The 72,089-nt window shown below is 34.8% G+C and overlaps 5 protein-coding genes across 9 annotated transcripts; all 5 read left to right on the forward strand.

The window, feature by feature from the left end:
- Window positions 1-10,417: 10,417 nt before the first annotated feature.
- Window positions 10,418-13,037, forward strand: LOC110859115. 2 transcript variants are annotated; one of them, XM_035859213.1, is made up of 3 exons: window positions 10,418-10,807; window positions 10,877-11,292; window positions 11,369-11,507. In XM_035859213.1, the coding sequence occupies exons 1-3, from the start codon at window positions 10,792-10,794 to the stop codon at window positions 11,369-11,371; spliced, it is 435 nt and encodes a 144-aa protein (XP_035715106.1). In that variant the 5' UTR covers window positions 10,418-10,791; the 3' UTR covers window positions 11,372-11,507. The 2 variants fall into 2 exon arrangements, with proteins under 2 accessions (XP_035715106.1, XP_021963677.1); XM_022107985.2 differs by having other exon boundaries at window positions 10,443-10,807; window positions 10,877-13,037.
- On the forward strand, window positions 12,718-15,733 carry LOC110859116. The gene is made up of 5 exons (XM_022107987.2): window positions 12,718-13,202; window positions 13,274-13,380; window positions 13,480-13,956; window positions 14,547-14,688; window positions 14,860-15,733. The coding sequence occupies exons 1-5, from the start codon at window positions 12,934-12,936 to the stop codon at window positions 15,173-15,175; spliced, it is 1,311 nt and encodes a 436-aa protein (XP_021963679.1). The 5' UTR covers window positions 12,718-12,933; the 3' UTR covers window positions 15,176-15,733.
- A 3,130-nt stretch (window positions 15,734-18,863) lies between these two features.
- LOC118438655 lies at window positions 18,864-23,624 on the forward strand. Its single transcript, XM_035859196.1, has 12 exons — window positions 18,864-18,881; window positions 18,948-19,067; window positions 19,531-19,801; window positions 20,153-20,295; window positions 20,374-20,832; window positions 20,895-20,931; window positions 21,612-21,715; window positions 21,780-21,869; window positions 21,926-21,955; window positions 23,007-23,183; window positions 23,264-23,299; window positions 23,383-23,624. Exons 1-12 carry the CDS (start codon window positions 18,864-18,866, stop codon window positions 23,464-23,466), a joined length of 1,569 nt encoding a protein of 522 aa, XP_035715089.1. The 3' UTR covers window positions 23,467-23,624.
- A 77-nt stretch (window positions 23,625-23,701) lies between these two features.
- Window positions 23,702-25,474, forward strand: LOC118438708. Its single transcript, XM_035859305.1, has 2 exons — window positions 23,702-24,192; window positions 24,534-25,474. Exons 1-2 carry the CDS (start codon window positions 23,806-23,808, stop codon window positions 25,422-25,424), a joined length of 1,278 nt encoding a protein of 425 aa, XP_035715198.1. The 5' UTR covers window positions 23,702-23,805; the 3' UTR covers window positions 25,425-25,474.
- Window positions 25,475-28,419: 2,945 nt separating this feature from the next.
- On the forward strand, window positions 28,420-32,807 carry LOC110859125. Of its 4 annotated transcripts, none has more exons than XM_022107998.2 (4): window positions 28,425-28,824; window positions 30,423-30,597; window positions 31,219-32,113; window positions 32,211-32,807. In XM_022107998.2, exons 2-4 carry the CDS (start codon window positions 30,463-30,465, stop codon window positions 32,273-32,275), a joined length of 1,095 nt encoding a protein of 364 aa, XP_021963690.1. In that variant the 5' UTR covers window positions 28,425-28,824; window positions 30,423-30,462; the 3' UTR covers window positions 32,276-32,807. The 4 variants fall into 4 exon arrangements, with proteins under 4 accessions (XP_035715124.1, XP_021963690.1, XP_035715123.1 ...); XM_035859230.1 differs by lacking the exon at window positions 28,425-28,824 and adding an exon at window positions 30,189-30,340; XM_035859231.1 differs by having other exon boundaries at window positions 28,420-28,824; window positions 31,219-32,350.
- Window positions 32,808-72,089: the final 39,282 nt, after the last annotated feature.

Consider the following 72,089-nt stretch of genomic DNA (forward strand, 5'->3'; position numbering starts at 1 on the left):
ATGTTTTTTAGAATCTACTAGGACCCCAGATGAAGGATTCATTCATATTTACGTGTAAAACTCATATTTGGCGCCATGGCTTGGCGCCAAACTTAAAAATTTGCATTTTCGACCAACTTCAAACCCTCATAACTTTTGCAGTTTATGTCGGATTTTCAAAATTTTATGCTTATAAAATAACTTTAAAAAAGCTTCCTTAGGTGAGGCGCTGCTAAAAGTGAAAAACAAGATTTCTGGCCTTATCTTTTAAATATCTCGTCCCCTCATCACTGTAACAGGAGATGGTGGCTTTGCATCACCCAAGTGTCTCCAATTTTGATTGTAAAGTTTCAAATTGCAATTTGGAGGCTCAAAATGCAACTTTTGTACCAGGAAAGCTGTAAAACATCATCTCCTCATTCTCATCTGCACGATTGCTCTTTACACCTTTTGGCTATCTTTAACCGTTTAGGCTCTAGCCTTCTTGACAGTTTCAAAAGGTGTATACGAAAGCATACTTAGGCTTCGCCGTAACCATGGTGACGCTTTTTTTGCGGCACCCATTGTTACTTTTGCCTCACCTAAGAAAAATGTTCACAAAAGTCGAAATTTTCGAGAAAAAAATAAAAATCAAAAATTTCTAATTTTTGCAATATTTTTAGGATTTTTTCGACGAACCCCCATTTCGAAGAAAATTACGAAATTTTGCGAAAAGTTAAAAGCGATAATTTTGGAAAAAACTTCATGTAATACGAAAGTTGAACTCCTTGTCATGATTTTTGCCAAAAATTTTTAAAATCCGTCGAGGATTTCAAAAGTTATGGCGGTTTCAAAAATAAAAACATTTCAATTTGGCGAATTTGGCGCCACGGCACGACGCCAAATATGAGTTTTACACGGAAGTATGAATGAATCCTTCATCTGGGGTCCTAGTAGATTCTAAAAAACATGGTGGGTACCCTGGACACGATAAGCAGTCGGGGACCTTCCCTTGTTAGACTAATACTGAGTTGATGTATCCGCGTTATTGTTAGTTAATTATTATTATTAATTGTTGTAATTTAAGCTTTAAAAATTAACAACCTGGTCAAGGACTCAAGATCAGACATGGACGTAGACATAATAAAAAACGGCTGGAAATTGATTTTTATTTTATTCGAGAAAAATAACGAATCTTTCAAAAATTTGGAAATTATTATTGACATAATAATCCATGTAACAGTATTCCATTGGCATTAAATTAGGCAATTATTTGTTTAAGCGGTTCAGTTATCGTATGTACTTTTTTATTTAGCTTGTAAATATTGGTAGTTTGTATTTATACGAATTTTTGAAAATTTTGAAAATTTCTGAAATAATATAAACGTTTTTATACAAAATTTTCATAGTAAGATTTGCATTTATTGATAACCTAATAGGTCAAATATTTAGTGGAAGTTTGACCTCTGAAGTGTTGGGAAACAGGGAAAAGGAGGGTTTTTTAATGGAGAATTTTCCAAGTAAAGAAGTAAACATTTGCAAGCAAAATGTGGTTTTTGCAGGTAAATATTTTGCTCTGCAAGAAATGCAGGCGCTAAAAATTTCGTCCCGTCGCCATACTACATACGGCGCATGGCTTGATGGCGCATATTTCGTGTACTTTCTTGCACCTTGGAGGTTTTGTTTTGTTGTGCAAGAACATTAACAAACCTGGAAAAAACGAGTAACCACGTGCAAAAAACAAGGACAAGAGAGTGTTTTTTGCAGTTGTTTTGAAATACAAAAAATGCAAAGAGCAAGAAACCGCTTTTCGCCGCTAATACGTTAGTTTTATGAATACTTGGACGCTTAAACAAATTGGCTTGAAATCAAGAAGGAGTTATTACCTGGGGAAAATTAAATGTTAGGATTCCACGTCGTTTTTGTATTCAGGGATATTTGTTGTATGAAAAGAAATTAAAAGGTAGCTCAAAATTATGTGCGTAGTGTAAACCGAGTGGTTTATCCGGTCTGGTAGCAAGTTTGAATTTTGTTGTTTTTGTAGATCAGTAAAATTTCAAAAAACATTAAATTCTTAAAATCTTTGCGAAATGAAATGTAACTATGGGCGTACTCACGACAACTTCTTATTTCGCATCGCAACTCATTTAGCAAACTTGCGAAGATCAAAATATTTCTGTCGTGAGGGGATTCGCAAAATACGAGTTCGCAAATCTCTCTAATCTCGCAAATCTACTGAAAAACACCAATTTTGCAATTGTTTCCATGGATTTCTTTAATTTCTCCTGCTGAAGATGGTGATGACGAGTTTGCGAAGTAATTTTGCGAAATAAGAACATGCTCATTTGCTGGGTAAATTTGCGAAAAAAATCCCATGGTTTTCCAGCAAAATTTTTGCGAAATCTCGCATATCTCGCAAAACTTCGCAAGTTATGTTGCTATGCTCAATTTGCGAGATATGTGAGATATGCGAAGGTTGACGTGAGTCCGCTCATAGAGCGGAACGCAAGTTTTTAATTTAACGAACATTTCCTACCGGAAAAAGTAGTCAAAGATTATTTCCTTTGAAAGTATCAATATTTGTCAATTTATATATTTAACATGTATAAAAAATAAGTATGAAAATATTTCATAAGGTGCTCAAAGGTTTGCTTGTGTAATATTTAAGTAATTAAAAAATAAATTGAAATTAAGTGAAATTAAAAACATGAAATCTTTGAGAAATGATATGTAATTAATTAACGCCACTTTATTTTTCAAATATTTTTTATTGCAAAAAAAAACTCGAAAAAGATTCACTAACCAAGGAATGCCTTTAGTTCGGAATTTGCACAGAGAGTCATATGCACAAACTATGGCTAATAATTTTGTGGCAAATTATTTTTTACAAGTTCTAAAGAAAACGCGCAATTTTTTTGCGCGCGAATTTGTAATAATAAGCATTTATTATCCTCATTTACTAATACTAGTGATTACGGGTTAGAATAATAGTAAGTTGATGTATTTATCTTTATTTTACATGTTCTTAATATTAATATTATGTTCTTAATTAAAACCTGCAATAATGTATTCCTTATAATTAACAACCTGCACAAAAAGTCAAGATCAGACAGGCACGTAAGCATACTAAAGAATTCCTTAAAAAAATTTTATTCGCGAAAAGCAATAAAGCTTAAAAAATTTGCTAATAATTTGATAATATTTAAGCGACACTTTTTACTTTTAAATATTTTTTAGTGCAAAAAGCACGAAAAAGATTGCTAAAATTCTTTTACATGTACAAATTTATATTTAAGTTCAGAAATTCGCATAATGATTAATTTTCTGTATTAATTTCAATGATTTTTTTGCACGTGAATTTTCATACATGTTATATAGAATAACAGTGATTTTGTTGTGTTGTTTTGCCCTTGTTGTTTTTGAAAATTGTTAAGAAAAAATTAGTTTTTTACGAATTTTGCTTTGACTAATAATAGTGTGGTTAGGTATTTTTTTATAAGTTGTAAATAAAATTTGCAAATTATTTGAACGTGAATTTTCATACGGGTTAGAATAATTTATAAGTTGATGTATTTATCTTTGTTATTTTGCATTTTGATAAATTAATACTATGTAATAATTTATGCCTTAAAAATTAACGAACTGCCCAAAAAAGTCAGTCGCATTGTGAGATATAGTGAGAAATAGTGAGACATGAGTAATATGAGATATACTGAGATTTGTGAGCCATGTACTAGCGCCACCTAACGGACGGGGTCATGAACTACAAGTTTTGCTCATTATTAAGGGGTGAAAGCCCTTTATAAGATCGTTATGTCCGTCCGTCCGTCCGTCCGTCTGTCTGTCTGTCCGTAGCTCCGATAACTTTTGAACGGAATGACATAGAGACTTGAAATTTTGAACGTTAACTCCTAACGTCAAAAGACAGGACGAGTTCGAAGATGGACACTGTGACATCGTCCCCTGTGACGATGACGTCGTCACGGTGACGAAAAGTGACGAAAAAGTGTCACGTATCAGTTTTGACATGTGACACATCATTTTTAACTATTTTTCAATGAGGAATTCGAAAATTCATGTCATTTTGCGTTTGGACGTCACCTGTGACGATGACGTCGTCACAGGTGACGAAAAGTGACGAAAAAGTGTCACGTGTCAGTTTTGACATGTGACCCATCATTTTTAACTATTTTTCAACGTCGAATTCAATGGTGACCTCCATTTTGACCTCAGAGGTCATGTAAAGGTCATAGGTCATATATATGTCAATTTAAACTGAAATTTAACCCCGAATTCAATGGTGACCTCCATTTTGACCTCAGAGTTCATATAAAGGTCACATAAGGGTTATCAACTGTTAAATTTGACACAAATAAGACACAAGTCTACCCGGTGTGTAACTGTCTCCGAAGCTTTGTTTTCGTCACAGAATTGGAGGAGTAATGCTATAATATCACTATAACTATAATCTATAACTATAATGATAGTTAAATAATTATAATTATAATCTAATACTAACTATAATTAACTATATTAATTATAATTAGTTATAATCTATAATTATAGTTAATCTATAATATTTTCGATTTTTCTTAAACTCGGCTATAAATATGTAGAGTATCTACGGTACCAAACCAATTAATCTTTCATCTCGTGCAGGTTATGTGTATTTATAATGTCCCGTTTTTGGCGTAGTAACATACCAATTCTTATTTTAATGGAAATTTCAAATTTATTTTTAATAAGAGTATCCTCGAATCCTTACCAAATTGTATTCATCTTTTCTGATCATTTTCAGAAATTCCGAAATATGTAAACATATATATATCTTGAAATTTTGGTGAGCAATAGGAGTTATAGAGCATATGCACAGAGTTTGACCGTCGGTCGTTATCAACTAAAAAATGCATATCCGGCCTCTGTTCATTATGTAAAAAATTTTAAAGAAATTGCAAAAATTTCAAAACCATGGTTTCTTTGTTAAATAGTTATAGGTCAGAACACTGCGAAATGGGCGAAACGTGTTCACGACAAGGTGATCCTGTTGGGACGCGTGCTGGCCCTGTACAGCCACCCCCACATCGAGGGGGAAAACGTCTTCGTTTCCTTGGGGGAGGAGACGGAGAGCCGGGGGGAATTGACGGGAAAACAGCAGTCCAACGGAAACAAATTTCGTCTCACATCGTTCAAATATTTACCAAAACATCTACATTTTTGAAGAGATATGTAAAAGATTTCGGAATTTTTTAAATAATAGCGAAAATATTTATATTTCTGAAAACCTAGAAAGATGTAAAAAATATTTAGAAATTTTAGTGCTCTATTCGAATTTTAAGGAACCAACCCACTAAATTTAATCGTTCGTCGTCATCAAATGAAAAATTTGAAAATAAATACATACATATCCGACCTCTGTGTATTTTGCAAATAAAAATTGCAAATAAAAGTTGCAAAAATTGGACAAAGGTTGCAAAATTTTTTGTAATTGTTAGTTAGGTCAGAACGCCGCGAAATGGGCGAAGCGTGTGCACGACAAGGTGATCCTGTTGGGACGCGTGGTGGCCCTTTACAGCCACCCCCACATCGAGGGGGAAAACGTCTTCGTTTCCTCGGGGGGAGGAGGCGTGGAGTCGGGGGGAATTGACGGGAAAGCAGCGATCCAGCGGTGGTACAAGGAAATGGAAAAGTATGACTTTGACGCCAACACGTTTTCCTTGAAAATTGCACAGTTTACACAATTAGGTAAAAGATTCGCTAAATTGGTATTGCAATATCTTCAAAATGTTTGCAAAATATTTGTATGAAAGAATGTGAATTTTCTGGAATTATTTGGTGAAATTATTTTATAATCTGTTTAGTCGAATTTTTTGATAAAAAGTTTTAAACATTTGTAAAATAATTTATATCGGATTTGTTTAAAGAATAAGTTGGTCCTAAATATTTCTGAAGTATTTGCATTTACGTTTTTTTTGGAGACAAACTAAAAGTAAAAGATTTGAAAACCTGGGAGGAAAAATTGTTAAATATTTAAAAAAATGTAACTTTTTAGGAATTATTAGTAAATCATGGATAATAATTTTGAAGACTTGTAAAATAGGAGAAATTTCGATAGGGAAATTTTCAGAATATTTTGATTTTATTTCTGAAATATTTTAGATTCTCTCTTTTTCTTTGAAGACTGCGGTAATTCACAAACTTCGGTAAAAATTTCAAAATTTTAGAGGCAGAATTGTCTTAAAATATTTGCAAAATTTGTAAAAAAAAATGTCGATCTGTTTTCCAATCTGTTCAGTTTTGGATAAAAGGTTTAAAGAATTGTGAAATCGACGAGTTAGCGATATATTTTCGTACTTTTGAAATAATGGTGGAAATGTTTTAAGTGATTCTATTTTTGAAATAGTAGTGTTAAGAAAATCATACTTGCAAAATATAATTTTCTGGTATTTTTTAACATATTTTCAAAAGTAGATACCTGTTTTAAACAGGTTGGACTAAACAGTGTTTAGTCCAATTTTTTATAAAAAGTTATTATAATTTTAAAAATCGGCGAAATATCGATACATTTTGGAATTTTTTTGGGCAATCTCGATTCGAGAGATTTTCACGTCGATTATTGCGACTAAATTTCACTAGTTTAACCAAAAATGCTTTATATTCCCTGGAGGGCCCAAGTAATTATGTACGTTTCAGAAAAAAATTAATATTTTGACGATTTAAAAAAACGAGAAAAAGATGGCTCAAAAGGACGAGAGATCAAATTTCTGAGAAAATTTAAGTACACGGTATTTTGACAAGTCTTTATCGTCTGGTTATTGTATTTAACCAGTAAAATTTCAAAATACAAAAATTCTTGAAATCCTTGAAGACTGAAATGCAATTATTTAAGGCCACTTTTTAATTTTAACCCGGAGTATTTCTTAATGCAAAAAGTAGTCAGAGATGAATAATATTTTTTGTCTAGATTACTATTTAAATGTTTTCAATTTTTAAGCAAATAATTATTTTGAAACTATATAAATATCGAAATATTTATGCTATTTAATTAAAATACGTATATTTTATCAATATTTTGATGCTTTATGAAAAGAAAACAAAGTTGGCTCTGTAAACCGCGAGAGATTTCTTAAGCCGAGAAAGCTAAATGTAATTATTCAAAGTCGTTTTTAATGATTAGGAATATTTATTATACAAAAAACTGATTAAAGATACCGTTCTTATCCAATTTGGGTTTTCTAATATTTTCAAAAATTTCTGAAATTTTTTATTCCCATTTCTCCATGTTTATTTCGTTTAGTATTATTGTGGTAATGAAAGATTTACTACGGGGAATGAAACTACTAGCCATCGGGTAGGAATTTATTACCAAATCAATATCAATACGGTAGTAAGGAGTATGTAGCTGACTCTACCAGATTTTTAAGTGTATGCACTCTTAGGAAACTGGTATTAAATCACTGACGAAAGTACATACGTGTGACTTTACCGGCACTGGTAATAACATGGAGTACCATTTAGTAATCTGGTGGTAACGAAAACTTTACCACTGAGAAAAAAAACCATTACCAAAATCAGGTATAAAGTTATCAACAAATTACACTCCAGTATTATTAGTCGCAAAAAATTCTGAAAGGTTACCTGGCAGATTATTTATTTTTCAATTAGCAACCAAATAACCTCTCAGAAAATTTTCCAAGAAATTGCGACTACAAATATTAATATTGGATGAACAGTACTTCGGAGTATGTATTAGACTCTAGCAGATTTTTTTACAGTGTATTGTTTTTAAAGTATGTATATGTAAATATTTATTTGCGCTATTTAAGTAATTAAAATGTGTAAATTTTTAAATGCGTGATTCAATATCGTGACGCTTTGAAAATAGTTTTCGCTAAACCACGATAGATTTCTGAACCTGAGAAAATTTGATTAAGACTGTTGTGGATGATGCAATCTCACTCGACTCGTTTTAATGTCTTTAAATGTAATTTCTAAAATGGCATCAACTTCATGAGTGTTGAGATAAATGCAACTTTTGATAGCTTAATGTAAAGCTAATTTTTGGTACTACAAAACCTCGGTGTTTTGAAAAATTAGAAAATTCATTTTTGAAGAAATTTAGTGTGCCAATATAGTAAATGAATTCTCTAATTTTTCAAAACACCAAGGTTTTGTAGTACCAAAAATTAGCTTTACATTAAAATATCAAAAGTCCCATTTATCTCAACACTCATGAAGTTGATGCCATTTTAGAAATTACATTTAAAGACATTGGGCACGGGTTGAATGAGACTAAGCACTCGATGAAAATGAACTAGAGCCTTAAATCAGTAAGTTTTTATTATATTGTTTTTGTAAACTAGTAAAATTTCAAAACATTAAAATTCTTGAAACATCAAGGAAGTGAAATGTAATAATTTAACGCCACTTTTGAATTTTATGAATATTTCATAATTCAAATTAGAATTGGATGATTTCGAAGTTTTCATATAGATAGATTAGTAAAATTTAAATGTTTTTCAATTTTTTAGCAATTAATTATTTTTAAACTATCTAAATATGTAAATATTTATGCTATATAGTTAAAATACGTAAATTTTATCAATATTCGACGATTTAAAAAAAACGAAAAAAGGTTGGCTCTAAACCACGAGGGATTTGTTAACCTGACGTAAATAAGTATATCCAACGTCGTTTTTAATATTTGCGAATTTTCATTATACTAAAAACACTCTAAAGACACAATTATTAAGTTTTGGGTTTTCAACTTTTTCCAAAATTTATAAACGTTTTTCACTTCCATTTCTCAATGTTTATTTCGTTTAGGAATGAACAATTTACCACCGAGAAACAAACTATTACAAATCGGGTAGGAAGTTGTTACCAAATCAATACCAGTACCGAGTAGATATCTGCCTCTACTAGATTTTTTTTAATGTGCACGTTTTTAAGTATTTTTTATGAAGGCTGAAAATGTGTTTTTATAATAAATGACAGATTCCCTACCTGCCGGTAACGCTACTGTGAAAAGCGTGCATGAAGTTGGCTCTCTAGAAGATAACCTGGTTTATCAGAGGAATGGATCCGATACGCGTTTAGCTGTTCGTAATAATTTTATTATTTGTATTATTAGTATCTTATCAAGTATGTACTAAAATTTGTTACCAGAATTTGACTAAAACCTAGGCCGTGACCTAGGCGAGACACCAGTAGGGTGCAAAAACTTGAGAGTAATACATCAGATAAGGTGCTTAATTAAAAAATAATAATTGGACACTCATTTCAATTAATTCATTGCTTTCCAAGTAAAAGTGCGGAGTGCTGAAACATTTTTGGTTATTGCGTGTTCGATTATCTTAAGGTGTCAATGAATGACGCTTTTAATGTGGCATAGATTTTAAATCTCACTTTACCCGTAAGTCTTTAAATGCCAATTTCTGAAATGGCATCAATTCCATGACTTTTCACATAAATGCAAGTTTTAATTATTTTATGTACAGTTAATTTCTAATTACAATGCAGAATTTTTCCGTTTTTACTTTCTGTAATGTCCCTACCAGTTTCATTTGTCTCAGTGGCTGACAAAAGAGCTCGCCCGAAGGGTAGAAATGGATGTATGTGTTTTCGGCCGAAGTCGTGCCATGGTGGCACAGGGGACAAAACATCCGATCCCAGTTGAATGGGATCTGACCGGCACAGGTTCAAATCTCTGCCCAGACATTATTTTTGCACTATAAATTTTTATTTACTTGCATTATTATATTACCAATTTACAATTACTATACAAATTAACCAATTTTTCTTTATAACTAGAGCATTTTAACCTTTGCTGTGCGTCCGTGCGTCCAATCAATTAACTTTTATTAATGATAACTTCGAAAAATGTTTACAAAATTACAAAAAATTGGTACAAATGTGTATTCTGGTATGCTGTTTAGATGTATATATATTCGGATTAGTTATTTTTGGTGTGGGTGGCATCGGCCGCAGAATCGTGGAAGAGAGGGAAAATGTGCCACTCAATTGTTGTCCATTTCAGTTAATTATTGTCCATTTCATATGTCCAGGATATAAACCCCTCGCTCTCCTATCTTACATTGTTAATATCCCAATAGCTTCCACTGCCACTATTTAGTGGGTTGTTTCGTGATAATAGTGACAAATATTAAAATATTAAAATTCACACATATAAACCGCGTTTGTAGTGTGGAATAAGGTTATGCATAAATATTGTCACATTCAACAAAAAAAATTACCACAAAATCTAGCATGTGCTTTATGCACCTCCCGTTGACATACAAACTGAACATGACATGTTTGCATCGCGCATCGTCTGGTTTTATTTGTACTGCGTACTAACCTGCCCTTGCAGTCATGCCCTCATCCCCAGTTTCGCTAATACTTGCAACACTAAAATTCAGACACAACAACCTCGTAAATATGTGGCATTAGGGTCGGGTGGGGCCATACATATCTGGATATTGAATATGTACATTTTCACATTTGAAGCAAAGCGTTGGCGTAAAATCGGTGATGTACTTTATGCACCTCCCCTTGACACAAAAACTGCGAATGGAAAGTTTTGCATCGCACTCGTTTCATTTCTACTGCGTAGTAAGCGATGTGATCTGCAATTGCAACTCATCCTCAGTTTTGCAAGCCTTTAATTATTTTTTTGCTCATTGCTGCACTTTTAACTTCTGTCCGTAAATTTGGCTAGAACTTAGAACAAGAACTTATTTAATTGTGTTTCAAGTTTTGTTGATTAATATTTCCAACGTCAGAGAGTTAAGCTACGCTCTTAATAAGGCATAACTGATTTTACCCACTACCAGGATGGAAATAATGCTACGTAAGTTGCTCGTGTTTTAAATAAAAAAATTGTCATAAAAATTATTTTAAAACATTGTTGTGTGTACAGATAAACTCGTATTGATCATACTCATCCAATCCCGCATAATGTCGGCCTCTTTTCATCATCATGGTGAAGAAGGATGTCCTACTGATGGCACAATTTTATTTAACAAAGTTAAGACCACCAATAATCATGTTGATGTTCTCAATAGCATTGCAAACCTACTTTATCGGAAAACGACTTCATTCACTTCGGGGGAATACAACATTGCATCTTTTATTTCTGCCGTGAACGAAAAAAACTTCGGTGGCATAAAGTTCTCCATCCATTCATGGGAGAACAACAGAACTTGGATTTCATTTATTGACCCTACCAAGGAATATACTTTCTCTTTATCGCAGAACTTGTGCAAAACTTTAGGGTACACACGTTGTATCTTCCCTGGTAGTGGGAATTACCCGTCAGAAATGTCCCAAATTGATGTAGGTCGACCACCACATAATGAATTATGGACGTTATTTTTTCATAAATGGACTACAAAGAAAATTGTCACTACAGTAAATTCAACTCTGGAGAAGTCAATTGAATGTCTCTCAAATCAGACTGATGGTGCAGTAAAAGTGCTTCTGTCATGTGACGGAACTAAATTTGCAATCCATAAGTCCAACTCAAGTTTGTATTTACAATTCACCGAAGACTTCAATCTCCAATTTGGTTTGGATCCGGTATTAATTGGCTCCACATTGACAATTCTTGACAAAAATTCCACATCGGCACACCCCTTTACTCTCAAAGACGAATGGAATAAATGCAGCAAAAATCTTACCATTGTTTCCTTGACTAGTTCATCTGAAACATTTATGAAAGGAGACGCAATTTCTCTCCTCGGTTTAATTCAAAGTATAAACCGCCGTTTTATTAAATCGCCATTTTTTATGAATATTACAATCTCAAGTTCCAAAAATCAACCAACTTCAATAATAACGTTTTTGGATCAATTCGATAAATATATAATAACTTTCTCGGAAGAATTAAGTCAAGTTTTGGGTATTAACCAAACCCAGTTTCATGCAAGTGGAGAATATACTGGGAGTACTTCAGCTGACGACGAAATATTCAATGGGCTTGATCCGGATCAGGAATTTATTATTACGCTTACTCAGAAAGCTATACAGCGTATCCATATCCCACCACCTCAATACATGTCGTATCCCTCAACAGTGAAGACCATAAACAACGCTCTACAATCCTTTGGCTCGCACAAAATTGCTTTAACTATTTCTCAAGACTTTGAAAATTTGGAGATAAATATTTTCACAAATTTATCTGTGACTTTCTCCCCTTGCTTAAATAAACTTTTTCACATGAAACCATTTGACTCCTTTACAAGTTCTTCAACATCAATTCAACTACCTCCGATTCTCCTCCCCAAAGATATAAACACAACGCCACAAATAATCCCATCAACTTCTCAAAATGCAGAAGAGGAGGAGGAGTCAGGTACCGCCATGGATACATCACCGGACGATGCTGTTGATGATAATACTAGTATGCAAGTGGAGGATGATGCTCGTAAAGTTCCAACTAGTCAAGACCAACGTAAATGCTACACCATAATTAACGAAATCCTTCCAACGAAGCGATGGTTGAACACCCTTTCAAAAAAACAGTTTATAGAAATAGTACACCGATGCGGTAAAAAAGCAAAAAAAAGCAACTTGGACAAGATGGATGGTTACATGACTTTGATTGTTGACATAGGAACTTATAAAACGGATTTCATAATACAACCAGCCTTAGTTTTTTCCAGCGATTTAAGCAAGGTTGTACCAACTCGTCGAGTTTTACCCGATGAAGCACTCGAGTGGTATATAGTTATTGGAACCGACTTGCAGGGCCGGCCTTGACCGGCTCGACTTGCAGGAGTAACAGAAGCCCAACTAACCCGAGCAAACAAAAGATGGAGGGGAAACACAATTTCGACACCACAGCGCAATGGAAAGAGGCCCTGTCCAGTACAAACAAATATTGATGAATTTGATCGTAATTGGATTAGAAGTGAGATTGTTAAATCATATAAAAACGGTGCCGCCATAACTGCTGCCGACTTGTACAAAAAGTTTATGCATTACAAAAAGGAATATTACGACGATGAGATGCTTCGTCATCGATCCAATCCAGATAACCACTCAAGACCTGACATATATCATTGCTCAAAAAATACTTTCCATAGAGTACTTCATTTAATGGGATTTACTAACGGGGTTATAGATAAAAGAGCAGGAATAAGTCAAAGAGAAGACATTGTAATATGGAGAGGAAAATACCTTAGAGAACTTCGCCGAAACGAAGCTGCCGAGAAGCCATTCAAAATAGTTTATATTGATGAGACGTAAGTCTACCTTTTCGGAATGTTTAGGTTCCGTAATTTGTGAACACATCTAAACCTAATGGTTGTTACAGGTGGGTTGATGGGAATATGCATGTGGCGCGAGGTTGGTTTCCAAAGACGTGTAAATCCATCAAAGAAATGGCTCCATTTACATATGGAACAACATCGATGGCAACTGGTAATATTAGGAGTATTCATAACAATGTTTTGAACATGGTGCTGGCAGCCGTCACCTTACCATAAACCAATAATTTAAATACAAAATTACTATCTATAGGTCCTCGTCTGATTGTTCTGTCAGCCCTCACCGAAGATGGTATAATCCCCGAACTTGTTCTCGTATACAAAGTGTCAAAATCCCAGACTGCAATCGATTATCATGACAATGTAAATGCCCAAACGTTTCAATCGTGGTATATAAAGTTGTTGGATTATCTCGACAGGACAAATGAAAAATGGATCATAATAATGGACAATGCTTCATATCATTCCACCAAAATTTTACCAAGGAAATCAGAAAGGAAAGAAGTTCTTTACAATTTCTTGCAGAAATATACAACAATGCCTGGTCTAAATATTAAATTGCCCTCTGATATGAAAGCAATAAGAAAATTTGAGCTGGAAGATATGCTGGAAAAAGTAGCTCGGTTGCCGGAAATGCGGGATGAATTATATACAATCGACAAATTGACGAAACAGCGGGGTCACAGGGTTTTAAGGTTGCCACCTTACAACTGTGATCTTAATCCAATCGGTAAGATATCTTTTGAATGACCTGTAATATATATAATTTGACATATCTTACAATGAGGAGGTGTGAGGTGGTTATCGCCGATATCCACCGGACTAATTTTAAATTGTTCACGCTCAAAAATAAGTGGACCCGTATTTTTGCGTTTATGGGCATGTCCACGCCCGTGGCGGAATTTTCAAAAAAAAAAATCAGCCAATAAAAATCATTTTTAAAAAACTTTTAATTTTCAAAAAATCGGTTTTTTGGTGTCTAGAAATTCAGAAATAGCATGAAAATATCAATTTTTTTAAACTTTTAAAAATGAATTTTATATTTTAAGGGATGTAATTCTTAACAAAAATTGGGTTTATTTTTTTAAATCGGGTTAAAATTCGAAAGTTACAGCGTTTTCAAAAATCCGAATTTTCGCCTAAGTTTTTCTTAAAATTCCCCCACGGGTGTAAACATGCCCATTCAGGAAAACGCAAAAATACGGGTCCACTTATTTTTGAGCGTGAACAATTTACAATTAGTCCGGTGGATATCTGCGATAACCACCTCACACCATCGCATTGTTAGTATCCATATTTAAATTTGGTGACGTATTACAGAGAGGTGCTGGAAAGACAGAAAACACAATACCAAACGAAGGAATCACAACAAAAACTTAGATGACATCAAGTTGATAATGCAAGAAGAATTAAAGAATTATGACAAAACCCTAGCTAAAAATCACTTTAAACATACTAAGAGGTTGGTTTCAGATGTACATTATTAAGGGCTGAAGCGAAATCCCTTTATGGAAATGTCCTGTCTGTCCGTCCGTCCGTATCCACGATAATTTTAGAACGGACTTGAATTTTGACATGTAGTTATCGCCTATATATTATAATGTGTTAAATTTGTATTTTTTGTCACTTTAAGGTTAGAAAATAAGTATTGGGAGGAGGATGGAATACTAGAAGAAACACATACTTCTCCAATTATAATAACAGAGGAAGATGAAGATAGTGGTGATGAAGATAGCGATCAAGAAGACTGCATAGCGCGAGCTACAACTGTTGTAATGGAGAATGGCGACCAGGTTGATCATGGAGGAGACTTGTCCCTCTGGGATTGCGACTGGGCGTACGATATATTTGAAAGGGAACTTGAGATAGGAAATTATATGGTAGACACAACAGCTACTCGTGGCAGAGGAAGAGGTAGAAGAGGCAGATTCCGTCAGTGCCCACTTTAGATGCACAATAACAAAAATCATAAATATTTATTTGCTAGATTTTACGGTAACAATTTTATGTTGAGTGTATTCGTTACGAGTTAGCACGTTCGTATCGTAGCATTTTGAAACAAAAATGGAAAATAATTACTAGCCGTGCAGATGCACAAGTTTGTAGATGAATTTTTAAGCCAAAAATTTTGGATGTTCATTAATAATCTCTAGTGTTATTTTAAAATTTGTGTTGGAATTCAATTATTCAATAGCTTGTAATTAAATCTAACTTTGTGACCAGCATTGTAATTTTGTAATTTAAGCAATATTGGGAACGACATTATAATTTGAAATTTGCGTACCAAGTAATTTAACGAGCTCTGACACATGCTAATACCAATTTTTTTGTTATTTTGTAAACATTTTTCGAAGTTATCATTAATAAAAGTTAATTGATTGAACGCACGGACGCACAGCAAAGGTTAAAATGCTCTAGTTATAAAGAAAAATTGGTTAATTTGTATAGTAATTGTAAATTGGTAATATAATAATGCAAGTAAATAAAAATTTATAGTGCAAAAATAATGTCTGGGCAGAGATTTGAACCTGTGCCGGTCAGATCCCATTCAACTGGGATCGGATGTTTTGTCCCCTGTGCCACCATGGCACGACTTCGGCCGAAAACACATACATCCATTTCTACCCTTCGGGCGAGCTCTTTTGTCAGCCACTGAGACAAATGAAACTGGTAGGGACATTAGATTAATCAAATTAAAAAAAAATTAAAATCTTTGGGAAATTAAATGTAACTATTTTACGCCACTTTTTAATTTACGAGTAATTCTTACACGAAGATTCGCACGATTTGCAAGAAAAACATGAAGATTCGCAAAACAAATTGTTTCAATTCTGTACTTTGACTAATAATTTTCTGGTCAATTATGGTTTTACAAGTTTTAAAGAAAATTTGCAAATTTTTTGTGCGTGAATTTTCACACGGTGTTACAAATAATAGGAAGTTAAAGTATTTATCTGGGTTATTTTTAGGGTTGCCCCGGGTAGTGCTACTACCCGGTACCCGGCCTAAAATGTTCGCCGGGTACCCGGCTACCCGGCCGGGTACCGGGTAATATTTATATATTAAAAATAAGGAGTTATTCCACTTTTCTCTAGAATTTGCAACACTTTTACCAGGTTTAAAAAGTTGCAAGTTAAAAATAAACATAAAGTACGGACTGAGCGTACTCACGACAATGTCTTATTAATCATCGCAACCCATTTAGCAAACTTGTGCAGCTTAAAAAATTTGTTTCGTGAGGGGAGTCGCAAAATATCACTTTGAAAGTCTCGCAGATCGCCGATCGCGATTAAAGACGCTTATTTTGATCTCGTTTTCATGGATTTTTTAACTATTTTTCGCTGATAATCGGGAGGATGAGTTTGCTAAATTATAATGTGTATAATTGCTGGACAAATTTGCAAAACCAATGGTTTTCTAGCGAAAGCTTTGAGAAATGTCTCAAATTTCGCAAACCATCGCCAGTTATGTTGCCATGCTTAATCTGGGAGATATGTACAGGGTGATTAAAATGTCACGCTACAATGGAAAATTTTTCGATTGGGAAAAATCGTAAATTTACATTAGTTGCCGAAATTTTGTCTCTAAAATTCAACCCCAAAACAGGCCGGGTATGCCGGGTACCGGGTAACTACCCGGTACCCGGGGCAACCCTAGTTATTTTGCATGTTACGTTACGAATGAATGAATACTATACACTAACTTATGCCTTAAAATTACCAACCTGCCCAAAAAGTCAAGATCCGAGAGGAACGTAAGCATACTAAAAAATTCCTGAAAGTCGATTTTAGTTCGGAAAAGAACAATATGTAAGTCCTGAAAAATTTGCGAATTATTTTGTAATATTTAACATCACTTTTTATTTTTAAATATTTCTCACTGAAAAAAGTAAGAAAAGATTGCTAAAATCCTTTGATACACATATTTAAGTACCGGAATTTGCATAGTGATTAATTTTCTGTATCAGTTTTTATGAAAACTTGCAAATCTTTGCTCGTGAATTTTCATACGGGTTAGGGTAATAGTAAGTTGATGTATTTGTCTTTGTTATTTTGCATGTTACGAATAAATTATTATTATTATTAATTGTTATAATTTATGCTCTGATTTATTAAGCAAGTCAAGATCTGGCATGTACGATAGGCATAATACAAATGTGAGAAATTTGTTTTTATTCGCGAAGAACAAGAAAATGCTTCAAAATTTGCGAATTATCTAGTTTGTCATTATTTAACGCTGCTTTTTATTTCTACAAATATTTCTTATAGGAAAAGTACGTAAAAGATGTACAAAAGCATTGTGCTTTGCTTATATATTTCATTATTGAACTCGAATAGTGATTAATTTTCTATACAAGTTTTAAAGAAACTTTGCAACTTTTTTACAGGTGTCAATTTTCATACGTGAATAACTGATTTTGTTATGCTGTTTTGTCCTTGTTGTTTTTGCAAATTGTTAATAAATTAGTATTGTGGAATAATTTATGCGTTAAAATTTAACAACCTGGCCAAAAAGTCAGATTTAACAACCTGGCCAAAAAGATCAGAGATGCATCTGGCATAAAAAAATGGCTGGAAGTAGATTTTTATTAAAGAAATAATAACTCCAGAAAAATTTGATTCTTTTTTATTTTTAAATATTTTTTACTGCAAAAAAATACGAAGAATATTGACAAAATTCAGTGTGATACATATTTCAGTACAAAATTCGCATGACGATTAACCTTGTGTATCAGTTTTAAAGTCAATTTGCAATTTTTTTGCAGGTTGATTTTAATTGGGGTCAGAATAATAATGAGTTGATGCATGTTTATTATTTTGCATGGTGTTAATAAATTGATCTTCATTGTTTTAATTTAGGCTTTAAAATTAACGACCAGACCAAAAAGCAAAAATCTGCTAAGTACGTAGGCGTAATTTTTAAAAAATGATTGGAAATTTAGTTTTATCTCCAAAAAATAATAAATCCTTCAAAATTTGAGAATAAATTTCAATATTTAACGCCGCTTTTAATTTTGGTAATATTTCTTACTGCAAAAAGTACGAAAAAGATTTGCAAAATCAGTTACGGTATGTGGTAAGTACACATTTCAGAACGGAATTCGCATAGCGATTAATTTTCTGTAAAAGTTGTGCAGAAAATTGGCAAATACGCAAATTTCCATACAGGTTAGAATAATAGTGATTTATTGTATTCTTGTTATACTGCGTGGCATTATTAAATGTTTTAATTTAGGCTTTGCAAATTAACGACCTGCCCAACAAGTCAAGATCAGACACGTTCGTAGGTATAATAAAAAAACGCCTGGAAATGGATTTTAATTCGCGAAAAACAATAAGTCCAAAAAATTTGCGAATTATTATTTACATAATAATCCATATAACAATAGTCCATTGACATTAAATTAGGCACTTATTTGTTTAAGCGGAGTAAAGTTCAGTTATCCTTCCGTGTATGTACTTATATATTTAGCTTGTAAATATTTGTAGTTTGTACTTATTCGAGGTTTTTAAAATTCTGAGAATTTTTGAAATAATAAAAATGTTTTTGTACAAAATTTCCGTTATAAGATTTGCATTTACGGTTAACTTAATAGTTCAAATATTTAGTCAAAGTTTGCCTTCAGAATTAGGAAATATGGGAAAAGGTGAAAAGGTAAGTTGTAAGTTTTAATATAAAAAGTAGAATTTTTGCAGTGATTTTTTGCACATTTTTTTGCAGGGTTGCCACGGACAAGAAAGTATTGATGGGAGCGTTATTTTGCATAGTGAGAGTACTTTAGCGTTTTTAAACAATTATCGAAAAAGACATGGCGTCCCCGCGTTGGGATATGATGTCGTGGTAAATCTCAATTTATAACGAGGCCGGATATGTATTTACGAAAAAAAAGTCAAATTATTTACGGAAAATGTAGGAATAAAATGTAGATAAAAATATGAATTTTTTGAAAAAGTTATACCTTTGAACTTAATCCTCAGGAATTTTGTAGTCGAATTTCTTTCAACAAAACTCACATCCTTGAAATACGTAGGAAGATATTTATTTTTTAAAAAATTTGCAAAAGATTCACGCATTTTTTAAATAATAGCAGAAATATTTATAGTCAGAAAAGAAATGCATATGTGCCAATATGTAAAAATATTTTGTCATCTTTAAAAATGAAGAAACACGTAACAAATGCTTTAGCGTTGGTTGTCATCAAATGAAAAAGTTGGACTTTAATACATGCCTATCCGTCCTATGTTTATTATGCAAACAAAAATTGCAAAAATTGGGACAGAAATTGCAAAATTTTTTAATTTAGTTAGGTCAGAACGCGGCGAAATGGGCGAAGCGTGTGCACGACAAGGTGATCCTGTTGGGACGCGTGGTGGCCCTTTACAGCCACCCCCACATCGAGGGGGAAAATGTATTTGTTTCCTCGGGGGGAGGAGGAGGGGAATCGGGGGGAGGAGGAGGGGAATCGGGGGGAATTGACGGGAAAGCGGCAGTCCAGCGGTGGTACAAGGAAATCGAAAAGTATGACTTTGACGCCAATATGTTTTCCTTGAAAACTGCACAGTTTACACAGTTAGGTAAAAGATCCTAAAATTTTGGAATGGTGAAATATTTTTGCAAAATTTGTAAACAAAAAATGTGACTTTTCAGGATTTGTTGTTTGTTGTTTCCCATCTGTTAACTTGAATTTTTCAATAAAAGCTTCGTAAAATTAGTAAAATCGGCGGATTACCGATACATTTTCGTATTTGTTGGAACAATACTGGAATTTTTAAAATAATTCACTCAATTTTATTTGTGTTTACGAAAATATTGGAAAATATTGCAAAATATTTCAAAATTTTAGATTTGCAAAAGTTATTACAAAGTTATAATGCTGAATTTGCATGGTTGATAATAAAGAATGTTATTTTTTTTAATTTGCATAGTTTGGAAACGTACTCGAAGATTAGGAATCGGTGGGATTTACGACCCCGGCAGGAATTTTACAGTAATCGTGGCAAGATTCAAGCCCCCCGGAAACATCGGGTTTGGCTCCTCCTTCAGAGAAAATATCTTCCCACCGGCCAAAGTAAAGTAAAAAGAAATTGCACACATATCAGAAAATTTGCAGAGTACGAATTTATGCAAATTTTATACAAAAACACAGGATCCTCCCCCAATAATGAATCAAGTCGAATCATTTCCGGGGTCAATTAACGGTCACAATTTCGGGACAAATTTATCTCATCAGAACAAATCTGAAGGAACCCCCACGCGCGCAAAAGCGCCTGCGCTTCCGCACTTGACAAGTAATAATAAGGACGCCCACAATTTTGGCACGATTTCGCATTCCACGAGTGCTAATAAGGTCACAACGACGGAGAAATCTGTGGGGATACAGGCGCCACAAAATCCGGCCACGACGGCACCCTCACCTCCGACTATGAAGCTGATAATCACGGAAAAAATTGGACCAAGTTTGAAGATTTTGACGAAAAATGTGCATCATGTGACGCCAAAAAGTATAATTCCAGTGACGACGACGACGACGAAGCCCGTGACGAAAAAAAGTGTCACAACTTCGCTACCTCATAATTATAATAACGCAACCGGCCCGGTACGAATGGTATGGATTGTAAAAATTTGCATAAAATTGGCAAAATCTACTCTGTACTTTGTTTTAGATAGACACGAATTGGGGAAAATTTGCAAGGTTTAACGAAAGGTATTATGGTTATGATTCCCTTAGAAAACTAGCTGGTATTGAATTATTACTGACCAGAGTACATACATATATGACTCTACCAGCACTGGTAATAAGGGGCATTACCGTTTAGTAATTTTGTGGTAATGAAAAATTGACGCTTGAGAAATATTACTTCTACTAACCAATTCGGTGGGGAGTTATTTCATTACCAGTCCGGAGTATATACCAGATTTTTAACAGGGTGTTGCTTAAAAAGTGTATATATGTAAATGTTTTTGCTATTTAATTAAAATACGCTAATTTCAACAAAATTTTGACGATTTAAAAAAAATTGGCTGTGTAAACTACGGAAGGATTTCTGAACCTGAGAAATTCAAAAGTAATTATTCAACGTCGTTTTTAATAATTAGGAATATTTATTCTAGCAAAACTAGCCAAAGATGTCTCATTGGGTAGGATGGGTTGTCCAACTTTTTCAAACATTACTGAATATTTTCATTTCCATTTATCAATGTTTACTTCGTTTAGTAATAAAAAATTTATCACTCCACTAAGAAACAAATTGCTACCAATCCGGTAGGAAGTTATTACCAAATCAATACCAGTGCGGAGTGCATATCCAGATTTTTTTAAATGTGCACATTTTTATGTTAAGGTTTTCCGAAGACTTACTAAAAATGCGTTTTTTTGCATGGCAGATTACTTTCCGGGTGGTAACGCTCCTGTAAAAGGCGTGCATGAAGTTGGGTCTCTCGAAGATAACCTGCTTTATCGGAGCAACGGATCCGATACGCGTTTAGCTGTTAGTAATAATTTTATTGTTGCATAATCATTGATGGCAAATATTGAATATAATTTGTTACCAGAATTGGACTAAAAATCATGACCCAATTGCGAAAAAGAGAGCCTCTAGTGCGGTGCAAAAACTTGATGAGAAGAGTAACGTATCAGATAAGGTGTGTAATTAGAAATAGAAATTGGATACTTATTTTAATTAATTATTGATTTTTAGACAAAAGTGCGGAGTGCTGAAACATTTTTGGTAAGTGCTTACCGTAAAAACTCAAATAGTAGCCGTTGCTCAATTAGTAGCCGTGCTCAAATAGTAGCCCTGCGTTTTATCATAATTTCATAAATAGTGACCTTGCCCAAATAGTAGCCCTGCTCAAATAGTAGCCCTGTCCAAATAGTAGCCTTATTCGAATTATACCCGTGCATCAACTTAATCACACATCTCCTAGCCAGGACATTTAAGCAATTCAATTATTATTCAATTTAATCGCAATTACATACAAAAATCGAAGTGAACACGAAATTCTGCTCATCGAAGAATTGATTAAGAGCAATTATAAACAATAGAATTGTCGTAGACTACGATTCTAGGGGAGAAATTGGTGCTTTTATTAACATTTAATTTGACATTGATTCTGGAAACAAAATTCAATAGCTGTGTGCGAATAGTAGCCGTGCATCTTTCCGGTATTTTATAAATAGTGACCCTGCCCAAATAGTAGCCTTGCTCAAATAGTAGCCGGGTCCCAGACACCGATTTTGTAAATAGTAGCCCCCGGCTACTATTTGAGTTTTTACGGTATTTGCATATTCAATTATCTTAAGGTGCTATACGATGACGCTTTTAATGAAATAGGCATATTTAGATTTGATTTATGAAAATGGATATTTTAGGCATATATTTTAAATCTCACTCACTCTACCCGTAAGTTTTACATAAATGCGAGTTTTCACCATTGTATGTACAATTAATTTGTTTCTATAAAACTATCGATCTGAAAACACTGTTAATCATTGTTTTTTTTCTCAAGTAATTTCCTCAATCAAAAATGAAATCGCTATTTTTGTCAAAACTATTATTTTGTACTAGCAAAAATTAACTTGGCGTTAAAGTTTTAAAACTTGCATTTATCTCAAAACTCTTGAAATAGATGAAATTTACAAAAAATTGCGTGTAAAAATATTGAATTGAACAGGAGTAGAGTGAAATTAAAAATCACATCAAATCGTGATTCTATTCTACATAAGTATATGTATGCAACTATATGTATGCAACCTTAAAAATGCTGTTATTTCTGAAGAATCAGCCCCACGATGAGTTTGCCCCCAATAAAAGCAAGCACGAGGAGAAAGCACATGGGAGAAGTTTTACGAATGAAGTCGTATTGTCTAAAATGAACGGAACTAATATGAAAAACTATGCAGAGGCTGGAATTAGCGAGAAGAATCATGAAATTCATATCACACCAAGAGCAAGAGTATGTACGACCTTTGCAAAACTACAATTTTTAACCTAGATATTTAACTTTTAAGTATATAAAATTTAAAATATTACAAGGTGAAAGATGTCAATGATGGGAAATCCCACCAACAAGTACTTAATTTTACTTTTGTCTTTAAATATAAATATTTTTATTGAGCGTGCATATTTATAAATGACTCCTATTTTTTATGGAGGTCCTCCACCGCCCAGATGTCAGCCCTCCGTACGCCGTCTGGGTGCCAGAGCTGTCACGTTGGACGCCAGACCTACGACGATGACGCCATAAAAACCGAATCATTAAAATAGACACAATTCGCTCTGCAGAATCTCCTTGCTCAGTTTGGCATTAATTAAGATTTTACGACCCAAAACAAAAACCCAGACAAGTATGCATGCATTGTTGAATAAGTGTGTAAATAAAAATTGATATTTTACTACGAAACTTGACTCACGGTTATACATTTATTTATTAAATGCGGTATTAAATTTTGGATTGAAAGGGTGATTAAAAATTGGAGTAAGTTTAAAGTACGGGGAAGAAATGGCCTTCATTTTTGGATTTGTGGAGACGCTGGAACCAATAGAAAATTTAGAAGAGAGACAAAAGCCGTGGCAAAATGAGGGGAATCGGATCACGTAAAAAATCGGGTATAATTTATTTCCTGGTGGTGCTCCTTTTTACTGAAAACATAAATGGGACGCCGAACCAGAATTTGCATCATCTGCAACAACAACAACATCAACAACAACAACAACAACATTTTCCCCAGGAGCAGCAAGGTCAGCAAGGTCAACACCACCCGGGGGGACAGCACATCAACAATGGGAATCATCACAATATGGGGCAGCATCATAACGGACAACCGCTCCCACAACATCACGGGGGCAATTATGGACCACCACCCCCACACCATGCTCAGCAGCAGATGCACCACCCCCAACAGCACCACCCACAACCCCAGCATCATCCAGGGAACCAGCATGGACACCATCCACAACAACAGGTAATAAGAAATAATTTGCTAAAAAAAGATGTGCAAAATTATGTAAACGTAAATCGAGTTGCCAATTTTTCGTCAAGTTAGTTTTTTGTACTTTACTTCAAATTTATGTGTTTTAAAAATTAGAAAATTACCGAGCATGCAAAATTTATGTAGATGTATAGAATTTTGCAAAATTTATTTATTTATCGCTGCATAATGTTAAAAACGAGAAAGATTTTTTAGGTATGTCGAAGATTTCTGTCGCAATATATGTGTAAATTTTCATGGAATTTAGGAAATCATTTGTTTTCCTGGAATTAAGGAAATGACTAAATTTTGCAAATATTTTATTCCGTAAACAGGATGGATCACAATTTGGTCAAATCCAACCAGCCGAGCAACAACAGCAACAACAGCAACAACCCGGAAACGGGATGCTTAACCCGGGACAACAGGACATGTCGGGTGGTGCTGGTGGTCAATTCAAAGACGGCGGAGGTCAATTTCACGGCCCAAATCCCTCCGGTTACCCCGAATTTCCCCGACTTACCCCCGAGTTCCCCCGACTTATTACCCCCGAATTCCTCCACCACCCAAATTCTCTTGGATCCTTTGACTCCCCCCAATTCCCAAATTTCCCAGAAACTTATTTTTCTCCCGTCCTCCCCCCGAACGAACACCTCCACCAAATTTTCTCCACCCTCTTTTCCCACTGCCAATCCCCCCACGAGGGCGCCCGCCTCTGTCTCATCGAGTCCCTCCTGGGGGCCAAGGAGCAGCTAAAATTCGCGCACGAAGGGCTCGCCGCGCACAACCGGTACCGCGCCCTGCATGGCGTCCCCGATCTTAAATTGGACCACAAGTTGTCCCGCGATGCGCTCGCGTACGCCAAAGTTTTGGCGGGAAGGGACTCGCCCGTCGTCCATTCGGACACGACGGACCGCGGGGAAAACATTTATTCGGCGCGGGGCTACAAAATGACGGGTAGTTTGCCGGTGGATGGATGGTATAGCGAGATTGCGCTGTATAACTTTTCCAATCCGGAACTGGACTTTGGTAAAAATGCGCACTTTACGCAACTCGTGTGGAAGGATACGGAGCGCGTGGGGATGGCGTGGGCCAAGAGGAAGAAGAATGGGGAAATTATGGTGGTCGCGCAGTACCAGCCGTCCGGAAATGATGCGGATGTGTTGAAGGAAAATGTGTTGGAGCCGAAAAAGGTGGAGAAAAAATGGGAGGAAGGTGATAAATAGATGAGCAGAGGGCGGATATGTATTTATGAAAAAAATGTGCGAAATAAATATGAACAAACAGCAGAAAAATCAGAATTTTCATATGATTTGCATTTTTGACCAGAGCATTTTTGGCATTTTTGACCATTTTTGACCTTATTTGCGAAAGAAATGGGTCAAATATGCATTTAATATTTGGGGGAAAGAAGTACAAACAAAATTTGCCCGACAGCGTTGAAATATTTTTGAGATACCGTAAAGACTCTATTTATAGCCGGGTCTTGAGCCCAACTTTGAAAAATTTAATAAGCTTAAATTTAAAAATTTAAAAAGGCCACAGACAAATATCAGTAAAAGTCCCTATAATGTTACTAATTGCCCTAGTAGCTCAGAGGTCAGAGCACTTGACATGAATTCAAGGGAGCCGTGGTTCGATTCCCGGCTGGGTAACAATTTTTGGCATTATTCGGGATTTACGTATTTGATTTCTTTAATAAGCTTGTCCCTAATTATGACATTCCTTTAACATCCGTTTTTAGATGCTTCAAGTTATGCATAACCGAAAAATAATTTACCCGGGTCTCTAATTATACCCGGTTTGAAATTGTAGTCGGATTTGTGTCGTCTTTAGACCCGGCTATAAATAGAGTCTTTACGGTATACTTATCTGTATGTATCTTTGAAAAAATGTGTAAAATATTTACGCATTTTTTAAAAAATACCGGAAATACTTATTGATAATGATAAATGTCTGAAAACCTAGAAATACAAATGTGCAAATTTGTATTTAAAAATAGTTTGAAATTTTAGTGATCTATTTATAACATTTCGGGAACCGATAAAATTTGACCGTCGGTCATCATCAAATGAAAAACTTGACCATAAACACATATCCGCCCTCTGATGTGGACATCATATTGCTGCCGCAAAATTTGAGATCCTTTCGTGTTTGTCACTGTTATCTTTATTGACACAATGCATGCATACCTAACAAAAAAGCAGGCGCTTATCTATTTTTCTGTCCGAAAATGACAATACCCATCGTATCGAGAACCATATGTGCATACATTCAGTCAACTAAATAGCTGGCTGGTGTTGAGGTCTAGTAAAATAAATAAATTAGCGTAATGAAGTCTGCTCCTCTGCGGCTGATTCATCCTTGTCATTCATCATACTTACGTATTGCATTGCATATTATGCATGCATCCACTCGAGTAACTAACTCACTCACCAGTTTGCATGCTACTTATCAATTAACATTAATACCTAGGCGTATGGAAGAACAATTTTGCGTCAATGACATAAATTTCGACTCCGTTAAAGCCACGAACGACTACACTGTTAGAAATCTAGTATAGTAAAGCATGTATTGATTTCTCGGTGGTAAATTTGGTACCGCTTGGTATTAAAATTATGCTGGACCGTAAGAGTTTGCTACGCTATGAGTAAACTTTTATAGCGATGTATTACTACAGGGTTTCACTTATCAATACCACCTGATATATTAATACCGGCTGGTATTGTTTTAATACTGGATTTCTAAGAGTGTATTAACGGGGATAAACTGTGCTTTTTTTGGGGGGGGGGGGAGGATAAGACTGTTAAGAATGTTGTATAGTCTGCTATTGATTTCTCGGTGTCAAAATTGCTACCACGTGGTGTTAAAATTATACCGACAATTAAAAATTAGCGAACGAGATGGTAAAAACTTAATGCCGAGCTATTAAATACTTATCAATGTCACGTTGGTACTTAGAATTATGCATTACTACCGCTTGGTATTAGATTAACACTGGATTTCTAAGGGTGCAAATATTTAACGAGTTGTCGAGCAAATGTTAAAATAAATATGTGAATACGACTGTGAATAATTATTCAATTCCAATTCATGAAAAGTATGCCCAGTGAGCCCACATCCTTTATTTTTTAACCAAGATAACTTTTGGAGGAAGTTGGTCAAAAATTAAAAACAACAAATTAAATCATCATCGATTTGGACCTTCAGCGTTAAATAAATCAATCATTTATGACCAACTGCATATGTAGCTGGCTGAGGAGCTGAGCGTGTGTCAATCATAATACGTAACGTAATCTTTGTGGGAAGAGATTATTACTGCAGCGTTATGTTTTTGGTGTATGAAACTGGAGCACAACCCTATAAGAGCTCGTAATAAATATGTCATTCTTATGCATTAAAGGACATTAGGAGCAGAGGGTGGATATATATTTACGAAAAGAAATTACGGAAACACTTATGTGCCAAATATTTAGGAAAAAGGCTAAAATATACACGAAATATGTATAAACAAATCCATTAAAACAATACGAATTTTTATGGTGGACAGAATTTGTACTTTTGAGTGCAATTTGAATGAAAATTTGAATGAAATTTAAAAATTTGCATTTTAAAATTTAACCCCGTTTTTTTGTGGCCCAATTTATTTGAGCAAAATAAATAAATAATTTCGTCTCATATCCCAGAAATATTTACTACACTAAGATGCATTTTTATAGAAATATGTAAAAGATTTACATTTCAAATCATATCGGAAATATTTATATTTCTGAAAACCTAAAAATATACGACAATGTGTATGTAAAAGTATTTTGAAATTTTTGGCGATCTACAAAAGTTGCGAAACACACCCACAAAGTTTAACCGTGGGCCGTCTTCAAATCAACAAAATGAAAATTCATACATATCCACCCTCTGTTCATTTTATTCGTCAATTGTCAATAGGCAAAAATTTAAGTACATATTTTATTCTACCAAGAACTTTTGGGTGGCTTGGTTCCCCGTACTTTATGGTTACTGTGATTGGCAATATGGTTTATGGTCGTAATTCATGGTTTGGTTTGATAAGTTGGTGTTGAAGTATGCTTGCAGGACGTAAAATAATTTTTAGCGATATGTACGTACCGAGGAAGAGAGATATCATGTGTCAAAAATAATGTGGTGGTCAGTTTTAGTCGTCATTTCATTAACTTTTGTATGTATTTAACTGCGAGTGAGACGTGACACATAACAAGACTCGTTTCTTCTTAGGCATTGTTTGAGGTTTGGTTGTTATTTAGTGGATTGGATTTTGCAGTGAAGAGTGACTAATTCACTCAATACGTATTCCGGTTCCAACCCGTGCGAACATATGTACATACTTTTGCGCATAAATATTTGCCAAATAATTTGCGAATGAATAAGAGTAGCTGTTACACACATTTAGTGATCCATTTTCCTCCGTGTTGAGTGGTGTGGTTGCAGTTAAAAGGCTGGGGTTGTGTGTTTGTATTGCATTTTTCATCCACGCAGCAGGGGAAGATTGATAAGTAATTGTATATAGAGTGAGATAAGAGGTTATCTGCCGGGTGGATCGGGAGTCAAAGTCGACTAATATTCATCTCTATTGAAGAGGAAATTAGACAGGTAGGTGGGTAGGTGGGTGCTGTATTTATGTATTACCTGGGTAAAATTTTGTGTATGTATGGGTCACATATGGGTAAAAGTAAGTATGCTGTTACATATGTAGTGGGGACGAACAGTGGCCGCGGAAGGGTGAGGACAGAGGGGCAACGGTTATTCAATGTCCGTATTATCTGCCCATGTTATGTAAACCCCTCCCTCTCCCGTATCTAGTGGTCTCAACGGTGCGGTTCGGTTCGGTTCTTGGAAGAACCGGTTTGGAACCGAGAACCAGAATTGAAGAACCGAAACAGAACCGAACTTTTTTTTAGCTGGAACCGAACCGGAACCGGACCAAACCGTGACCGAACCGGCGGTTCGGGTCAAACCGGTAGTGTTATTAATATGCAATAAACAACAAACAATGCTAATTCACGTGTTTCTGATGAAATTTCACATACAAGCCAATAACTTATCTGTATTTAAACAAGCAAATTCTAACACATGTCAACAGCAAAACCACTTATGTATGTATTATTGAAGTTAGAAAACAATTCCAAGTTTGGGGTGCAACCAAGTCAAAATTCCATTTTGGAAACTTTGGGGTGTGACCAAGTAAAAATTTCATTTTGGAAACATTGGGGGTGTAACCAAGTCAAAATTCCATTTTTGAAACATTTGGGGTGTGACCAAGTAAAAATTTCATTTTGGAAACATTGGGGGTGTAACCAAGTCAAAATTTCATTTTGGAAAGTTTGGGTTGCAGTCACGTCAAAATTTCATTTCGGAAACTTTTGGGGGTAAAAATTTCGTTTAGGAAACTTTGGGGGTGAAAATTTCATTTTGGAAACTTTGGAGGTGTCATCAAGTCCAAATTTGGTTTTGCAAACATTGTGGATGTAACTGTAACCAGGTCAAAATTTCGTTTTGGGTAACTTGGGGGGTGTGGCCATGTCAAAATTTCATTTTGGGAACTTTGGAGGTACGGCCACGTCAAAATTTCATTTTGGAAACTAGGTGTATTTCGGGAAATTCGTAAAACTTTTTCGGAAATATGATCAACTTCGCTAATGTATTTATGTATGTAGTTCGGTTCAACCCGAACCGGCCGGTTCGGTTCGGTTCTCTAAGACTTGGAACCGGAACCGAACCGGTAATAAAAGTTTCGGTTCGGTTCGGTTCTCCGTATAAACCGGAACCGAACCGAGCCATCGGTTCCGGTTCGGTTCTATGAGAACCGAGAACCGTTGAGATCACTACCCGTATCCTACAAGATTAATGTCCCCACGGCTTCCTCGGCCACTGGGGATGCATATGTATGATGATCATTAGTTGATTTGCGTATGGATGGAAGACCAGAAATTGTGGTGGATTGGTGATAATATTGATATATTCCTCATCCTGTCTGCCATCCATGCTGAGAGGATGAGAGAAGAATCGTGTTATCTGCCTTGATCCCTCTGCACATTGTTTTATCTCAAGTGCATTTCTCCGAATGAAATAAATATTTTGTGCGAGGCTACAATCTGCATTCGCCGGAGTTTGTTAACTTCAAACTTTTATCCAGATTTTAGTTTAGTCGAGTTTGGTTTAAAATTGTGGTTTCTTTTTCTCGTCCTCAGATCCAGAAGGTGAATTTTGCTCGGATTTTGCTCGGGGAAAATGGGGGAGAGTGACGAAAAGAAGAAAATTAGTGAAAACATGATGGAGTTGGTGGACCTTATCACGAATTTGGACGACGTGGTGAAGTATTTAAGAGAACGGGATGTGCTCACAGAGGAAGAAGAACGGGAAGTGGTGAGAAATTGAGTTATTTATAGAAATTTATTTAGGGAACATTTATTAATTTGGAAATACAAATATTGAAATGACGTGAATATTTCTGATTTTGTTTGCGAAAATGAAATCAATCTTTAATCCCTTTAAAACCATTTAATCTCTAAAAAAGAAATATGATTTTTTTCGGAAATAGTATTCATCTGGAAATTATTTAAAAAAAACATTCAGAAATATTCAGTTCTCTCAAATAACTATTATGAATTTCCGGATGGGAACATTTTTCTTGGGTCTTTAATTCCCAGAAATTTATACATATTTTATAGGAGAGAAATGTTAAAATGAAAATGAAAATTTCCAAAATATTTCTTAACTAATATTTTATTTGTAAATTTACTTGTTTTAACGCCGTTAACTACTTTTCTTAACAAATACTGAAACGTAAATAAAAAACAGATGAGGTGGTATTTCGGGGGGATAGATGATTATTTTGCAAAATGTGTCAGAATTTTAAATTTTGAAATTTGTTCTGGAAAACATTGGACGTATTCAGGACTCTTTTTCAAAACAATATTTCCAAGAAATTCATTTATATTAGGAAAAAAAGATTGAGGTTTTATGATTTTTTTCATAAATTTCCAGGCCGCCCAGGACGCCCCTTTCAACAAGAAGAGTCACCTTATCTGGCTTATCAAGCAGAAAGAAGACGACCAAGCTGTTACCCACTTTACTGCCGCGGTACGAGCGACCGGAAATGACGTGGCGGCCGATAAGCTGGATTCTTCTCCTTCCTCACCCTCAAACCATATCGAGGCCGACGTCACCGTAGTCGAGTCGCACCCACCGCCAGCCCCACAACCCGACCAGGAAGGAATGGCTTTAGCCGTCGAAATTGAGCAGGAATTTGATCGCATCCAGTCCGGCATGGATAAGGAAAAGGAGGAGGAGCACGAAACGGAAGTGGGAAATCCAAATTCTGACCAAGAACAAGGTCACCTTCAAGACAACGAGGAAGGGGTCGAAGGTCAAGGTCAACATGAAGGTCACGAAGATCAAGAATCCGACGTCCGTGTCGAAATCACCGCGCCGACCGAATCTGAACCGGAAGCAGAGGAAGAGGACGCAGTCGTGGTTGAAAATGGAGACGAAAAACATGACGAAATTGAGGAAGAGGGATCGTCACCATCGTCCCCACCACCCGTCGAATCGTCACCACCACCCCCCGAATCACCCAAACCCCACAAACAAGTCACTTTTGGCGGAGAAGTGACCGAAGAACGGGAAGAATTCGTTCTTCATGGCGACAAAGATGACGATACTTCCGGCGGCGACCGAAAATCCATCGTGGCCATGAACCGAGAGAAATTTGAGAAGCCTTCCTCCCCCAATGGAGAGTCCGCCCCCAAGGTGAAGTACTCCTTCGGGAAGAAGGGCGGCGTCGCGGCGGGTGCGCCGAAGGAGGAGGAGCCAAAAGAGTCCACGGTCAAGAATTTAAGAAACTTTTTCCAAAAGTTGGGCTCCATCGATGCGGAAGAAGGTACTAGTGGGAACAAAAAAAGGGTGGAAATTGTGGGAAAAAAGTAGAAAAGGGGGGATTATTTTTATGCATAAATTTATTTTCTGTATCTGTTTAGGCTCCGTCCTTAAGAGAGGGGGCGTTCGTCAGGGGGGCAGTCAAAATAGGAGAACAATGATTTGATTTGGGTGGGGTGAAAAGTGAGAGGAATATTTTTTGGTGGATTTTCTTTTCGATTTCTTGATTTTTTTCGAGTAATAATTATTTTTTTGCAAGTGTGCAATTATTTCTGTGTAGATTTTAGATCCGATTAGCTTCAAAATTCATTTTTTCCTGTATTAATTAGTGTTTTGCAATTGTCGCAATTATTTCTGTGTAGAATTTAAATCCGATTTTTCTGAGTGTTAATTTGTCGCGAAATAATTAATGCAATTCTCGCAATTCTCGCAATTATTTCTGTCTATAGATTTTTGGATCCGAATGTGTTGAACATTACTTTTTTCACGTCGTGATAATTATTTTTTTGCAATTCTTCTTTTTCTTGTCGGAATTATTCCTGTGTAGATTTTAGAAGCTTATTAAACGCGTTAAGAACGTAGTTATAAATTATTCGAAATATTTAAATATAGTAAAATCATTCCATAAATATGTATGTGAAAAATTATTGTATGCTCAAAATATATGGAAAATTTATTAATAAAATTCATGCCAGGAATTTGATCATGTTTCCTTTTTGTGCATTCCTGTTCATAAAATGTAGGCTAATTTTTTTGCGTTTACGAAATTCAGTATTCAGAAGTCTATTTTCAATAATTTACCTCGAGGTTTCTTTCTGGGGTATTAATTTAAATATTCGCGTAATACTTATTTTTATGCAATTGTTCTTATTCTTTGTCCCTATTATTCCCGTGTAGATTTTAGAAGCTTTATAGGCGTATTTAAGAAATTATTTTAGAAATTGAACTAACAATACGATGGTGTGAAGTGTAACCCTCCGATTTGGTTGAAATTTCGAAATTATGTGGTCCATGTCAATACAACCAACGTTTCGATGGTCAGAATTTGTCAAAATATTTGAGGTCAAAGTTAAAAAACGGTCGATTTTTACCAGGCGTAAGAAGCAAACTAAACTTCCATTCTCTTCCGGTGCTAAAAATTGCACATTTTTCAACTTTGACCTCAAACATTTTGCCAAATTCTGACCATCGCACAAACTGCATGAAGAAACGTTAATTGTATTGACATGGACCACATAATTTCGAAATTTCAATCAAATTTAAGGGTAACACTTCACACCATCGCATTGTAAGAAATTATTTACATCAGTGAGAATCATTCCAAAAACATGTGAAGTTCATTGTAAATATGCTAAAAAAATATGGGAAATTTACCAGTAAAATTCACTCTATGAGCTGCATCACGCTTTATTTTGTTCAGAAAATGGACATCAAATTTTCTGCGTTCAAAAGTGCAGTCATCATAAATTTATTTTCCGTAATTCACTTGGAGTAGGAATTTTATTTAAGGAATTAGAAATTAATTATACTTAAATTCATTCCAAAAAATATGTGAAAAATTATTGTATGCTCAAAATATATGGAAAATTTATTGTATGTTATAAAAACACGATGTTATCCTTTATTCACGCGTCAATAGAGATTCATATTGAAAATTTATTAATAAAATCTGTTTATAAAGTGTATATCTATCAAATTGTCTACGTCCCTTTATAAATTCAGTCTTTGCGCAGTCTTTTATTTATAAATTTATTTTTCTCAATTTACCTGACATAAGGATTTAATTTAAGATAATAGAAATTATTTTCTGGAAAAATACGGGAAAAATTTATTAATCAAATTTATGCCACGAATTTACATATGTATTTAAATGTGATGTGTCAATTTTGAGTCGTCGGAGCCAAATGGACATTAATCTAATAAATTATTTTCGTGTAGTTATTTACTTGAAAATAAATTTTGTGACGTTAAAAGTCAGTACGCAAATGGAAGCATGAGCTGGTTAAAAAACAAATATATTGAAAATTGAAAACAACAGAAATTTTGTGAAAAATCTTTCCCCCTGAAAAATTCAAGAATATTTTGAAGTATTCCCAACATGTTCGTGTATAAATACCAGTTTTCACGTAGAATTTCTAAAATAGTTCTACCAGAAATTCATGAATGCTGGGAGTTATCTAATACGTTATTTGGGTAATTATTTACTTTAAAAATAGATTTTGCGACGTTAGAAATAAGCAAAACTGGTTTAAAAATAAAAATGTTGGAAATTAGGGATATTATTAACTTAAGTTTCTCTAGAAATACTTATTTTCCGAAGATATTCATAAACACTATTTTTAACTAAAGCCCCTCCCCCTCAAATAACAAAAAATATGTAGAGATTTATTACATCACCGACCATGCAATGTTATTATTACCATACATAGTCATATTGATTCATTCAATGATGAATAAATAAATTATTCATTTAATATTCGAAAATTGAATGAATATTGGATGAATATTTTGTTCTGATTTTTGAATAAATGAATATTGAATGAATATCTATTCAATTCGTGCGAATGAATAGTGAATGAATATTTTTTTCATTTTTTATTCAATGCTTAATACATAGGGAAAGTTGAGAAATTCGTCTAATACTGTGAATTTTTAATAACATGAATAATGAAGGAATCGTGAATAATGAATAAATGGTGAATAATTAATGAATATTTTTTTAGAAATTATGAATGAGTGAATAAGGAATGAATATTTTTTTCAAGGCTTTGAATGAATGAATAAATATTTTTTGTATGATTTTTACGAATATAGATAAATAAGTGTATTAAGAAATCTACTAAAAAATTATGTGTCCAGGGCTGAAAGTCAATACGTGTACTGACGCTCACTCGATACCATTAATAAAAACCTTAATCAATCAATTTTCGTGTAATTGTTTATTAAAAATAAAGTTTGCGAGGTCAAAAGTAAACAAGAACTTGGTTGAAAACATAAATATTTAAGAAATAATATTTTTGTAATAAATCCATGAATTATTTTTCATAAAACTTCAGAAAGACTAGTTTTTCACGTAGGAATTCAAAATACTCCTCAGAAATTTTGGAATGCTTTTTAAACTTATTATTGCTCAAAACTTAAAAAACACTATTTTAGACTTATGTATCTCCCCCCCTCCAATTCAAAAATATTTAGAAATTTATTACTCAATCGGCCACTCAATGTTTTTTATGAATATAAATAACTGTACAAGACATTTTAAAAATCTAATTAATTATTTGAGTATTATAATTTAAAAAAAAATAGACTTTTGCGACATTAAAAGTAAGCTAGAACCGGCTAAAAATTAAATATGTTGGAAATATCGGCAATTTTGTGAGAACTGCTGCTGGCCTAAAGATTTTCCACTTTATTTCACAACGTGGCCCAAGTTGGGACGCGTGGATACTAATCTGACACCGCACGAGGTACCATATTTAAGAAATTTGAAAATATTTGAAATATTTACATTGTGAAATTCATTCCAATCTATATTATAAGCTGGAAATGTTTGTTGGCAACGGAAGTGAAAGTTATTTTCCGTGACGGAAGTGAAAGTAAAGAAAGTAAAGTTTCGAATGGCGCGAAAATTCAAAAATTTTAATTTTAAAAAATAAATGTGAGAAGTTGGGGTTATCAGAGAGTTGCTGGTTGATTGTGGGAATTGGGGTTTGGCGAGTGGTTATCGAGGTGTTGAGGCCTAATGGTCATTAGGTTGTGGGGGCCTGATGGTGATTATCGGGGTGTGATGGCCTGATGGGGGATATCTGGGAGTGGTTGTCTGATGGTGCTTATCTGGGAGTGGATGTTTGATCGTGCTTATCTGGGAGTGGTTGTCTGATGGTGCTTATCTGGGAGTGGTTGTCTGATGGTGCTTATCTGGGAGTGGATGTCTGATGGTGCTTATCTGGGAGTGGTTGTCTGATGGTGCTTATCTGGGAGTGGTTGTCTGATGTTGCTTATCTGGGAGTGGTTGTCTGATGGTGCTTATCTGGGAGTGGTTGTCTGATGGTTCTTATCTGGGAGTAGTTGTCTGATGGTGCTTATCTGGGAGTGGTTGTGTGATGGTACTTATTGGGTGGTTATTTCACTGCGAAGTGAAGTGGAAATTAGTTAGATTCAGAGTTTCGTCACTTCTGTGGAAGTGAAGTGGAAGTGAAGTGGAAGTGAGTTCATGGATCTAGAGTTTTGTCACTTCTGTGGAAGTGAAGTGGAAGTGAAGTGGAAGTGAGTTCATGGATCTAGAGTTTTGTCACTTCTGTGGAAGTGAAGTGGAAGTGAAGTGGAAGTGAGTTCATGGATCTAGAGTTTCGTCACTTCTGTGGAAGTGAAGTGGAAGTGAGTTCATGGATCTAGAGTTTTGTCACTTCTGTGGAAGTGAAGTGGAAGTGAGTTCATGGATCTAGAGTTTTGTCACTTCTGTGGAAGTGAAGTGGAAGTGAAGTGGAAGTGAGTTCATGGATCTAGAGTTTTGTCACTTCTGTGGAAGTGAAGTGGAAGTGAAGTGGAAGTGAGTTCATGGATCTAGAGTTTCGTCACTTCTGTGGAAGTGAAGTGGAAGTGAGTTCATGGATCTAGAGTTTTGTCACTTCTGTGGAAGTGAAGTGGAAGTGAGTTCATGGATCTAGAGTTTTGTCACTTCTGTGGAAGTGAAGTGGAAGTGAGTTCATGGATCTAGAGTTTTGTCACTTCTGTGGAAGTGAAGTGGAAATGAAGTGGAAGTGAGTTCATGGATCTAGAGTTTTGTCACTTCTGTGGAAGTGAAGTGGAAATGAAGTGGAACTGAGTTCATGGATCCAGAGTTTCGTCACTTCTACAATCAACAATTATGTACGAGTTTGTCACTCCACTGCGGAGTGGAGTGGGAGTCAGACAGGAGTACTCGGAATTTGTCACTCCACTTCGGGGTGGAGTGGAGTGGAAGTGAGAGTCAGACACTCCACTGCGGAGTGGAGTGGAAATGGAGTGGGAGTCAGACACGAGTACACAGAATTTGTCACTCCAATGCGGAGTGGAGTGGGAGTCAGACACGAGTACACAGAATTTGTCACTCCAATGCGGAGTGGAGTGGAAGTGGAGTGGGAGTCAGAAACGAGTACTCGGAATTTGTCACTCCACTGCTAAGTGGAGTGGAAGTGGAGTGGGAGTCAGAAACGAGTACTCGGAATTTGTAATTCCACTGCGGAGTGGAGTGGAAATAGAGTGGGAGTCAGACACGAGCACACAGAAATGTCACTCCACCACTTATCTTTTGCATCCGTTGCCGACAGATATTTCCAGCTCTTATTTTCACTCGCCCGGCGGGAGACGGGCTTATACGCTAGTAATTTATAAATAAAATTAACGCCATGCACGAACTTGATCATGTTTTCTTTTTGTGGGTCCCTGTCCATAAAATGGGTTCAGAAAATTATGTAAATTATCTGTGAATGAAAAATTTCAGAAATTTATTCAAGAATTTACCGGGAACAGGAATGTTGGCTACTTTTTCCTCTAATTTTTTGACCCCTTGCCCATTCGGGTAGTACTGGGCGACTTGGAAGGTTAAATACTGCCCGTTTTCGGCAACCCCACTGGCGACGACCATGCACATGTGGGTCGTCGATTTCCAAACGATTTGCTCAATATGATGCGTCTTTGCGGTCTTGCTGAGCGTCGAATTTGTCACGTGTTTCGTAAAGTCGTACCATTTCTGCTCGTCGTACCTAGTGTGTCCAAAAATCGGTTTTGTATTATTCCGGGTTTTAAATTTTGGTAACGACGGTTTTCGATTAATCGGATTTTGTAAAATTTGTAGGGGCGGATTTTCAGTTCTTTGTAAAACCGGTTTAAAAACGATTTTCAGAACCGGTTTTAAAATGTTGGAAAATATAATAAGAAACAATTTAATATAAAACTAAAACGATTTTCTAGTGTGCAAAAAAAAACTATTTTTAAAATTTCAAAATCGGTTTTCGATTAATCGGATTTTGGAAAATTTTAGGGAGCCGATTTTCGCTGATTATTAGAACAGGTTTTAGTTCAAATTTTAAAAGTTTACAAATATAATGAGCAAAAAATCAAGACAAAATTAAACCGGTTTTCGAGTGTGTAAAACCTTTTTTTTAGTGTTTTCGGTTAATCTAAACCGGTTTTCGGTTAATTGAAACCGGTTTTCGGTTAATTGAAACCGGTGTTCGGTTAATCGAAACCGGTTTTCGGTTAATTTAAACCGGTTTTCGGTTAATCGAAACCGGTTTTCGGTTAATCGAAACCGGTTTTCGGTTAATAGAAACCGGTTTTCGGTTAATTGAAAACGGTTTTAATCGAAACTTCGAAAGCCGGTTTTTAACAATTTTACAAAATCGGGAAAACAGATTTTGGATTTCTGCTCGTCGTACCACATGAAGAGTGGGATCGAGGCGTCGTCCGTGTTGCTGATGAAGTACATATTCTCGCCAAATATGGATTTCGCATTTTTTCTGATTAAAAGCAGCCCAGGCTTGAGACGTTTGGCAAAGCTGGGAAATAAGGGTTTGGATAAATACTTTATTTTATGTGGTGGTGGTGGTATATAGTTTTTATAGAGAGGGTTTTATCAAGTTGGAAATTTCTTAAAATCAGATCAATTAAGATTTTAAGAGTGCATATACATAGTGGGGTCATAAGTTCTCGTGAATGCATTTCCGGTAATAAATCCCAAAGTATTAGAGCTATCTGTTCGAAATTTTTATGGATTAACAAGGTATTAATATTGTTTAGAAATCATAACTTCTTTGTCAAGATTTCGTCCACGGGCAATTAGACAAGACATAACTCGTGACGGCCACAGGTTGATCGTGGTACGCGCCAATTTTCGTGCAAAAAGTATTTCAGACTTTTCACCGTTGGCAAAAAATTTAATAGAAAAAAAGGCCAGATATTTGTTGTACAGAAGTCTGACATCCGTTTAAGTATGCGGAAGTCAATACGAAGTCATCACCGTGGTGTGCATGGGAGCAAGTTGGCTGGAGAAATGAAATCTCTGTTTTTTACCGCAAAGGGTACAAGTTGAAGCCAAGAATTATTTTCAGAGTGTCCTAAAGCCAAACGTTAATAACCTGAACCCTGGACCCTCCGAAAATCGACATTGGACCTTTCAACAAGACCCTGTTCCTGCGCAAGGTGCAAAATTGTCCAAAACTGGCTTCAGACGAATTTTCATGACTTTTTTTCATCCGTAGAACGGTGCTCAGTATCTGCAGACCTTAATCCCCTAAATTATGACTGGTGGTGAAAATTATAGGTACAAGTATGCTCTAAATTTCACCCAAGTGTGGAAGGGCTGAGGTCGCACTTACTGAAGATCTGGCGCTTTTCCCTGGAAATCCGTGCGTGCCGCGATCGAGCAGTTTTCGCCACGACTTATGTCTTGTGTACAAGCCCGTGGAGGAAATTGTGAAAACGAAGTTATGATTTCTAAACAAGATTAATACCTTGTTCATCCACAAAAATTTCTATCAGATAGCTCTAATACTTTGGGCTTTATCACCGGAAATGCATTCACGGGAACTTATGGTCGGACTATGTACGTTGAAAAAGTCTCATAACTAAAAGACAGAGACGACGGTTGCGTCTCCTTGTGTGCTGAGAGACTTTTTTTAATGAGGGGGGGGCGGGGCGAAGAGAGCAGCTGATTTTCATGTAAACAATGCAGGCAGTTGCATGTAAAAAGTTGCTTTGGGTTTTGAGAGTGACCGTTCCCACACTGAAAACGGGGCATCGCGAACCAGAAAAGGAGAAAAATTTCGACTAAAACTTCTAATTTGCAGCTAATACAAAATGGATTGATTTCGTTTTGGTGGCAATAAATTCCCAAGTTTGTGCTTTAACATTGCCATGTTGCATAAATTCCATAATAAATCTCAGAGAAAAGTATTTAACTGAAACATGGACTCATATCATGTTTCAGTCCAATACTTTTCACCGAGATTTATTATGGAATTTATGCAACATGGCAATGTTAAAGCACAAACTTGGGAATTTATTGCCACCAAAACGAAATCAATCCATTTTGTATTAGCTGCAAATTAGAAGTTTTAGTGACAAAAATCATTTACATTATTGGTAAGTGGCGAGGAGAAAAAGTCAACTCGCTCACTAGGATGCACAGAGTGTACCCGAACTTAAACTTTAATCTACGGGAATTTTGATAATTCTGCACTTGCAAAAATCATCAAATTACATACATCAACTCACTATTATGCACTCTTAGAAATGGGGTTACGATTATAACCAAAAAGTAAACGTATATATGTGACTCTACCGCCGTGGTTATGAATTTGTCACCAACTGGTTGTAAATTTATTAGCTCTGTTGACAATTTAATACCAAGTCGGTGAAAGTTGATAATTAGTCGGTGACAATTGTAACCACTCGATGACAAATTCATAACCACGGCGGTAGAGTTACATACGTTTACTTTTTGGTTATAATCGTAACCCCATTTCTAAGAGTGTGTATTCTTCTAAACCGTACGAAAATTTGCAAATTTTCTTTACAACTTATGCAAAAAATTAATTAACCACACAAATTGCGAGTTAATGGCTCCCTGTGAGAATTCCGTAATCTAACTAAACTAATTTTTGTTTATCTTTTTTCCCGTACTTCTTGCAGTAAGAAATATTCATCAAAATTAAAAGTGGCGTTAAATAATTCAATTTTATTTTATTTTCAAGGTAATCATAAATCCATCCTGATTTTAAGAAATGTTACTTAAATTTTACAAATCTGCAAAAAAATTATTAAAAACGGGTTATAATTCATATTCATATTTATAATCATTCGTATTTATCAAAATTACCAATCAACTTATGCAGACCTTTAAATACTCTTTGAAATAATAGATTTACCTACATACAAAAAACGAGTTTGAATCATTACATTTAATATTTTCTGAACGTAAGATGTCAAGATCAGCACATTTTTAATGATTTTGCCGTTTCGGAAATTTATTTTAAAATTCTGGACGACTAGTTTGCCGTCAGTGAGATGATTAATGGAATGGAGTTTTTTGAGCCAGTTTCGACTAGTTCGAATTTTTCTGAAAGCTTCTTAACCTTGAGATTTCCTCCTTCAAAAAGTGTCAAAATTTGGAGTGCATATTTTTAAAAAAATGGCAACTCCCTGCTCTACAAATTTGTGGTCCAGAATTTTACAATAAGTTCCCAGAGGGAGAGAACTGATTAAAAGCGTACTGATTTTTACCATGAGTAAATTGACTCTTGATTTTTTGAAATTTCGAACTTGCATAACTATATCTGCAAAAACTATGTATGTACCATGCAAAATAAAGTATAGGAAGTCTGATTCGCATAAAATTTACATATGCAAATTCGTACCTCGTCACTCATCAAAATTTCTGGAACGCCAAACTCCTCCCGATAATCGTTATGTTTCGCGATGGCGGCGGCAATCCAGGAACTCGGCGTGGTTACGGGACCCCGAGAAATACCGTGTTTGTCGATTAAACCCTGAATTATGGAGTCGGTCGAATTTGCAGAAATATTCGGAGAAGGTCTACAGGAATAAGAATGAAATTAAAATTATCGACGAGTTGAAAACTTGCAAGTTTTTAGGGAAATAATTAATGTTGTCTAAAAATATGCAGAGGATTAGAATTTTGTGGATTTACACTCTTAGAAATCCAGCATTAAAATAATACCAGGTGGTATTCATATATGACTCTACCAACGTGGTATTGATAAATAATACCGTGTGGTAATAACCCGGTATTAAAGTTTTACAATATCGGTATCAAATTTTTACTCACCGGTATAATTTTAATACCAAGCGGTAGCAACTTTAATACCGAGAAATCAATACCTGCGTGACTATACCGGATTTCTAACAGTGTACAAATTTTTCATGAAAATTACGGGGACAATTTGTCAAAAATATGTAAAGTTTTCTGGTATGGTGAGAATTTTACAAATTCTATATGAAAATTTTGAGGACAAGTTGTCAAAAATGTGTAAAGTTTTCTGGTATGTTGAGAATTTGTAAATTTTGTATGAAAATTACGAGGAGAGTTTGTTAAAAATGTGTAAATAGGGTACTAGAATATTTGGTGTGAGCAAAATTTTCAAATTTTTTATGCAAATTGCACTCAAACTGTGTAAAAACGGAGGATTAGAATTTCTTTGATATGATTTGAAATTTTTTATGTAATTTACGGGGACACGTTGTCTATAAATAGTGCTTCAGAAGTTTCTGGTGTGCCAAAAATTTTCATATTTTCACAAGTTTATGTAAATTATTACGGGGGAACGTTGTCCAAATAGAGCTTGGCCGGATTTTCGACTCCATCGAGTATCATATTTCCTCTGGGGAAATAGTACGCCGTGATGAAGGTGAGCGTCTGATTCGTGGGGAGTTTCTTGGTCGCGTAGGCCGTTCCCATTTGAAGGCTTGAGTTCCAAATTAGCTAGGAAAAGTGACCCGTCAAAGTTCCCGAGTTTTCGGGGGATACATTTTTTCCGGCTCCCAGGTCAAAGTCGTAATCCTTGATTTCGTTGTACCTAGATATGCGCCGGTATGGTGTGTCATTGACAACTTGACATATTGACATGCTAAATATGTCAGACATTTAAAGCTTGTGACAGATATGCAAGGTTGAAATTCTCATGTCATAAATGTCAAAATTTCCGTCATATTTGATATAATGTCCAATTTCTTCGTCATGTTTATCATAAATGACCAATTTGTCCGTCATATTTGTCATAAATGTCCAATTTGTGTCATATTTGTCAGAAATATCGGTCACAATGGAAATTCTGACAAATTGATAAATATGAAATACATGACAATTATGACAAATTTCGGCTTGACACGGACAAGCTTTATCCTTAATTGTACCACAAAGTGACTGCGAGCGCGGGGGTCAGCTTATCGAAGGCGGCTTGAAGATAGTACAGATTTTGTCCGACGTTGTGTCCATCCAAGACGGCGTAATTGTGGTCAAAATATTCCACACTTCCGGTCTGACTTATCGAGGTGAGGCCGCGTTGCAACAAATAGTTGGCGTAGGACTGACTCATCTCGGATAACTGGGGGGAAACGAGGGGAAAATTGTGAAATAAAATGAAATTATCGTGATTTTTTGAAAATGAGATAAAGATTATGAAAGAAATTGTCCTTTTTTAAAATAAAGACGCGAATTGTTCGGTCGAATTTCTGCCACAAATTGTGCAAAATTGTGACTCATTTTATTGCAAATTAGTCAAACATTGTGAAAATTGGCTAATTTGATTGCAAATTAGTCAAATATTTTGAAAATTAGCCCATTTTTTTGAGCAGACTCAAAATTTCAATTTCTCTGGATAACTTTTATGTAGAGGAAAACTTTGCGAATTTTTTTCTGTGCAGAAAATTTCAGAAACAGAGATTTTTTATGAAGACAAATGTGTAAACTTTCTACAACGCGTAATAAATTTGATATTTATATTATTATGATTTACCGTTTTATTTAATTTGAGGGGTTGAACATTATGCAATTTTCTGTAGTGGTTGTGCCTCTCTAAGGACGCCTTGATCCACTTCTCATTCGTCGTCAGTTTCACCTGTAATTAGCGAATATTTATTTACCTGTATTTGTTATCGACTCGATTTTCTTAATCTCTTTCATACACTCTTAGAAATGGGGTTACGATTATAACCAAAAAGTAAACGTATGTGACACTACCGCCGTGGTTATAAATTTGTCATCGAGTGGTTATAATTGTCACCGACTAATTATGAAGTTTCACCGACTTGGTATAAACTTGTCATCAGAGCTAATAAATTTATAACCAGTTGGTGACAAATTTATAACCACGGCGGTAGAGTCACACACGTTTACTTTTTGGTTATAATCGTAACCCCATTTCCAAGAGTGTACTACTGATTTTTTGACAAATTTTCGATTGAGTTGGGTACCACGTAGATTTTTAAACAAACAAAAGTTTAAAGTAAAAAAAATCTGCAAACTTTAAGTTGTGAAAATTAAATATTTAATAATATAATAATTAAAGTAATATTTAATTCCTAACTGTCAATATTTCTCCGATGATTTGAAAAATATGCAACTAAATACACTCTTAGAAATCCAGTATTAAAATAATACCAGGTGGTATTCATATATGACTCTACCAACGTGGTATTGATAAATAATACCGTGTGGTAATAACCCGGTATTAAAGTTTTACAATATCGGTATCAAATTTTTACTCACCGGTATAATTTTAATACCAAGCGGTAGCAACTTTAATACCGAGAAATCAATACCTGCGTGACTATACCGGATTTCTAACAGTGTATTTATACTATTTAAAAAAAATTCATTGTTTTGTAAATGTTTTGACGATATCTTGTCGATTCTAATAAAAAAGTTGAACTTTAAAAATCTAGAAATCTAAAATTAGATATTTCTAAACTTGAGAAAATTAAGTGTCGGTAATTATCTAACGTCATTTTTTATGTTTAGGAATATTTCTTATCGCAAAAAGGAGTCAAATAGAGGGAAGATTGTGAAAATTTTTTTTATTACCCTGAGGGTTATGTTCCCTACTTTTTGTAGATCAGAAAAATTTCAATACGTTAAATATTCTTGAAATCAAGGGGCATTTGTTGATTTGTAATTTAATTACAAATCAACAAATATTTAAGTTTTACAAATTGTAAAACTTAAATAATTCCTAAATGTCAATGTCTCCGTCATTATTTGAAAAAATATGTAAATATTTTTAGAATTTGTTCAAAAACATCGTTTCTTCAATGTTTTCACGATTTGAAAAGAGAAAAAAGGTTCAACTACCAACAAATCTTGAGACCAAAAAGTATTTATAAACTTGAAGAAATTTAAATGTAATTATTTAACGTCATTTTTCATCTTTAGGAATATTTGTTATAGTGAAAAGCAGATAAAGATTCTTTTTCTTGGCTAGAGTTCAGAGTTATATTTTTTATTATCCATATCCATTTTGAAACGAAAATATTGCTGTAAAAGAAAAACAAATCCGAAATCAAGGGGTATTTCTGAATTTGAATAAATGTAAGTCATCAACGTCATTTTGCCTTTTTAGAAAAATTTATCATGGCAAAAAATAGTCAAAGGTCTGTTTGTCGGAGCTTTAAAAATTTTTGAAATCTAGAACCATTTATTAATTTGTAAAAATGGAATGGAAAAAATTCCTAAATGTAAATATTTTTGCCATTATTTGAAAAAACCTGGCAGTATTTTTAGGAGTATTTTTTATTGTAAAAAGATGTCGAAGATTCTTTCAGTTTTTCTATACATTTCCAAATATTTTTCATTTCTCAAAATTTTGTAAATATTTCGGCTGTTATTTAAAAAAGAATGTAATAATTTGGGTTATTTTTTTAATATAAAATTTTTGTAGGAAACGATTTTAGATGGAAAATGGTTATAAAAAAATTGTAAGATAATTCGACAGTAATTGCAAAAAAATTATATTTTCACATTTATTTTTCACAAATTTTAGTAGATATATATTTCAAAATTTTTAATGATTCCAAAATAGTAATGGCTTTAATAAGATAAGCACAATGTCTGATTTTCCGAAATTAGTAATCCCATTTCCAGGATTTTAAATACAATTTTCGCCCAAATTTTGACCGTCTTAAGAGAAAAAATGTGAACATTGTATAAAAATGCTGGAAATCAAAAAGTATTTGTTAACTTGGCAAAATTAAAGTGCAACTATCCAGCGTCGTTTTTTATATTTGGAAATATGTCATATTATAATAAGAAGTCAAAGATTCTATCTATCTTCTCATTTAAAAATTTCGAAATATTTGTAATTTCCATTTCTCAATAGTTTGTAAATATTTCGACTATTATTTGAAAAAATATGTTATATTTATGGTTGTTTTTTTTAATACATAAAGTTTTCCCCAGTCAGAGATATCAGACGGAAAATGTTTTCAATGGAAAATAATTTGGTAGGAAAACGTCAAAAAATTAGATATACATATTTTTATTTTTATTTATGTTTTCACTTTTTTTCATAAAGATAAATATTTATTTATTAGATAAATTTTTATATACGCAGATAAATATTTCAAAATTTGTAATGATTTCAAAATAGTGATGGCTTTAATAAGATAAGCACAATTTCTGATTTTCCGAGATTAGTAATCCCATTTTAAAGACAATTTTTCGTCAATATTTTGACTGTCTTAACTGAAAAAATGTGAATATTGTGTAAAAATGCTGAAATCAAAAAGTATTTCTTAACTTGGGAAAATTAAAGTGTAATTGTCCAACGTCGTTTTTTATATTTGGAAATATTTCATATTATAATAAGAAGTTAAAGATTCGATTGAAAAGTTTCGAAATATTTTTCATTTTCATTTCTCAATAGTTTGTAAGTATTTTGGGCCAATATTTGAAAAAAAATGTGTAATATTTTAAATTTTTCATTTTCATTTCTCAATAGTTTGTAAGTATTTTGGGCCAATATTTGAAAAAAAATGTGTAATATTTTAAATTATATTTTTACTACATAAATTTTTCCACAGGCAAAACGATTGTAGAAGGAAAATGTTTGTTTTTTTCAATTGGAAAATAATCTGGTGGGGAAACGAAATAATTCATATTTTTACAGTTTTTTAACACACATTTCCCCGATTTTTTATCCTGATTGTAATGATTTTATATTGTAATTACTGACATTTTTATGGGGGTTGATCCGCTAAAATGGTGGCAGTGGCGGTAGCATACCTGTTCACGTTCATTCATTTTAGTGATTATGATGGTGAATGAAAATGAATTGCTTGTCATTTTAATGAAAATGACTGAATCTTTTCGTCATTTCAGATGAATTACTGTGAATGAATGAAAGGATTTTTTACTTCATTTCTGGCCCTATGCTTAATACATGGGGCGAAATAAGAAATGAAGTCAGATGAAGTGAAATGAAATGAATTTTAAGGAAAATGACTGAATTTGAATGAAAATCTTCAGTCAGAAATCGGCATGACTGACTTTCTGAATGAAAACTAAGTTTTTGAACAGGTATGGGCGGTTTCCTTGTCTTTCTAACATAGCAGGAAATCGGGTGTAAAAAAGACGTCAAAATGCAGATGGACACGAATTTTGTGAATATTTTAAGAAGCGTAAATTTTAAATTGTTCTCCATTTCTTAATTTAGCGATATACAAATGTGTCAAATTTTATTTTCTTACATGATAAATAAGTAAGCCATTCATTTGTAAACTCATTAAATCCCGGTAATATTCTTTACCGGGATTTACGTTTACTGGGTCGGGATTATTTGAAAAATATGTAAATATTTTTACCTTTTTTGTCAATATTTTGAAGATTTTTGAAAAAGTTTTAATTATTGAGAAATTTCGAAATCAAGAAATATTTCTTGACTTCAGAATATTTAATGTTCTTGTTTAACGCCATTTTCATATTGAGATATATTTGTTACATCAAATAGTTGTCAAAGATTCGTCTTTTTTACATAGCAAAGTGCAATTTTGTGTGCAGTTTGAATCTATTTTGTTAAGAAATTGCTCTGAGGGTGGTATATTACCTGGTTTTTGTAGATTAGAAAAATTTAAAAACGTTAAAAATTCTTAAAACTGGAAAGCATTTCTTACCTTGTAAAAATTATGTAAATATTTCTGTGATTATTGAAAGGTTGATATGTGTAAATGTATTTAAGGATTTTTTCCATTCTTTTCAAAAACATTGGTTTGTCAATATTTTGACGATTTTAAAAGAAAAAAAGGTTTAATTATGAAGAAATTTATAAATCAAGAAATATTTCTGAACTTCAGAAAATTTAATGTACTTATTTAACGCCATTTTTAATTTCCGGAATATGTAGTATTTTAAGTAGTTGTAAAAGGTTCTTTTTTTGGTTGAGGTGCAGGGCATAATTTTTTATGCAGTTCGGAAGAAACGAATTTGTTAACAAATCACTCTATGGGTTGTGCGTTCCCCAATCTTTGAAAATCAGTAAAATTTTCAGTAGGGCTTCCCACAAGACGAGACCGTCTTGTCTCGTCTCGGCAAGACGGGACAACAAGACGGGACAAGACACAAATTTCTGTCCCGCGTGTTGACAAGCATTCCGGGACACGGGACGGGACCAGGTCGTCTTGCTATATCTTGTCCCGTCTCGTCCCGTCCTGCTCCGCCTATGATAATAGCATTAGCGTCCCGTCTTGTCTCGACTTGTCCCGTACAAGACAGGACGCAAGACAAGACGAGACGGCTTGTTGTCCCGTCTCATCTTGAATTTGCGTCTTGTATAATTTTTCAAGACGGGACGAGACGTATACGTCCCGTCTTGTCCCATCTTGTGGGAAGCCCTAGATGTCAGCAATGATTAGGAACATGGAAAAAAATACAAGCTTTCCTTCCGAAGTGGGTATCATCAGCCCATTTAGGAACTCCTCCTTATCTTCCGAATTCCAAAATATCAGTTTAGGGTGGCAGGCTGTTGCGGGAGTGTGTTCCGCAGGCACAGAGACCAGGTTTGCGGATCCCAACTCGCCAGATTCCTCAATGTAGGAAGTCCTAAAAAAACAAGAACCGTTCATGTTCATGTGAGTGTTTCCTAAATTATAGATATTTAAAAAAAAGTTTGCAAATCCTTACACAATTTGAACGAAATCCTTCTCTTCGTTTCAAACCACTGTCATCCCACAGTAAGTAGAAGTTGATTCGAAAGATATTATCCGACCGCCCTTATTTGTTGAAAAGTTCTTACATAAGGACGCATGCGCACTTAACTTTTGGTGTCGAAATTTGTCACCATCAAATTCAGTCAGGTCAAACAACTAAAGTTCATTCGTGTCTTCAGAAACGGTGACAATAGCATATTTCCACACCTCCCCAGAAACATTTTCTTCAGGTTGTAGAAATATTCCGTATGGAAGCGTCTGGTCCAAAAATTGTGTAATTGCACCGTATGGGATGGATGATTCGTTAGCATATATAATCCAACTGTGATTCAGCTCAGATTTCTGCTTCCACGAAACGATAGTAAAACTCGAAGCTTCCGCTAAGTCAGTCATATATCTGGTCCTGAAACTTATTGCCAGTTCGTTGCAGCAGACGCACACATCGTCGTAAATCTACAAATACTTATTTAAACCTTCGTCAACCATAATCAAAATATATCCTGATTTAAGAGACATTTTATCGGACATGAATAAAAAAGTTAACCTTGTTCTGCAGAAAATGATGAAGTCCTATATCGAGTTGTGCCACAAATGGATCGGACGCAGCATTTACTGGAACGAAAACGAAGACTCCATTCGAAAATACGAAATTACAGAAAGTCTCCGTAATTAACTGGAAGGCATCTAAGCCCACAAAACCGGTCGGGCTGGGGCTGGGCTTATTGCGAGCAATAAGCTGGTTCAAATTAGCAATTTCATTTCATATGAGTGGACTACAATCGGGGACATTGAAGATTCGCAAATCTGATTTGGCTCCAAGAACAACAAATGCCTGTTTGGAGAGGACAAAAGTTTTACGATGTGGTTAAGGTTATGAATGCTTTAAAGTACCTAACACATACCTGCTTATTATGCCGACCCCATCGTCTTGGAACCACCTAAAAAGCCTCCCCTAAAAACTGTTCCCCTCTCGTGGTCAGAATTGGCAATTTCGGAAACCTTTGCAAGCATGTAGGGGGTGGCGGTAAAGCTGGCGATAGTGTCGTCTTCACGGGTTGCAAGGACGCTTCCCCTCATGTTTGCCTCAACGCAAGTTTCTGCGTGGACGATGTATTTGAGTGATGGCCCATTTAACACAGGTTTTGAACTCTCGCCGGTTAAGGGTGACTTGTTTTCCACCAATGTGAAGGAAGCTGTGGACGCCGTCGGTCCAGATACTTGCACCGATACTAGTTGCTCTATTTCTTTTGTAGGCGTGACTGGTCCCCTCGCCTTAACGACGCCGAGATACACCCACATAAAAACAAAGCCTCGACGACGCTTTTTCCCCCGTCGCTGTTGCACAAGTGGTGCAAAAGTCCTTCGAGAGGTTTCCCCGATCGGATATAATCTGTGGGCGCGGTGGTCATCACGCGCACTGTGTGAGGTTAATAGGACGGTCGCAGCCGGCCGGAAAGGATATCATTACGAAAACCTTTTCGTAATTGGTTTAAAATTTTGAATGGAGTGCGCTCTCGTGGCATCCTGTGACAGTTAAAGATTTATTATTTGTTCACAAAGTAATGCGAATTTCTTAATATTTTGCGATTTGAATTAAATAATTAAGTAAATTTATTTATGTATGTATTTATAATGTCCCCACTAACCTGACAGCTTAATGTCTGCAGTTTTTAAAACTGGTCAGTAGTTGTTAAATTTTTTGCAACCTAATTTTAACCTGGTTAGTAATATTCACTTGGAGGAGATGTTTGTAAATAGTGATGTTTCGGGGTAGTGATGTTTCCTCAGGTACTTACCTACATACATATTTCTTTTGTCTGAGATTTTATCTTGACATAGGCTGTTGTGTGGGTACACAGGTCCTATCTATCGCTGCATTTCTTTAAACCTGTCTCCAACTCTCAACTCTCGTAATGAAAGTGCCATACAGTAGTCAACAACATGCTATTGCTAGATATGTAGGGAACTGTGCCATTAAATGCGCAAGCATGTGCAATATCAGGAGCTGACGATATATTTGTATCACCCCCAATCTCAACGGGTGATCTTAGCGGTAACATCTGTATCATTGGGAGAGAAATTAGCGGGCCGCTAATTCCTCCGACATTCCCATTCCTTCTCGAAACCTTGTATTATAGGGTTTCGGATTATAGTAATAATCAACGTTAAGTGGATTTAAAAATTCCCACCAACTGATATTAAATCTTTATTGTAGCGGAGTGTATTTGGATTTGTGTTTCCCAGGTTGCTTATACAGAGTGTGATTGAAAACATAAAGCATGGATGTGGTTCCAAATTTTATGTTATATATCACAATAATGAAACAAAATAAATTTCTATGCGAAGAAAAACCTTATTTTCTCTTCCTTCCCAGACACGACCCTATTGGGCTGGATACTTCTGGACAAACAGAGATTACATCGATCCACCGACATGTCTCATGTAAGCCAAGTTAGCTAGAACGTTGAAAAGCTTCATCCCTTTTCCAAAACGCTGTTCACATGGGCCACAATTGACTTTCTAATAGTACATAAATATTTCTGTACTTTAGTTTAGGATAGGCAAAAAAATGAAAAATTGTTGCGCACTGAAAGCTATCAATTTTCGTCTAACATCTTACCTAATCTGTAATTTTGGTTATGGACATTGTACTCTGCATAATTTTGCCAATATTTTATCAGTTACCGATGTTGACTATAAATATTAGATGTGAATCGCTGTTCTTTTCTGTTTTACATTTTAATTGTCTAAATGTGAATTAATCTGGATCGGATAATTATGATGTCTCATTGAAAATGAAATATCATTGATAAGAGATATAGTTCGTATTCTGGACTTACTGCTTGTAATAAAATATTATAATTTGATAAAAAATCATGTAAGAATATTTGTCCATACAACTTCCATACTCATTGTTCGGTATTTAGTGGGCGGTCGTGGAAAATTCTAAGAGAAAAGTGCAGTCATTTATGCAGAGACGTAAATAAATCTATGTACAAATGTATTTCAATAGCGTACATATCCCTGAATTCAACCAAAAAAAGTTTAATCCCGTCGCCCATTTCCAAGTATCCTTTTGACCCTTGTCTCGATGAATGCAATTATAGACTGCCCATCTGGTTGTAAGAAGCCAAAAGATTAAATGCCACAGGACTTCTCCAGAAATTTTCTAGGGCATTCCATAATCAACCGACTGAAACCCAATTCTAAACCAAAACTTAACGTCAGTGGGTGTAATTTTCGTAAACATGAAAAATTACAAAAGTGTGTATGTACCATACTTATTGAAAGCTTGACAGTCCATCAATTTTCTTCAGACCAGTAAAAACTTGCTTCCTGCTCAACCATATAGAACCGAAAAGTGGCAAGCTAATAAAAATACGTAAAGCAAATTCAGATAGTGACATTCTAACGAAGGTTCAGCAAAGGATTTAAACCGTTTTATATATTAAGAAAACTCTTCGAGAAATTTAAGCAATCCCACTATAATGGATTCCAAGCCAGTGAAAAATTGGAAGTGCACGTACTGCCAGAAAGCATTTAGTTACAAATCCGCACTTACCCATCATTTGTTAGTTCACCGCCCTAAACTAAATTGCAAGGTGTGGGAAGGAATTCAATGCCAAGAAAGACCTCGAGTTTCATAATGTAATGGATCACGCTAAATACATTGATACATCTGTATGTACTATAATTTATATAAATTGATTTGTGTATTATAAGATGAGGTCATGTATTTTCAAGCATCCATTTATGTACATAAACTCATGTTTACTAGAAATTAATAAATTAGTATGTACTAATGAATATAAACGTTAACGATTTAAAAAATAAATAACTTTTGATTACAATTACTAGTGCAATTTGTCACGATTGTCGCTTAAAGCAATTTCCTTTCTGCATAGTCGTTCTAATTCAAAATAGTCATATGTTTTATCGATGCTTATTTTTAGAAAGTCCTCAGCTCATTTACATACACTTAAAAAAAGTCTTACGTTTAATTTCAATATTACATGTTTGATTATGTCTGCCAAATCACATATTGACTTGAAGTACAATTTTAGAGTACTTGTGTAACATAATTACCATTTCGCTTGCACTACTTCTTGTTGTGTCTTATGGCATATTTTTTATAACAATAACCTTGCCATGGTTAAATTCTTCTTTTTGTATCCCCCCCATGGCTTGATAATTCTCCGTCTCTTCTTTATCACAAGTGCAGCCATCATTAACCCAATCTTCTTCCAAAATTCTACTAAAAAAATTCCCAATGCACACAGAAGTGCGGCGCCACATATTATGAACACTGTCAAGAGTCCCTAATCTAGATCTACTACCAATTTTTTATCTTTTTTCCCACTTACCGGCTTCCTTTGTAACCACTTTCATCTCCGCATTTCTACCTGAATCCTTTCGTAAATTCCGGATTCTATCAGGATTTTGTAATACTGTGGAACTTTTGAAGAAAACGAATTGTAGATACTTACTCAAAAGGCGTGCTGATCTAGAATATGTTTGCCCCTTGTGAACCTTATCCAGAAATAATTTCGGGAAAGGAATTCAAACTCTGCGGCAAGATCGTCAGATTGTGTAACGAAGGCAGATCTTCCACATGAGATGTATCACTTTCGACAAGTTTCTGCAAATCTGAATAACTTGAGTTATGATGACCAGACTTTCGGTATGCTTGCGGAAAATGAGCGTATGTATTGGATTCAGTAAATTTAATTTTATCACCACCGAGGATTTGGCCTGTTACAATTGTTTCTTACTTCGTAGAGTGGGGTCGTCTGGTAAAGATATATCAAAAATTCAGGCATTAGCAAATATTTTCCAGACACTTGCGATTGCACACTTAAGCAATTTGATTTGGAAATGGTTAAATAATTCAAAACCATATTGAAATCATTGATTTTTTCGTTGTCTGTATTATATATGTAGTCATAGATTTCGTCATAATATGTAACGATCTTCTCGATAAAGTTAGAATTTGAGTTTGCTCCATGTTTGTAATCTTCTCCGCAAGTGAGGTCAGGAAAATAATCATTTGCGTGATACGTAAAATGATTAGCATTCAGTTCCGTAATCATTAAGCCATTATTACACTTGCTAGTTTCGTATGCGCCGCACTTTGAAGTGCGAAAAAATCGCAATCGCAACTTGTTGCGATGCGGTTGTGATGCGGCCCGATTTTTAATTTGTATGTTGCGATGCGATTGCGATACTAATTTATATTTTAGATATGCGATGCGATTGCGATGCGGGAAGACTTTTTATTTTCGAGTTGCGATTGCGATGCGATGCGGTGCAAATTTTTATTTTGGACCTGTAATTTTTAGTTCGACCCAGAACTTATGTACTCGTGATTTCTTCTGTCTGTTCTCATTTAATAACTTTCGTTAAACTTATTCGATCGAACTAAAATTTTGCATATAGTAAGACCAGGCCAAATAAGGAATCAACATCGAAAATGAAACATGACGGTCACTTTATTTGATATTCTGCATGATAAGAATTCAAACCACAAAAGCTTTCGTTGATTAAGAATATACTTGGGCCGGGGTCCACCAGCTGCGCTAAAGGATTTGTATTAAAGTTGCGATGCGATTGCGATTCCATTGCGATGCGAATGCGATGCGGTGATTTTTTTTATTTTCGAGTTGCGATGCGATTGCAATGCGGTACGAATTATTATTTTAGAAATGCGATGCGATTGCGATGCGGGAAGATTTTTTATTTTCGAGTTGCGATGCGATTCGATGCGGAAGTTCAAACTAGCAAGTTTTCAACAATTTGTCAAAATAATGGACATCAAGCACCATGAAGCAATTATCATGCGAAGCCAGATCAATTTCTCAAGTCGCCCCGGAATGGATACAGGCTCTTCGAAAAGGGTGGCAATCATGAATAGCCAAGTGGGAAATGAGGCTTCGAACATCCCAGTGAAGTACAAAGCAATCACAGCTAACGTCACGATGGATGCCACCGAGACAGCTAACGAAACCCATAGCGCAGGCTGAAACGGTGCAATGTAAAAACTAAAATCCCCAATGCTCTCCCAATTGCAGAATAGGAATTCCCACCTTGTCAGTTTTGTTATAATTTTCGTACGGTCGCAAAACATTAGTTCCTTCATTTCTATTCGAGAGTTAGTTAAATTCCAAAAGTCCATCGAACCCAAAGTAATGTTAGCCTGACGACGGATAATATGCGCATAGACTTCTTCAGACTTACATAACTCCTTGGTCTCGAAAGGATAGATCAATCTCGGAGAAGATATAAACGCATAGTTAGTATTTCTCCCATAATAAAATATTCTTGGATTTCGCACAAAAATATTCTTGTCCAGATCATGACGGGTTTTGAACTCCGTGCACCTACTGTAGTATGGTTTTTCTCGAAGCGCATCCCCGTGAGGAATGCATAATTCAAACTTTATCCTTTCCCGGTTTACAAAAGCTATGGCAACATTAAACGTATAAAAGCTGATATGCGGAGTAAATTGGTGGTTTTCCAACACCATCCAGACGACAACCACGTTCACAGGGTTGGTTACCGGCACTGGCAACCGAGATACATTTTCGTCCCAATAGATTTCCTGTACGTCTGGTGAATGCAACCAATTCCGCCAATGGTAAAAATTCATTTCCGCCAACAACATTCTGGGCATCACTAGACTAATTTTGAACCGCGCGAATCTTGCTTTTGCTAAGTTATCTTTATCTTTGAAACGACTAATGAAGTATAGCGATTTTGGAAGGGAGTGTAATTTAAGTGGCGAATATTTAGGTGGGGTTGTTGGGGTATTATGAAATTATGCAGAAGTAATGTGCTCGTCGTATACGACTTGAAAGTCGCAAAAGTGCTATCGCAGGGGATGCAATCGTAAAGATTGATAAAATTAGGAGGATCTTGTGAACATGAAAATCTGAAACTGGCGACGAAAACTGCCGTGACAATGATATAATGTAAAAGTTGCGACATACTTGGAAAATGTCTGAAGTGTTCTCGAAACTTTTAGAATATCAGACGAAGATTAATACATAATTCCAATAGATAAAGTTAATAATGACTAGAATATCGAAATTTTAAGAAAACAGGTCCAATTATATTTGAGAGCTTTAAAATTAAATAATTTTAATAATTTTTGGACTGTCGCAAGTTAACATTGCCCAATTGCCAAACATTGCCCATTGTATGCAAAAGGTCTGGTGGATGGAAGTAAAATAGCCATAAACTGAAATAAAATTCTGTACTGATGGTTGTCTTTCACACGTAAGTAAGCTGAACACGATCATTCCCGCCTACTTTCCTATACATGAAGCTTACACTCAACCACGTAAAGGTAATCGAGCATTTCGGTTGTTATTAAATACATACGTGGTTATGTTTTAAGTATTTAGTTGGATGTATTTTTTGCTTGACGTATTTATCTGTTCCATATTTTAGCTCAACCAGGAGGAAGAAATGCGATATCCTTTCTGGCGACTATATCCAATATGGCGCGAGTAACTGAGTTGTTTTGAGTGCGCCAATTATTTGAAAATGATGGCATTTCTTCTACTGCAATTCCATGTCTTCATTATTTTAAGCAATGGTAACATTCGATGGAACAAATCAAATAACGCCATAAATCCTGTCAAAATCCGCTAACTTGGCATCTACATTCATGACTGTCATTTTAAATAACTATAAATTCACATACAGAAACAAGTATTTTAGTGCGGCTTCACTAACATTTTTTATTTATTTTCATATGGAGAATTCCATGGTTACTAAGAGATCATAAATTGATTTAAAGATAGATATTCTGTCGTACATACATTCTAAAATACGTATGTGGCAAGCACGTTAGAACGTGAGCAATTTTTCAGTATCGTTATTGAACAGCAAGTGACCTCATAATCCGATAAGTAGACAAATCTCGCTTATCTAATTTTACTTCGTGATTACTTGCACAAAAATAACATTCGTTTCTCTTCACACCATCGTGCACACGATTGATATGAGTTGTCAAAGAAGACTTCACGAAAGTTTTGTATTCGCACAGCTCACACGACAGCGGGACAGCATTTGTTGAGTGGTTTGCCTCCATGAGGTACTTCAGGCCAACTGAGCTCGTTAGTGTCTTATCACAAAGTGTGCACTTATAGTTAGTTAACCTGATCCTTATGGGAGCTCGTAATGTGACAAGGCAGTCCAGACCTACACAAAAAAGCTTGGGGACAAAGGCCGCATTTGTAAACCTTTCGAGCGGATATATCCAGATGGGTTTTCTGAAAAAAGTGGGAAATTACTTAGTTGTAACAAGATGAACACAAATATTTTCACTTAATTTTCTGTAAATCCACTAAACCCTTATAATTCACACCTATCATAGGTGACCTATGTATCTATGTATGTACCTTTTAAAAAATCATATCCACAACCCTTAATTTATTTATACCTGATGCCTCTTGAGATGATCCGAGGCTGAGAAACTCTTTCCACAAGTGGGACATTTGTAACTCTTTTCCGTAGTTTGGACAGCAATGTGGCGTTTTAGGTTTGCCGTTCCCTTAAATTCCTTTCCACAAAGGGTACAATGAAATCGGACAGGATTCTCGGAATGATCTGCTTTAAAGTGCCTTGCAACGAATTCCTTGATCAGAAATGTACAATGCAATGTAATGCACAAATATTCTTTCTAGGAAAGAAATTGGTAAACTACCATAAAATAAAATCCAAATAAATAAAATTAAATGTTGATATTAAAGACTATAAAATAACTTTCTTAATTAAAATATTTTATAATTAATAAGAATTGAGAACTAGTTCAGACCATTGATAATTAAAAATATATACAATATATTGCAGGGAAGTAAGTAATGTTAGAAAAAATTGAGAGAATTTTTTTGTCATAATTATCAACGCTGATAATTATTCAATTGTGCAAAAATTTTATTCATATTGAACGAAACAAATCATCCACTATGAATGTTGGTGTAACATGTAGGGATCTGATGAAGTGAGAGAAATTTTGATGAAGTTAGTTTTAGTGAATTAATTACTTTTACATAAGTACGTATTAAATAAGGCAAAAAGAGTAAATCCATCTGGTCTATTATTATATTATGGATTAATGAAACGCTAAATATGTTCAAAATTAGAAATCCAATTGTACTAGGTTACCAAAGACGAGGATTAATAAATTATGCCTTATTTGAGAAAACAATGGAGTTTAACACAAGTATTAACAAAAAAATCCACAATTTCCCATCGTTCGTATTTTTGTGCACATGAATTGTAACACATTAATAAACAAAAACTCAGACGCAGAGGTTGGTGACAAAACACTATAGCATAATTCTACAATGCCATAAAACCATGCAGCCCTTCACATACTTTCTCTTACTTCGTAACTCTATCTGTGAAATTAAAGTGTTGTATGCGATTGATATTCATGATGCAATGAAGGACAGAAGAAATTCATTACATTAATAGTTACGTATTAGAAGAGTAAGTTATTTCACAATGATGCACCATTCAGCAATATTAATACGGAAGAATGCATTTAGGCACGCGATGTAATTATAAAAATACCATCTTACATTCAAACATGCAAGCATTCCCAAGTACTTAGCTTCCAGTGCTACTGAATGATCGTCGTGTCGTACTCATATTCCAGTACTTAAATAAAATGTTTTCCTAAATTAACATGGTGGATGCTATAGACTTATTTGCATACATATGCAGCCCATATGTCTCACTTAAATAGGACCAAGATTAAATTACTATGACCATTAAAATTAAAATAATGATTATGCCCCATGTTACGAACAAATGCCCTGTCGACCGGAGGTAATTGTTCATGACAAACTTAGCTTTTCAGAATCAGCTAAGATATAACGCCAACGTGTGTCCAAGACTCAAAGGAAGAATTCAGGGGGATACCATATATTACTTTTTGATCTATTAACAAGTACTCCAATAAAATTATGATTCAAATATTGCTAATTTCTTCTGTCACACATTTGTCTGTCAATTTGAAAAAAAAATATTTATGTATCAGACTAGTAATTTCATCAGCAATTCTCTGCAGCTCCATTCTTGAAAATAAGAAATTTTTCTTTTGTAACCAGTGAAATTGTGTCCGATATCATTTTAAAGTACGAGTACTGGAAGAAAACGCTACATCATTAAAAATACGAAAAATTTACACATGCAACTATACTTGGGAAAACCTGATTGTGATATGGTCTTCAAGTATCTAATTTGGCAAGGGATCTTATAGTTTGTAATATTTGAAGATTACCAACTTTCCAACGGAGTATACCGTTTCCGAATATGTAGAACATTTATTCGAATTACTCGCATACCTTATGAGCACTATAATTAGCACACGTATAAATAAATATGATCAATGAATTCTTATTAATAATAAAGCAAAATACTGATTCGCATTTCCAGAGAAGAATGATGTAATTGGAAAAGTTTTGGAAATTTATCTGTTACAATATTTAATTAGCAACCTTACAACCTAACTACATACATACATATATGTGTATTTTTTTCCTCTCAGTTATCAAATATCATAACTTAGCTTTATTATTGTAAATATGGCATTACGCTGTAGAATTTGTATTTTTACAAATACCAATATCAAGTTATGACAATAGTTAAATAGAGCCCACCATGTTTTTAGTTCAATGAAAAAAGACCACTGAATTCCCTTATGTAGTTAATTTTTTAGAATTTAAACTTATCTAAAGTTGACCGTAATTCACCGTTCCTTATCAATTAATATATTTACTTAGAATATTACTTCCTTTACAGGTGATACATTTTCACCCATAAACGAACCCTTTATGTCCCATATATCAAAAATTTCAGGGCGTGAGTCTATTTCAATCTCAATAATATCTGGCACAAATCTCTATGCATATCCTGCCGCCTTGCTTTTCAAGTAGGACTGATTCACATTTACATGCATACCCCTATTACACTATAATAGTCCGGCCAAGATTTGTTCTTATGAAAATTAAACAAGACTATCGCTAATCTAGGAGTGGGGGAAAATCTGCAGTTGTTGTTTATTTGTTGGATGGAAGCAAGGACACTTGCGTGTGTACATGTGCAGGAAAAAAAATCCGCAAAATATTTGCACATCTATGCATTCATTAAACCAATTCCAACTAAAGTTTTCTAATCCTGATACCATATATACGATGATTATAAGAAATTGCATATTGGAACGAGTCAATGCGAGCTAAAAATAAAGACCGCATAAGAAGGAGCAAGGTTTCGTAAGAAGTTTCAAATGCAAATATTCACCGTTGTAAAGATAACAAAAATTTAATTCATTAAAATCCAGGTAAGCGCAGTTAAAAATAAATTTTGTGTATGATGCCAACTAATTCCACTCCTACTTGGAATTGTAGAATCCTGGTTCGTTTTGAGAAATAAATTTACAAATTAAACCTGAAAGGTTATTTTTAGACAGAGCAATATTAATCACGAATACAAACATAGCGATGACTAACGCTAAAGGCAGCAATTCCTAATATGGACATAGGCTGTGTCACCGACCAAAATCTTGATATGAATTCCAGTGGATTAAAAATATTAGTATTCTAAAAAGTCAAAATAATAATTTCGTTTTTATTCAACGAAAATTCCCGCCCTAAATCAACAGAATATTTATGTCTAATCCGAAAATATATAGATTTCTAAAATATCTATGTAGAAGGTCACATAAATTTAACTGCAATGTAACCAATTTTCAAATTTGAAATAATAGATCAACATCTGACAGAATCAAACACAGAATTTGATAATTCTTGGAACCAAATTTTCACATGTTTTCAAACATTCTAATCCGAAAACAGCAGGGACAACCGAATTTTGAAATATCTAGGTAATTAAAATCTAACGCCTTCGAAAGAAATTAGGAAAATATTCATCATGTAAACCGGCCTACACAAAAATCCCACATTTGTAAAACACTAATGTCAGAAGGGAACGACTTTGCATGCTTGAAAGAAAGAATCTGAGTTAAAGTCGGAGTTAAAAATAAAGTCTGCATAGAAAACAGGGATTCGTGGTAAGACTTTAAATATTTTTACTCTCTGGTACCTGGAAAAGCACATCTTCTATTTTTTGTATATATTTAAACAGCACCCAACGTCATAGCCTTGGATTCCAAATTGTGACTTTCGTTTACGTATCATCTAATTTTAATCTGGATGTTTTCCAACTATAAATTTAGTAGAGAATCTGCATCCTTATTATCTATGGACATATGTGATTCAGCCCTATTCACTGAAATCTATAATTAGCACAAGACCAAAACCCTTCTTTATTTAATGCCTACATATGCCTGAAACCAGAAATCGCCAATTTTTAAAGTTTCAATGGATCCATGTTTTATAATTTCAATTAATTCAAGTGTGGAGTATTAGCATAAAATTCCGAATTGTAGTTACTTCCTATGTTGCTCAGTAATTTAATTTTCAAAATTTAATTCCCTAAGAAATTTAACATAAAATCAATGAAATAAAATTTGCAGGTCAAATTAACAATATCACAAGTAGGGCATGTAATATCGATATTTCAAGATCTCGAAATATCGAAATCTCGGCAGTTTTTTTGATATCGAAATATCGAAATATCGATGACCAAATATCGAAAATTCGATATTCATTTTATTTTCAAAATGCCTTTAAATTGCACGAAAAACGATAAATTTCAATTAATTTTTCACATTAATTTATCAAAAAAACTTGTAAAAATTTATCTAAAATTCTAAACGAACGTACTTATTTAAATTTGTGCCTTATTAAGAAAATCTGCTTATACGTAACTACCACCATAAACAAGCATAAATTTAGTTAAGCAATAGGCAAATGTGTAAACCCTTGTGTGTTTGTATTTTTCGACTGTGTTACATTATCCTATTTATTAATCTCTGAAGAAGCCAACTTTCTTTTATTCGACTAACAAGAATAACTACATTACTGACTAAGAACAATTATGGCCAAGGTAAACTACGATCCATCAACAAAAATGGTAATGTAATACATGTCTGTATGAACATATGTACAATTAATTTACAGAATAATAATTTCTATAATTTATTTTAGAATTGGTTTTTAGCCTGGCTAAATGTATACTGCAGCCTTTTCTATATTTGCATACTCTGCAGTATACATATATATTTCACATTCACCGCAAATGCGAAATAATATTTTCGTACGGTGCATTTCGTTAGTTAGCAATTTGACTGTATTTTGTTGAGGTTACATCAGGAGAGTATTCTATCTATGTAGTTTGACAGAGGAAATATTGTATATTTTCCATTTGGACATATATTATTTTCATATAAATTTTACTTATTTGGTTCGAAATCTGTTAAATAAGTATTTCTGAAATACTTACTAACAGCTTTTAATTCAAGGAAATGGGATGTATGAATTTCCATACCTGACAATCTTTAGGGTAATTATCTACATTAAAAACCAGGAAAATATTTATATTTTGATAATTTTCGTAACTGATTCTGCAATAATAAAAGGTAACAACTAACAGGAGTTCTTCGCAAATATATAGTTAATAGCTTAAAAATAATTTTTGTTAAATATTGTATGCATAACACACGTTTTTGTGAGGTTTTAGATTTTTCGATATTTCGATATTCAAATATCGATATTGAGGATCCCAAATATCGAAATATCGAAATATCGATATCGAAAAATTCGTTCGATATTACATGCCCTAATCACAAGTCGTATGGCACCCTACTAGCATATTTCAACCAGCTATCTTTTCTTGTAACTTCCTCAAACAAATTATGACTACTATATTAAAATCCAAGTAATCACAATTGTTCAAACGATTAATCAATAATGCAAACCTGATGATAGAGAAATAAAATTTTCCTAAATTTAGGAAAAAGTTTGTAGTTTGCATGCAAAAATTCCTGACAGGAAAGTAGACTCGAAATTTAATGTTGCATGATAATATGTATAATTGTAACGAAAATTCAATCTGCCATTCAAACAGCGAAAAATTGAACGTGTCCTAATTCTCTAGCTTGAAATTGAAATTTTGCATTTTACCCCTATCGTTAGCTCTTATCGTTCATTTTTATCTACAAGTAAATAAAGAAATAATTATGTACATATGACCACTTAAATTTTGTCGAAACAATTTAATATATAATTCCGAAGTTAATAAGTATGTATTTAAAACAATGGGGTCAGCAAAATGTCACCAAATGCAATGACTGAAAATTAATTTTGCGCGGAACATAACAAGCTAAATAATTAATATATATATTTTCAGCCTTGCGGACTTACGTAAGTAAATCGGGAATTGAAATCTAGGTTGTATCAACTCGCATCACCTGGTAGTGAAAAAGTTGCTAATGTCATGTCAAATCAGACATCTCCACCTCCAATCAAAACCATTACTATTATGTATTTTCATCAGCAAGAATAGGAAAATTTATTTATTTAGCACCAGAATCCTTGAAATTTCGTACACGTTTGTTAGTTATACCAACAAATGCACCGCGATATCAAAATATGCGCCGTTTACTAATGGGGTCGCTATTAGAATGTATATTGTTTTTGCAGTTTCAAGCCCGGTTAATTTAAATCTCTAAAAGCCCCAAACCATAACGGTCACTTAATTATCACTTTGTTAATTATCAATAGACGTAGCTTAAGGTTGCTAATCCTGAAGCCCTAGAAAATTAGCTGAATCTATATTTCGTTGCTTTTAACAACGAAAATAGATTTTGAAGGGTGACTATGTTTGAGGTGCGTATTAATATTTACTTATACTAACAGATTCCTTGTGACCTTTAGCAGATTCGCTAAGAAGGAAATATTAACCAAAAACTATTTGACAGGACAGCCCATAGTTTAAAATTACATTACACACGTCAAAATATGGATAAGAAATTGCTGAGACGCATTTTATAACGGGGCCTCCAATAATGCGCATTATACTTTATACAGCTCTTCTTTGGGCAAATGGCAGTACATTAGATAAAGTTATTAAATCCTATGGGAATGTAATTAAAGACATTAAACATAACTAAATTTAATTAAAATGAAAAGCATTATTAAACCAATTGAAAATATATAATCTAACCACATATTGTGCACCTTATTTGCGATATATAGGAAAATCTGCATATACTAATTTTATTAATTTGATCAGTCAGTGACAATGGGCACATTTTTGGAAATGCCGCGACAAAATGTATAAATATAAATTATGTGCCTTGCTTATGGTTTGATAATATGCTGGACTTGTGTTGGAGATAGAGGACACTTGCAGCTTATTTCCAGCGTATATCTATCATGCCATCACATTTGATAAGTACAAAGTTAAATATAATTATGATTTAATAACGGATTGCAAATTGCGGACTAAATAATATGTGATCTTCACTCGTACGTACTCTTGAAGTAGCTTACGCTGTCTTATTATCAAGTTTAGTTTATACAAAAGTGATGAATTTAGGCATCGCTCCTCAGCACCTGCATAGAGGACACGGATTCTATGTTGTCTTTTCCCATCGAGCCGGATTAATCGTCGATGAGTATGATTAGAGCCATTAGGAAAATATCTACAAAAATGCACGTGTGACTGGGTATCACGAAGAATCTTTTTTGCACGAATGATTTGGAACACGAATGGTTTGGAACCAACCAAATTTGCGCAACCCTATTACAGTGCTCTATGATACTAAATGCAAGCGCCTGTGGGTGATGAGATTATACAGCTCTTCTTTGGGCAAATGGCAGTACATTAGATAAAGTTTAAAATAAACTTATTAAATCCTAAGGGAATGTAATTAAACTACTTAAGCATAACTAAATTTAATTAAAATGAAAATCATTATTAAACCTGATAAAATTAAAGTACATACCAGCGAAACATGATTTTGTCAAATTAAATATTTCTCACAGCCAGGCTTATTTAAAATCAATGAAATTATAACTGGACTTTCATAAAATTAACAAGATTCGATATGGCAGGAGCGGGCATAACCTACTTAAAACTGAACAGTTCAATTGCATGCATCAATAAGTGAATTTTGTTAATTGGTTAGTTGATATTCATTTCCCATGAATATTATAAATAGTACATATATTACTGTAATGAATATTGCGTAGTCGCTGACAATGCGACAATGTACTTACAACATACTACGCTAAAGATACAACTAGTGAAAACGTGAGATTCAGGATTGAATTCCTGTCAAACCTGAGGTTTGGGTGGTGTACTTTATGGTTTTGGTTAACGCCATTTACTGGAGAATATAGGGTAAATAAGCCTATAAGTAGATATGCAAATCAATTGATAATAATCTGGCCACGTAATATGCGATACATTGGAAAATTTGCTTATCTTAATTGTATTTATTGTTTCAGTCAGTGTTAAGGGGCAAATCTTCTGAAATCATAATGTATATATCTTATGTGTCTTGTTCACTTGTTGGGGATTTGCTAGAATCGTGGTGGAAATATGCAGGATATATGGGTTCACCTGACCAAACTAGTATCGTCTGTTGGAGGGTTAAAATGCACAAAAGGAATTTATTTAAATTTAAACAAACGAGTACAGGCGTCATAAAATAATTGCGGAGATATGGAGTTGTGAATGACGTGCGCCCCCACATCTTCGTTAATGTGGTTCGTGTATGCGCCTCGTGAAACTGGAGCACTGACTGCCAAATTTATGAAAATTATTATACCCGCGAACAAAATCACTGGCATGTTAAAAAAATCGAATAAACGAGTTGCTAATGAATATCTACATCTAATGTGTACGTACAAGTTAAGCTTTGGATCATATTAGACCTTAATTTAACGAGGAGATCATCACAAATAAGTACGAGTCAGAAATATTAGCTCGCAATTAGTACACATGTCATTAGTAAACTGTTACACTTCAGAAAATTATCCAGCAATATCAAATCAAATAAACTACTCACATGTATTCTTATTTCTTTTTACTCATGATTTCTTATCGTTATTTTTTTCACCTTCGTTAGAAAATTTATTAACCAAATTTGATAACTAATTGTAACGGATGACTGTTGGAAAGCTGCTTAACAATGTCACAATATGACACTGCATAATGATGAAATCAATTTAATTAGTACTTGCACTGCATACATGCATGTAATTTTAACTATTCAACCCACAAGTGCGAGCGTATATCGCTCATAAACTATATTTGAGCAATTGAATCTACTTTTCATCATCCAATATTTTTCAAATATGCATTTAATTGAAAATAGCGAGACATAAACCGACATTTATGTTTTACACCCATAAATAGGGTTCAGCATCTAGCAAATGATTTGAAATTTGAAAAATACCCACTGTAGAAATTGAAGAAGCACTTACGCGGTCGCGGCAAATAGAAGTAAAAGCTACATCTTGTGCTACAATGAAATTATTTTAAAATTGGTGTATATTTCACTCGAAATTTTTTAAGGTTAGTGGTACCTCTTTTCATGTAAATGAAAATAGGTATTACAGCCCCGCCGAGATAGAAATGCAGTCTTGATTTCGTCAAGTGATTTCAAATACACCGTACCCCGTAGAACAACAATTGTAGTCTCCTACTGAAAGTTTTCATTCTGTTTAAAAGGTGACACTGTAATATTACAAGAACGTTTACTTCAAAACCTTGGTTTGCATCAATTTAGATAAAATGCGATATCTCAAGTCACTATTAACCTCTCTCTAACTAGTCACCGGAAATTTTGAACTCCATCTTGGACAAATATCACCAAACCAATTTTTTTTTACTTGGCGAGGGATTTTTATATAGTTGATGAGTCGTGTATTTTGAAAAATACTTGGAAATATCCGTATATTGCGGGATCAAGTCCACTTTCTCGATACAATATAAGTCAAGGTTTTAATTCCGCGCCATTACTCATGCTCAAAGGAGTAGCATTTTGAGTCTGCTTGATTTCTGATAGAACACAAATCCTCTCTGTAAATGTCCTGGTAAAAATTAACAAAGCCATTGGGGCAGTAGAGAATTGGCGAGGAAAGTTGGCGCTGGATTTGAAAATGAGTTTTTGAGGATTCAGATTTTAGTTGGTAGCTTAGAAAAAATAAGACGGAACACCAATAATTTGACAACCATTATCGCCTTCTTGGATGAGTGATCAAATATTTACGTATGTGGAGACGAATGTTGTCAATTTGATGAATTTCAAGGTCAAATGATTGTGACAATTCCTTAGACGCGACAAATTTACGCCCCGCGCAGAGAATAGGTCATTTTTGCATTCTTCTTGAGAGCGAAAATTATCATTAAAAAAATGAATGTTCTTGCTGATGAAATTTACTTAAAAGATGATATCACATTACGAAATCCAAACGAAACACTACCTGTGAGTTGCGATTGTAGATATTCTGCCCGTATTTAGTTCTACTAATCAAACTACTAGTCAAACTTTCTGGTCGTAATTTTTATTATTTATTTCTTAAGTTAAAGTCGCCTTGAATCAAAGTAAATGTTAGATCTGGGGGATAAATGTATGGGTGTTGGGATGTTTATAACCGTTGTGAATTTGTTACGGAGTGATAGAAAATTTTAGCTAGGATGGCAATAATTGTAACCTAGGAGAGAATATATTTTTCTTGTGATGAACAAACACACCTTGGACATGCATTAAGACGTCTGAAAAGGCATCACCCAGAATGGTTGTTCATATTTATTTAATTTTAATTTTATTAGTTAATAATAAATATCTAAAAAAATATGAAAAGCTTTTTTATTATTATTCAACAACTCTAAGGTGGTAAAATCCGTACACAAATTCTGGTTGTTTTAAAACAAAATCGTGCAAGACTTCCATCTCAGATTTTTAAACTTTACGCGGTTGGGGGAAAGATTAGATTCTAATTTATGTAACCATAAAATCTTAATTATGCAGCAAAATCTCGTCTCTCCCGCTACCGCGTAAAATGAAATGAAAACCTTGCACGCTTTCCTTATAAAACACTCATAATATTATTATGTGTATGGATTTCACCACCTTAGAGGTGTACAATAACATTATGTGTCCGTGGCCTGGAGGTAAGTGCCGAAAGTTGAAACATGTTCAGATGATAATTCCGTATCTTTTAAAATCACAATAACTTCTTCGCTATTGTGGTTTGAGATCAAGATACAGGTCAAATTTAAATATTAGCCATCCGCATCGTTAACATTGGTCGGTTATTTAACGCTTAAATTGTTCGCGTGTGTATAATAGTTTTTTATATGTTAAAATATGTAATTTTAGGATAAAATAAATTTCACGAATTCTCAGATAATTTACACTCGATTTTTCGACCCCATCTTAAAATGCTGGGTCATTCTTACCTGTCCGTTGTTCGGTTTATTTTTGGTCTACACAAGTAAGTGAGGGTGACATTTTTCCAGTTTCATTCGTCCCCAGATTTACGGGGTCAAAATAATTTTCAGTTATAACTTATCTTAACTTATCTAATGGAACTTTGATCTATTCAAGTTTTTGAAGATCAACAGTAATAATTATTTATTTTATTTTTTAATGGTCATTAACCCCGCGTCAACAAGTTTAATTAATATTTAAGTGGCAAGGAAAAATATAAATATTGTCCATCCCATGACCCTACCCCATGTTTTGGGCCAACATCACGTTCCCACTAAATTAAAATTAGATTATTTATGAAACATGCATGGAATCCGAACTGTAAATTTTCAACATTTAAATATAGAGACCCGGAGGGTAAGGAGGTGGGTGAGAATTTGGGATGAGGGGTGGGAATTTGTAAGGGGTTGGGAGGTGGGTGAGAATTTGGGATGATGGGTGGGAATTTTGTACGGGGTCGGGAGGTGGGTGAGAATTTGGGATGAGGGGTGAGAATTTTGTATGGGGTCGGGAGGTGGGGAACGATTTGGGATGAGGGGTGAGAATTTTGTATGGGGTCGGGAGGTGGGGAACGATTTGGGATGAGGGGTGAGAATTTTGTATGGGGTCGGGAGGTGGGGAACGATTTGGGATGAGGGGTGAGAATTTTGTATGGGGTCGGGAGGTGGGGAACGATTTGGGATGAGGGGTGAGAATTTTGTATGGGGTCGGGAGGTGGGGAACGATTTGGGATGAGGGGTGGGAATTTTGTATGGGGTCGGGAGGTGGGGAACGATTTGGGATGAGGGGTGAGAATTTTGTATGGGGTCGGGAGGTGGGAACGATTTGGGATGAGGGGTGGGAATTTTGTATGGGGTCGGGAGGTGGGGAACGATTTGGGATGAGGGGTGGGAATTTTGTATGGGGTCGGGAGGTGGGGAACGATTTGGGATGAGGGGTGGGAATTTTGTATGGGGTCGGGAGGTGGGGAACGATTTGGGATCAGGGGTGAGAATTTTGTATGGGGTCGGGAGGTGGGGAACGATTAGGGATCAGGGGTGAGAATATGGACGGGGTCGGGAGGGGAGCGAAAATATGGGATGGGAGCTACATTGTAATAAAAATTTTCATAGCATATAAAATACTAATTAATTAATATTGATTAATTATTATTAATTATTATTAATTAATATTAAATAATATCGACATATGTAATTCACCAGCCCATGATGGGTGGACACCCCCATATCTATATTGAGACCGAATGATAAGATAAACGTTTTCCCAAAACGAGGTCAGCATCCCGCGTGCTGTACTTGGTGCAATAATTTCTATTGGCTCAGACGAGCGGTGGTGGCGGCGAGTTGACCAATGGCTTGTCGCGGTGCACACCAAGCCACGCACGACGCCAAATTCTACAGGCGTTGCTCCAAATAATAACCAGAAATCGTCATAAGTCACTGAGACTTTGCCCGAACTGGTCGTTGCCATAGGAACTCTCCACTAAATTCTTCCATATTCTCAACAACTTCGCCTTAAATTTCCTGTGAATTATTTCAACATACGGAGGGTTTCCAGGATTTTCCAGGATTTCTGAGTCGCTAAGGAGTTGCTGGGATCGATTGGAAATTGGATCGAGTTTAGTAAGTTATCTTCGGTATTTTGTCATATAGTTGGGAATAATTATATTCACTATGGCCGAGGGTAGCAATAGTTGTCAACTAGTTTTTTTAAACGCATTTTCGGCACATCTACGAGATATTTGTAGAGACAGGCACCCCCACTCGTGGAAGTTTACGTGCTCTCAAGAGTTGGAGGCATTTATTGAGCTATTGGTAGAATTTGTAGGGAAAAATGACGTTAAATTGATTGAGGGGTTGTTCTCAAAGGATGGTCAAGGGAAGCTAGATATTTCTCCCACCCATGCAAATTGGTACGGTGCTTTAGAAAACACCCAGGCTGTCTATTTTAAAACGAACTGGCCCAAATTCACACCCAGTGTGAGGCAGGCACTAATTTGCCGATTTGTGGGACTTTTATGTGTGGGGGAAAAAAGTCCGTTTTACATCCACGGTTGTAACGTTGCCCTTCTTGTCATTCTTTTGTATAAATCGAAAGGTACCCTCTGCACCAACAAAGGTATTGTTGCCCTGGCAACCAATTATGCATCATCTGTATATTTATATAGACTGTCTCAAATGCAGTTGATTTTTGACGTGGAAAGTCTTTCCAAATATCACAAGTATTTCAAAACAGTCCGCCTCCCAACTGTTGTTGAAAATGACCCTTCCTTGCATAATTATGTCGCACCAGGCAGCATCAAAGAGCACTCGATTTTAGAGAAAGAATATTCTCTTTCCAAGGCGGCATTAGATACGTGTTCCAAACAGTTGGAAAAGGAACCACTTCGCTTAAAGGATTTGGTGGCACAAAAAAATAAACTTGCATCCATTTCTTCTTCACTTGGCCAGCAGTTGGTTAGTATTAGGGACCGTGAATTGGGGGCGGACCGACTGCAGAAACTGCATTGTGTGGTTATGTCCGAGCACCCCGAGCTGGATGGGATTAGTTTTCCCACATTCATTTCCGCAATTATTGACACATTTGATGCCAGTAAAATTATTGGTTATATTCGCGACGGGGGTGAAGATACCGAAGTAATCGATTCGGGTGTGGGACCGGGAGGTGAGGACGGGAACGAGGGGGGAGAAGATGCAGCCAGTCGGGTGGTGACCGATACGGGGCGAGAAGGTGAGGTGGTCACTTTGTATGAGAAAGTTGGGGGTGAGGAAGGCGTAGGGGACGAGGAAGGGGTCGGGGATGAGGTAGTTAGTTCGCCCCTTCCGTCATCATCCCGGGGTCGATACAGGAAACGAAAGAGATATTAGTTAATTATTTCCTAGGTTATATTTCACTTCCAAAGTTTTACAATACGCATGAATTATTGTAATCCGTTCGTTGTTAGTAATTAATTTCCAAATAATTAATTACATATTCTAGTCCATTGACCGTATCCATTTTAGGTTTGATTTAACCTAGCATATTAATGAACTTTTTAAGCATATTATTTTTTAACTTTTTTTGGGGCGGTATGAGATATACCGGGTTTGGATGGAGGGTCCCCATAAATAATTAATTATGAATATCCTCATTATAAATAATTAATTTGGAATAAATTTTTTAAATAAGTTTTCTGGTAGGGCTATAATTGTACGGCGCTGGACGCCTAGCTTTTCCTCCAATAATTTATGTAAAAATATAATTGACTTAAAATTTTGAGCTTTAGTCAAATCCGTTTAATTATCAATATTAATATTAATGAACTTAATATTTTTATAATTTATTTGGGGCGGAATGGGTCATTCCGGGATTGGTGGCGGGACCCCTTAAAAAAATAATTAATTATTCCATTTCAATTAATATTATCCACTTTAATATGAAACCGCGGATTATTTTTTTGCTGCTATGCAAATAGTGTTGTTATACAGGTATTATTTCAACAATTGCAATATAGCGCAGAAAAATTGGAACGGATTTTTAAAAAGGAAAGTTGGAATAGGTTGGTTACCTACAATGTGTCAAAATAAAGTTTTGAACTTGAAATACAGACGAATAATCATTATCAGGTTTGCAAAAAACCCTAGATTCACTTAATCCATACAATATGGTAATTTTATTGAAAGATTATTGCAATACTCATGATTTTATGACAACCCCGGTTTTATTTTTTTTCTAAGATGTGATGATAAAATAAAATAGTTATGAAATTAGTGACGCATCCTTAACTGGAGACGATTACGGGATAATTTACATATTTTTTTGCAATATTTATAAATAAAATCGTGACGCATTTGCCAAAGCAGGAAGGTCATAGGTCATACAT

Source organism: Folsomia candida, unplaced genomic scaffold (assembly GCF_002217175.1).
Source record: "Folsomia candida strain VU population unplaced genomic scaffold, ASM221717v1 Fcan01_Sc024, whole genome shotgun sequence".
NCBI lineage: Eukaryota > Metazoa > Arthropoda > Collembola > Entomobryomorpha > Isotomidae > Folsomia > Folsomia candida.

Excerpts from the sequence above, each read along its gene's own strand:
- LOC110859116 (XM_022107987.2), top strand. The coding sequence starts at position 12,934 with ATGCATTACAAAAAGGAATATTACGACGATGAGATGCTTCGTCATCGA. Across the intron at positions 13,203-13,273 it reads ATAGTTTATATTGATGAGAC|GTGGGTTGATGGGAATATGC; the intron begins GTAAGTCTACCT and ends TGGTTGTTACAG. Across the intron at positions 13,381-13,479 it reads AACAACATCGATGGCAACTG|GTCCTCGTCTGATTGTTCTG; the intron begins GTAATATTAGGA and ends TACTATCTATAG.
- LOC118438655 (XM_035859196.1), top strand. Across the intron at positions 19,802-20,152 it reads TGCACAGTTTACACAGTTAG|TTTGGAAACGTACTCGAAGA; the intron begins GTAAAAGATCCT and ends TAATTTGCATAG. Across the intron at positions 21,716-21,779 it reads GATCCGATACGCGTTTAGCT|AATTGGACTAAAAATCATGA; the intron begins GTTAGTAATAAT and ends ATTTGTTACCAG.
- LOC118438708 (XM_035859305.1), top strand. The coding sequence starts at position 23,806 with ATGAGGGGAATCGGATCACGTAAAAAATCGGGTATAATTTATTTCCTG. Across the intron at positions 24,193-24,533 it reads GACACCATCCACAACAACAG|GATGGATCACAATTTGGTCA; the intron begins GTAATAAGAAAT and ends TTCCGTAAACAG.
- LOC110859125 (XM_022107998.2), top strand. The coding sequence starts at position 30,463 with ATGGGGGAGAGTGACGAAAAGAAGAAAATTAGTGAAAACATGATGGAG. Across the intron at positions 30,598-31,218 it reads AGGAAGAAGAACGGGAAGTG|GCCGCCCAGGACGCCCCTTT; the intron begins GTGAGAAATTGA and ends ATAAATTTCCAG. Across the intron at positions 32,114-32,210 it reads CTCCATCGATGCGGAAGAAG|GCTCCGTCCTTAAGAGAGGG; the intron begins GTACTAGTGGGA and ends GTATCTGTTTAG.